The 69377-nt window shown below is 63.5% G+C and overlaps 1 protein-coding gene across 2 annotated transcripts; it reads right to left on the bottom strand.

The window, feature by feature from the left end:
- Positions 1-10653: 10653 nt before the first annotated feature.
- CHST15 (carbohydrate sulfotransferase 15) lies at positions 10654-63341 on the bottom strand. 2 transcript variants are annotated; one of them, XM_055119052.1, is made up of 8 exons: positions 63198-63341; positions 28719-29653; positions 27399-27738; positions 25989-26135; positions 21749-21905; positions 13539-13695; positions 12153-12300; positions 10654-11485 (listed from the first exon to the last, which is right to left on the bottom strand). In XM_055119052.1, the coding sequence occupies exons 2-8, from the start codon at positions 29235-29237 to the stop codon at positions 11295-11297; spliced, it is 1659 nt and encodes a 552-aa protein (XP_054975027.1). In that variant the 5' UTR covers positions 29238-29653; positions 63198-63341; the 3' UTR covers positions 10654-11294. The 2 variants fall into 2 exon arrangements, with proteins under 2 accessions (XP_054975027.1, XP_054975026.1); XM_055119051.1 differs by lacking the exon at positions 63198-63341 and adding an exon at positions 61972-62275.
- Between the last annotated feature and the right edge of the window lie 6036 nt (positions 63342-69377).

The raw sequence follows: 69377 nt of genomic DNA, 5'->3' as shown, positions 1-69377 counted from the left end.
TTCCCAGCATCCCATAGGGTCCCCCGAGCACCGCCAGGAGCAATTCCTGAGTGCAGAGCCAGGAGTAACCCCTGAGCATCGCTGGGTGTGACCCAAAAATCACTGTCACTGTCATCACTGTCATCCCATTGTTCACCGATTTGCTTGAGCGGGCACCAGTAACGTCTCCATCGTGAGACTTGTTGTTACTGTTTGTGGCATATTGAACACACCACGGGGAGCTTGCCAGGCTCTGCCGTGCAGGCGGGATACTCTCGGTAGCTTGCCGGGCTCTCCGAGAGGGACGGAGGAATCAAACCCAGGTCCGCCGCGTGCAAGACAAATGCCCTACCCGCTGTGCTATCGCTCCAGTCGACCCAAAAAGGGAAAGAAAAAGAATGGCAGGGAGTCCCCCGAGGGCGGGGTCCAGCCAGGGGAGACCCCCAAGGCGGCAATGCTCCACTCTCTCTGAGAGGCCCAGCAGAGAAGGCCACGCCCTGCCCGGAGCACAGCCTCGGCCCCACCCAGGAAGGCGCCAGGGACCCACCCTCCCAGCTCCCAGAGGCCTGAAGCTGGTGTCGGGTGCCTGCGTGTCCCTGTGGCCCAGCAGCGAGGCCGGGAGGCCTGAGGGAAGCAGAGCCGCCGGGGACCAGCCGTGGCACCCCCGACACACGGCCACGTGGGCGTGAGCAAAGGAACCAGAGAGCGGATCGACACAGCATCAGCGGGAGACGGAATCCGTCCATCCGGGCGTCGGTGCGAGGTGGGAGTGGGCTGGGTGCGGCAACGGGAGTTGAACCCAGAACCGAGGAATCCATGGATGGTCCTTGGCGGAGTCGGCGAGTGGCTGCATGACGGCTCGGGGTCCGAGTGCGTCTGTCTCTCCCTCCCTGTGTGTCCTTGCATGCGCTTTCTGCTCAAAGCCCAGCTCGACAGGACACGGGGGGCCTCCCCCGCTCCCGGACCCAAGAACAGAGGGGACTCCAAAGGCGGAGTCCCCAAAGGGAGCGGGAGGAAGAAGACCCCCAGGGACCACACTCGCAAAGGGCCGGGTCACCCCCAGGGGCACTGGGCATGTCCAGGAGCCCTTCGGCCCCTCTCAGCAGGAAGTGGGGGACCCCCACACCGCAGAGACGCCTTTAGGTGATTTTAGGTCACACCCTCGGGGCCTGCTCTTGGCTCTGTGCTCGGGATCACGCCTGGCAATCATGTGGGGAGCTGGGGATCGAACCTGGGTCACTTGTAGTGAGGCAAGCACTGTGCCCCCTGCACGCTCTTGCCAGCCCCTCTGCCGCCCTCTTCTACCCAGCTCTGCAGCCCGGCCCCTCCTCGGCTGGCATTCGTGAGTGGAGCCAGGAGCCCGCCCAAGTCTGCACACGTCTTTTTTTATTATTATTATTATTATTATTCCTGTTTTTCTTTTTTTTCAATGAAGCAAACCAGATGGGGAAGGAATGTCTTAAGAGCAGCTCTTAAGACTCTTTTGATTAAAAAAAAATCATATTCATTTAAAAAACATTCGAGCGATATAAAAAGGACTAAAAATTCCCCTGCAGAGGGAGGAAGGACAGAGCAGTAATAGGCAGTGAGGGACTGCAGGGGAGGGGGGGCAAGAGAGGAGGGGAGGGGTGGGGAGAGGAGGGGAGGGGAGGGGAGGGGAGGGGAGGGGAGGGGAGGGGAGGGGAGGGGAGGGGAGGGGAGGGGAGAGGAGAGGGAGGAGGGAGAGGAGAGGAGAGGAGGGATGGAACCCGGGTCAGCCTGTCCAAGGCAAACGGCCTCCCCGCTGTCCTGTCGCTCGGCCGGAGACCAGAGCCCTTGAGTGTTCCTCTCCGGGAGCCTTTCCCGGAACCCAGATGACAGTGGGCCCAGAGACGGAGAATCGGGCCGTGCCCGGTTCTGAATTAATTTCAGCGGCTCTTGCCGGACACTTTGGTGTTAGTCCGTGATCGGACCCCGGATGGTGACCCCAGAAGGAGCCGGGCGCTGAGGGACCCCCCGGAGCGGAGAGAAGCGACACTTCCCAGGGCCGGGCACGGACGAGGGGGTGCGGCAGTCAATCCCGGACCGCAGACAGCAAACCCGGGTCCCGGAGCCCAGAGCGACGCTCCTGGCAGCCCGGGGTCCAAGCTCGGGAGGTCCCCGCCACGCCACCCAGCCAGGACGCTGCCCGCAGCTGCCCACACCCTCCCAGCGGCCCCTCTGACAAGAAGCTCCGGGAGAAAGACTTCTGTGCTTGGTCTCCCCCCCGGCTCCCCATGGCCACCACCTCCTGGAAGCCTGCAGGGAAGTCACCCCTTGGTCTTTCTTGGGATTGCAGGGCGCCCATGGACTCCTCGGGACCCGGGTGGCATCCAATGTTGGCCTTTTCTCTTCCTAGCCGTGTCCACACCGAGGTTCCACTCTGGTTCTCTGACCCGGGCCCTGGCTGGCGTGTTCTGGTGCAGGCAAAGCGTCACGTGTCCCTGAGCTCTGGCGCGGCCACCTGCGCTGGGCAGACGGTCCGGGGGTCAGAACAGCTGGGCAGCGGTGGCCTGTCCTCCGGCCCCGCGTCTGGGGCCCGGAGCCCCCGTGGAGGAGCGGACCGAGTCCTTTCCCGGTTCCCCTCTCCCCTCCCCCAGCCTTCTCTTCCCGCCGCCTTCCGAAAACTGGGACTTCCTCGCCCCGGCCTCGTTTTCTTCTCGTTTCTCCTGCTTTTCCCCGATTCCTGCATCTTCTGTGGGATCCGTGTATCGACGTAGCTGTATTTTTTTTTAATTTATTTTTTTTGGTTTTTGGGTCACACCCGGCGTTGCACAGGGGTTACTCCTGGCTCTTCACTCAGGAATTACCCCTGGCGGTGCTCAGGGGACCATATGGGATGCTGGGATTAGAACCTGGGTCGGCCACGTGCAAGGCAAACGCCCTACCCGCTGTGCTGTCGCTCCAGCCCCCGTAGCTGTATTTTTAGCGCCGTGCTTTCCTGGGACGTGTGCATGGCCACAGCTGGCCTCAGACCCTCCCCCGTGTCACCGAGCGTTAAGTCCTTCCGTCCCCTCCTGCAAGTCGCCCTGTGGCCTGGAGCCACAGCAGGAACCACTGAGGGTGCCGGAGGCGGCAGCGGGTTAGCGCTGGCTCCCGGAGGGCCCTGGGACCCTCGGGGGGGAGAGGGCCCAAGGGTCCCGAAACTGGGGGTCCAGGACATGCTGACTCCCCCGTGTCCAGGACGGCGGGGCCAAGAGCGCAGGCCTGGCCCCAGGGGACGATGTCACGGGTTCTGTATGTCCCACCGCGAGCGTGCGTCCCGCCCGTGGGCCCCGTCTGTGCTGCAGGGACCAGACGGGTGCCCGCTGCAGCCGGCCCCGAGGCCACGGCCCCCGTCTGCCTGTGAAACCGGGGTTCCTCGAGCACTTTCTGACGTGGCACCTTCCAGCGTTGTTTCTGCTCTCGGGACCCGCTGGCCTCCCTGCCGGCCACCCCAGTCTCATACCGTCCACCGACACAGCAACCCCCCTCCCGGGCCCCAGGACCACACGCGCGTTGGGGAAACACTGTTCTAGACGCTGGTATGGACGGGGGTGGGGCTCTGGCCTGAGTGACTGACCCGGGTCAGCTGGAACAACTAACAGGACAAACCTGCCGCCCTCCAGCCCGGGCCCGGCCGGGTGCCCACGGCGGGCGGCTGCTCCAGAGGGCAGAGGGAGCATCTGACAGCGCCCCCATCCCGGAAGGGGTGAGTGGCCTCGCCCAGGGAACACTCGTGACTGTCCTTTCCACACCGACGCTGGGAAAGGCTCCTTTAAAGCTCGTACGGGGACACGGAGAAGCGTCACCCGCTGCAGCCCGGGCAGTGCCGTGCCCACCTGGCGGGTCCGGGTCCCAGTGCTGAGCCCCAGGGCTCGGCCCCTCTTTCCCAGGTAGCCCGCGCTGCTCCCTCTCCGTCTGCAGACGGGCATGAGCCAAGACGGGGGCTGGAGACCCCCAAAGCTGGGAGCTCCCTGGCACGGCCGGTTCCTGCCTCGTACCCGGACAGGAGGAAGCCCAGCTCTCCCCCATCCCCGAAGCCCCCCAGAGGGTCAGCCTCTCCCCTGTCCCTCCTGCCTGTGTCCCGCCACCCCAGTGACCCCCGAACTAGGCTAATGTCCCCGCCTTCCCCGGGCTGCGAGGCAGGAGGGACCCCAAGCCTGGGTCCACTCCCTCCCGAGGACTCGGCAGAGCTGGGCACGGTGGCCGGGGGTGCCAGGCCCAGCCTGGGTGGGAGGGAGGGTCCGCAGTACCCTCTGAGCCAATACCAATGGGCGGGCAGCAGCCGGATCGGAGGGGCCTTCAAGGCCTGACCTCCTGTGTCTGTCCCGGGCACCACAGGGCCCGTGTCCCTCCTGCTCCCAGCCGCACCTGGGCCAGCAGCCAGGACTGGCCGGGCCCCCGCAGGAGTCCTGGAGTGACCCCAGATCATTCCTGGGTTTCCCCATGTTCGCCCAACTGGGGCGAAACTGTCTCCCCTCAGTCCCTTTTCCCAGCATGTGGCTGACAGGATCCTTGCAGATACTCAGCAGCCTCTGCGTGTGTGTGCATGTGTGTGTGTGCGTGTGTGTGTGTGCACATGTGTATGTGTGTGTATGTGTGTGAGTGTGTGCATTTGTGCGTGTGTGCGCTTGTGTGCATGTGGGTGCAAGTGTGTGCGTGTGTGTGCGCATGTGTGAGTGTGTGCGTGTGCGTGTGTGCATGTGTGCATGCATGTGTGTGCATGTGTGTGCATGTGTGTGCACATGTGTGTGCACATGTGTGTGCATGCATGTGTGCACAAGTGCATGAGTGTGTGCTTGTGTGTGAGTGTGTGTGTGTTGGGGGCTGGGGGGACATGGGGGCACCTCACTCTGCCCCTGGGCTCTCCATGCTCAGGAATCGAGCAGGATTCTGGGGGCGAAGCTTGAGGTCCCAGGACGTCCCCGGAGCCCCGTGCTGAGCAGGCGCTGTCCTGTCCCTCCCGAGGGCTCAGGGCTCGGGAGACGAGTGGGCACATGACTCACACTAGTGCCCGCAGCTGAGAGAGCGCAGCGGGCAGGTCAGCTGGAGGCTAAGGGCAGGCCAGGGTCCAGCCCAGCCCACTGCCCTCTGCGCTGCTGCCCCCCGGCAGGCTCGGACCCGGAGCATAGCCCGGCTGGCTGCCCGCTGGCCCCTGAGCTGCAGAGCGCAGGGGGGATGGGGGGGGGCTGGCCCTGAAGGGAAGCAGGGGTGGGGGCGCCTCCCACGAGACCCCACAGGGCAGGCAGGGCAGGGACCCAGGAGAACTCCCGAGAAGGTGCTCTCTCCACGGGCCCTGCCTCCCTCTGCCAGGAGCCTGCTGGGACACAAGCCTTTCCAGAGCATTCTCAGGCCCAGCCTGCCCCCTGCTGGGCTGTGGGGGGCAGACCCCAGCTGGGATCTGGGGGCTCTCGGAGGTGGGACCCTCTGACCGGCCCTCCCTGAGTGCGTGTGAGGGTCATGGCGGGGCAGGGAGGGGTGTTGAAGGGCAGAGGACTGGGCACCCCCTGCCAGGCTGGGTGCCCCCCGCTTGCCTGGAACAAGGCCCGTTCCCTGCGTGATCACCCTTCCAGGGGCCAGCTGCGGCCTGGCCACAGAGGGGCTGGACCCCAGCTGCAGGGGCTGGAGGCCCGGCCCTTCCCAGGGCGCCCTCTGGTGGCTGGGATGGGTGGCGCCCGCGACGCTGCCCGCCTCATGCCCACGAGGCAGCTCCTACGCCCAGAGTTGGGGTCCCGCGCCGCCCGACCCCGACCCAACCACCAGTCACAGCGCTGCATCCCTGCTCGTGGTCTCCTCGAGACAGGACTGCCCTGGACACTGCCCTGGACGCTGCCCTGGACGCTGCCCACCTCTCCCCGCCCTGCCCCAGCCCATCTCCGGTTACAGTGTCGGGTTGACCCCCAGCCACACTCGGGGGATCCCTCACGGCCCCTCAAGAAGGGCACAGGGTCAGTGGCGGCCAGCAGGAACACGGACTGGGAGACCACAGGCCTGGGGCGCCCACGGGACCCCGGAGCCGCACCCCTGCAGCCCTGAGGTGGGGGTGCAGAGACAAGGGCTCCTGCTGGCCGCGGGGTCTCGGGCCTCTGGGTGACCCGCACCAAGGGGCCCTTCCCAAGAGGGGGCCCCTCCGCCCGCACCCCTGGGCCACACGCCGGGTGCCAGACTCACCTCTAGGCCGTAGTCTCGGGGGGATGCGGGGGGGATCCAGAGTCTCCTGAATGTCCTGAATGGCCAGTGGGCAGAAGAGGACGTGCTGTGGGGAGGAGGAGACTCCCCCAGGAGGCGAGGGGTCCTCCCGAGGGCAGCTCTGGGCACCTGGGGCTGGGGTGCCGCTGAGGCTGGAAGGGACCCGCCGGCCATGAGGGACCTCGGCAACAACCCCACACAGACACGCATGGCAGATGCACGCGTGCACACACGCACACACAGCAGGGGCCCACACACGTGCACATGCTCACACACACGTGCAGAGGCTCACACAGACACACAGCAGATGCATGCGTGCACCTGCGCACATGCACAGAGCAGGGGCTCACACACATGTGCACATGCTCACACACGTGTACATTCTCACACACAGCAGAGGCTCACACAGCAGATGCATGCGTGCACCTACGCACATGCACAGAGCAGGGGCTCACACACATATGCACATGCTCACACACGTGTACATTCTCACACACAGCAGATGCATGCGTGCACCTATGCACACGCACAGAGCAGGGGCTCACACACATGTGCACATGCTCACACACGTGCACATTCTCACACACAGCAGAGGCTCACACAGCAGATGCTAGATGCTCGCACACACGCACACGTACACACATGTACACACACACGACAGATGCACGCACGGCAGGTGCACACACAAGCACACACAAATAGCAGACTCACACACACCCACATACGGCAGGCGCACACAGGGCAGACACTGCGAGCAGCTGGGGGTCCCCAGGGGCAGAGACTAAGCTTTCCCTGGGGCGCGGGGGCCATGGTGGTCAGTATCTGGACCCCTTGAGGAGCCTCAGGTCAGCGGCTGGCCGGGGCCAGGAACTGGCCTCTGAGCGGCGTGCGTGTCCCAAGCCCCCGCCTGCCCACCCCCGGGGAGCGTCCCCCCCCGGACTGCAGTTTGCCTGGTCAGTGGCGGCTCTGAGCCCACAGTCTCAGCAAGACCCGCGGAGCCTGGACGTGCCCTGTGGGCACTGCAGGGTCCTGCCCGGGGACGGGCCGAGCGAGCCCGGAGTCCCCGGCTGAGCTGCGGCCTCTCGGCCGCGTCCACTCGGGTCAGCCACAACAGTCGCCCGCATGGTCGCCACGTGAGCTCCAGGAGCCGCCGGCGGGCCGGGAGGTGGCGTGGAGGAGACAGCAGCCCCGGGGGTCCCTGCAGGCGGCTCTCACCGTGGGTGGCGCCCCCGGACGGCCGGAGGGACACGCCCAGGCACTGCCCCAGCCAAGCGCGCGGCCTGGCCGGGGGTCCAGGCGGGTGAGGAGATTCCCAGCAGCTGCGGGTTTGAGCCGGAAGGGCCGGCCCCGTCCCGCCCCCCGGCCCACTCTGAGCATCCACACCCGGCCCTAGCTTCGCTCTGTCCCTCTACCCCACGCCTACGTCCGTGCCGTGGGCCCGTGGCGCGTCTCACTCAGCGGCGTCCGCCTGTGCCAAGCCCGAGCGTGGCCGGGACTCGCTGTGTGGGGCCTCATAGCGGCTTCCCCTCCCCCGTGCTCTGGACGGTCCTCTTCTCTCTTAAATAGGTTTCTAAGTAAACCTTCCTAAAGAGATTCATTTTAAGAGCGTCCTCTCCACCAGAGTCCAGCTCCTCCTCTGCCTTGATTTGGGCCCCCGAGTGACTCAGCATGACGTGGCCCTTCCTGCCCTCCATCGCGATGGGCCTTAACGGCTGGGAGCTAACCACTGTGCTTCCCTTCCTCCTAAAGCTGGAGAGTGGGAGGACGGAGAGCTGGGGCCCAGAGCGGCCCCGTCCAGAGCACGGGAAGAGGCGCTTTCCTGAGGCGCCACTAGCTGGGAGCTCTGGGGTGGGGCACCGGAGAGTGGGCGGGAGGCCCAGAGGCCAGTGGCCGGAGGCCGAGATTCTGGAAGGAAAAAGATGGGAAAAGGGAAAAACGGTTTGTCTGTGCCTGATCTCCCCGAGGCAAGGCCCTGTGAGCCGACCCCTGAAGCTGGTTTTGCTCAAGGCATTTGGGAATCCTGGACAGAGGAGGTGAGGCATAGGCAGGCGGCGGGGGCGGGGGGCGGGGGGCTGCAGACAGTGGGCAAGTGGACTGGGCCGGCGCCGGCAGCATCCTGGGTGCAGTGTCTTCTCTCACCGCACGGGGGCAGCACAGGGCTGCGTTTCGGAGCCTCTGCTGCGTGGTCCCGAGTGACCGCCTGCTGCCCTGCCGGACTGGCCACGCGGGGAGAGTGGCCGGTTCCCAAAGGCAGCCGGCCTGAGAGGGTCCCCCACCCCATCTGAACCCCAGACGCCACCTGGTCAGCAGCTGGGCACTGTGTCCAGGTGGAGCCCTGGGGCCCGGCCACCTCGCGCTCCCGGGGCCGGTCAGTCCGTTCTCCCCCCGCGCTCCCACAGCCCCTTCACTGCACTCTGGGTCCCTGCTGGGGTCGGGGGCTCCCAGGATGCCTGTCCGGCAGTCAGGGGCACTCGGACTGGGAGCAGGAAAAAGGGAGAAAACGGCGAGAGGTGGAAGGGTGGGATCCTGGAGGCCTCCGTGGAGGAGGTGGTACCCCTGACCGGGCCCAGGGCTCACCCAGAGCAAAGAGTGGGCACCGCGGGTTGGCACACGGGCCTGGGCAGGCCGGGGCGGGGGGACGGTCAGTCGGAGCCTCTGGGGCCCAGACCACATCCTGTGCGCGGAGCCAGCTGCCCCTCCCTGGGGCCGCTGGGCTGTGGAATTTTCCAGAATTCCATTGTACTGAACGTGCAAGAAAATGGCCGCACGCCCGCTGACCTCATGGCTGTGGATGTGGGAGGGATCGAATCATCTCCGCGGGGTGGCCGGCCAGCGGGCACCATGCCCACTCCTGCCCTCGGAGCCCGACTGACCCCGGGCCCGTCCTGGTAGCAGGTGGTCCCGGGCTCTGGGAACCCGCAGGGTGTGGGCGGGGAGTGAGGGGGCGCCGGCTCAGCCTTCACCCCAAGGCAGGGTCGCGGCTGGGGGGAGGGTCAGGGCGGAGAGTCTGCGGCCCTGGAGGGGGATGCAGGACCTGAAAGCCCCCCCACCCCGCCCAGTCCCTGCAGCCTTCCGGGCCCCCTGCCCTCTCTGGCCGCCCCATCCAGGGTCATTCCTGAGACCCTCGGACCCAGAGCCCCTCAGAGCTAGGCCCGACCAGCCTCTGCCCCGCCCGTGTTACAGCCGGGTCGACACACGCCACACGGGATGGGGCCGGGACCCGGGAGCGGCTGCCCCTCGGGGCTCTCGGTCCCTCCGTGACTCGAGTGCCCACAGCCCCGCCACGCTCGGCTGTCGTGCCAATGCCCACCTTCGCCCACACCAGGCCCGGCTGCGGGGCAGGACTGGGCAGTGCTCGGGGTCTGGTGGTGAGGGCGAGGCTCGAGCGGGCAGGCCCCACGCGGCCTGCGTCAGGGGGGTCACACACGGACAGACGACCGGACTGAAGCACAGACAGACGGACGGATGGACGGTCCAGCAGCCCCTGCAACAGCCCCCCAGCCCCCGGGTCAGGGCCTCCCCGCCTGCCCAGTGCACCCCCAGGCATCAGGCAGAGCGGCACTGGGGGCGGGGCGGGGGTCCGGTGGCCGCGCGGGGAGGGGGGGTGTCTCTGTCTGCCCCCCCCACCGCCCCCCCCCCCGGGGCTCACGGCTCCTGCCTCCAGCAGCCTCTACTCCGGCCACAGGAGACTCAAGACAGACTCGCGCCTTGAAATCGTCCAAGTGAAAAAGTGAGACGCTGAAGAAATGCTTGTGGGGTTGAGCTGGATTTTCCTCTCGGATTGTCCAACTGGCCATGGACCCCGACAGCTGTGGATGCTTCCAGAACATTCCGGAGCCCAGGTCGGGGTGAGAAAGAGCAGAGGCAGGGAGGGCTGAGGCCTGCGGGGAGCTGCCCACGCACCGGCTCTGCAGATGCCACGTCCCGGGAACTTGGAGCTGGGCCTGGGGGCGCCGCGGGGGGGGCAGGATAGGACAGACAGACAGACAGACAGACAGACTGCCACCCTACGGCCAGGAGGCAGCAGCCCAGGAGGGCTGGTGTCTAGTATCCTGGAAACCCAGAGAGAATGTTCCAGAAGAGGGGAGCAGGGACCCCGCTGGACCTAAGTCTTCCCAGATGGGCTTCTACAAGGAGCCTCACGGAGATACCCCCCTCCGAAGCCCCCGAGCCCCCGCACCCCGTCTTCCCAGGGGGCTGCTCCCAGGCCTCGCCCCGGGCTGTGTGGGAACCGGCTTTCTCTTCCCTGAGCAGACCCCGGCCAGCTCCGACTCTGGCCCCGGGGAGTCTCGCCCCAGTGGGGACCGAGCAGGGGCTGGAGATTCCCGGGAGGGGTGGGGGGGGGCTGGCGCAGGTCCAGGGGCCGCCACGCAGGCCCAGCTGCCCACGGCCCGCAGGTCCTGTGAGATGGAGACTGCAGGGACGCTCGCCCGAAGTCCCCGCCCGCCCCGGAGCCCACGGACGCAGGAAAGGCGGGGGCCACACTGGGGGCCACACTGGGGGCCACAGTTTCTCTCCGGGTGAGCGGCCGCGTTTATTTTCCAATTACAAACGGAGTAAACTCTGGAGGAACACGCGGGGCAGGCGTGGAGCGCGGGAGCAGCCGGTGTAAAACTGCGTCGTGTTCTCTTTAAACCCAGGCCGGTGGGGAGGAGCATGGCGAGGGGACAGATGAACGGACGGAGACAGGACGGACGGACGGGACGTGCCACCGCGGGCACACCCTGCTCCGAGGAGAGAGAGACGCGGAGGCACTGCCCGGGCGGGGAGGAGAGAGACGCGGCGCCCCCGAGCGCGCGGGCCAGTGAGAGCGCGGACACAGTGAGAAGTTCACGGTCGGGGGCTCGGGTCCTCGGCCCCTGGGCGGCGGATTCCTCCCAGGAAGCTCTGCAGACAGACCCCGGCACCTGCTCCCTGCCCCCACAGAGGGCAGGCGGGAGCAGACAGGAGCCAGCGGAAGGGCCCGGAGCCGCAGGCAGGAAGTTCAGAAGTGCCGGGCTGGGCCGGGCCCAGGAGGGCACTGAGGCGGGACTCGGCCCTCCTCGCCGCGACGGTCCCTCCATCCAGGGCCTCCCCCTCCTCTGCGGAAGTGACGTGGCGAGGGCTGGTGGGCTGCCGGCTCTGCCTCAGGTGCCCCTCCAGGCGAAGGCGTCGTCGGCCAGCACCTGCGCCAGGCGGGTGTTGAAGGGGCCGTAGAAGTCCCGCAGGATGCTCTGCGTGACGGGCCACATGGGGCCCAGGCTGCGGTCCTCCGGGCGCCGCACGTTGGACGCCGGGCTCTTGGTCATCAGGGCCTCCTGCTTCTCGCTCAGGGGCCCTGGAAGGAGAGGCCGGGGCGTGAGGCAGGTGCACCCAGCCCGCCGCGCCCGTACCCGGGGCCTTCCCGGAGGGGACGCGGCTTGGCTGCCCCCGCAGCAGAGCTGGGGAGGGCGGAGGCTCGGGGGGCCGCTGAGAAGCAGAGGGTCGGCGTCTCCCGGAGCTCGCGGGGGCACACGCGGGGGCACACGCCCCTCGGGGCTCCCTTCCTGCTGTCTGGGCCCCGAGACTGAGCCTCCTGCTCAGCAGAGGCGGGAGAAAGCCAGAGGCTGCCCCCCAAACTCTCACCCCGGCCCTCTCACGCACACAGGGCAGCGGGGGGGGGGGCCGCCTCGGGGGGCCCAGGAGGACTCAGGGCCCCGGGAGGAGGGACCAGCTGCCCGCCCAGGGGAACGTGGCTCCAGGCCTCCAGGGGGCAGCAGACACACACTCCAGCCGCGGGCACAGCAGGACGCCCTGGGGGCAGGGGACCCCTCCCCAGAGCCCCTGGAGCACAGTCCCCAGCCTGGCCACCCTCCCACACGGCCTTCCCTCTGGCAAGCCCTGCAGCCGACCAGGGTTCAAGAGCCGGCCCCGCATAGGGGTACTGCTGAGCCAGGGTGAGCACGGAGGCGCGTGGGCCCCCGAGAGAGCCCCTCCGAGCCCGCTCGCTCCCCGCCCCCGCCTACCGAGGCTGAGGAAGCGGAAGACCCTGTGCATGGTGTCCCTGACGTTGGTGGCGTGGTCCTCCAGCCGCAGCACCAGGAACTGCTCCTTCCGGAAGACCGTGAGCCAGTCGAGCAGGTACACGACGTACAGCCCCACCTGCAGCCTCACCTGCGCGGGAGCCCGTGTGAGCGGGACGGACCACCAGGCACACGCCAGCGCCCCCCGCAGCGGGCGGTGAGGTCACACCCAGGTCAGGGTCACAGGCACCTGCTGTGCTTGTGCCCATGTCTCGCCAAGGCCCGGGGGCAGGACGCGGGGGCTCACGGCAGGAAGTCCCGCCTCCCCACGAACGCCCTCAGGCCAGCGCAGGTCGGTGCCCACCTGGGTCTGGACACTGTCCCTGGCTGCTGGGGCGTGCCCTAGAGGCCCCTGGGGGCCCCTAAGGCAGGATCTTCCTCACAGGGGCCCGGGGAGGCTCCAGACCCCCCCATGACCCACCCACAGAGCACAGAGCCCGCACAATGCAGACCACCCCTCACCGAGAGGGGCTGGAGTCGCCATTAACTGCATGCACGGGGGCAGACTCTGGGGGCTCTGAGTTCGGGAGGACGAGGGGGGTCTGGGCCCCACGCCCCAAGGTGCTCAGAGGCTGTTCCTGGCTTCATACTCGAGTGAGCCCTAACGGGGCAGCTACCTGCCGGGTGAGCGCCGCCAGCCCCGCCCCTCTCCAGCCTCCAGCCCCGCCCCCTCCAGCCTCCAGCCCCGCCCCTCTCCAGCCTCCAGCCTCCAGCCCCGCCCCCTCCAGCCTCCAGCCCCGCCCCTCTCCAGCCTCCAGCCCTGCCCCTCTCCAGCCTCCAGCCCCGCCCCTCTCCAGCCTCCAGCCCCGCCCCTCTCCAGCCTCCAGCCCCGCCCCTCTACAGCCACCAGCCCCGCCCCTCTCCAGCCGCCAGCCCCGCCCCTCTCCAGCCTCCAGCCCCGCCCCTCTACAGCCTCCATCCCCGCCCCTCTCCAGCCGCCAGCCCCGCCCCTCTACAGCCTCCATCCCCGCCCCCCTACAGCCTCCAGCCCCACCCCTCTACAGCCTCCAGCCCCGCCCCTCTACAGCCTCCAGCTCTGTTCTTGAAAGGCAGGAACCAAGGCAAAGGGGGCCCCTCCCCCAGCCCTCCTGAGGGCGTCTCTGAGGACCCCAGTTTGCAACCAGCCCCCCTGGAGAAAGGGCACTCGGCCCTGTCGGAGCACTGGGCTTGCCCCGGCTGTGCACTCCGATTGGTGGGTGTATTTCGGGCTCTCCTCTGGGAGAGGAGCGGGAGCACTGTAACTGGGAGCAGTGATGGGCGGGGACGAGGGCCGGGAGCCTGCGGGAGGGGCCCCGGGGTCTCGGGCTCGCAGAGCCTCTGCGTGCTCACCGGCATGGCGTTGCTGAGGCAGTTGTTGTAGGCGCAGGCGCGCAGCGAGGAGTCGAGCACGCAGGTCTCGAACAGCTGCAGCGCCTCCGTCACCTTGTCGTGGAAGTCGTCCGCCGACTTGTTGGAGCTCGCGAAGTAGAGATAGTCCGAGTACAGCCTGGGGGGAGACACGCGAGACTCACACGGCCGCACGAGGGCTACATGGGGGGCAGTGACACACTAAGGCAGCACACACGCACACACACACGCACACACAGGCACGCACTCACACATACACACAGACACACATGCACACACACATACAAGCTCTCGGCACACACTCCACCCAACACACATGCACACGCACGCACACATGCATACACATATGCATGCACACGCACACACATATGCACACACATGCATACACATGCACACGCATACACACGCACACGTGCACACACACACGTGCACACACGCACATGCATCTTCAGCACACAGGCTCTCCACCCAGCACATACACACACACAAACACGCAATCTCAGCACATCCGCTCTCTGCCCAGCACACATGCACACACACATGCACCTGCTCTCAGCACATGCACTCTCTGCCTAGCACACACACACACATGCATACACTCTGCCCAGAGCACACGCATGCACTCTCGGCACACGTGCTCTCGGCCCCTGCAGATGAGCTGCCTCCCACCCCCTTGGCCTGCCCAGGACCACCAGGCTCTCCAGGGCGCTGGCAGGTCCACGCTGGCCCCCGACGCACCAGCAAACCCCGCTCTGCATTCCCGGGAGCGTGGAAGCCACGCAGGGGGCAGGGGCGACTGCGGGTGCGCGGGGACTGGCCCTCGCTGTGCGGCTGCGGCCCTCCCACCCGTCTGCTCGGGCTCGAGCCCTGACGCCCACCGCGCGTCTGTCCAGAGTGGCAGGAAGCGCCCTGCAGATGCTCCGGGTCCCTGGGCCCGTCCATGGCCGACAGGGGCCTCAGCACGCGGAGCCCCGGCCCGGAAATGCCGCGTCAGCTCGGCCGATCCTGCAGCCCGGCCCAGCCCGGCCCCTGCACCTGCAGCGTCCGCCGGGAACCCACCCGGCTCAGCCCCAACCCACCCCCCTCAATGGCGGGTGTGACCATGGTGTGACCCCTAGGGGGCTCTGCTGAGCTTTCGGCAGGAACGGCCCAGACCCCGAGCACTGCCAGAGGGGCCCTCAGGGAAGGAGGGATGGAGCTCCCCGTCGCCCCACCGGCCCTCCCCCCACAAGCCCCACCCAGTCCCCCCCCCAAGCTCTCCTCTGATGTCCCGCTTGTTTTCCACCTGCTGCCTCCCCACCCCCTCCCGTCACCCCATCCCAGGGCCTCTGCCCTGCCTCCAGCCCCCGCAGTCTCGCCCTGCGCCGGGAGCAGGCTGGGGTTTGGTGCCGCCTTAGCAACCGGCCTGGTAGCCGTGGTCGGGGTCCGGGCCCACCTCAAACGCTGTTTCCCCTCCAGCCCTGGCCCGGGGACAGGCCTTGTTGGGACACAGGGTCACTGAGGCGCAGGGAGAGCACCCTGGAGGCCAGAGCCCAATATCCAGCGTCCCCAGAAGACAGGCAGGGCTCAGGCACTGGGGAAGGCCACGGGACACCCCAAACGGGAAGACGGAGGGTCGCAGAGGCCACCAGGAGCCAGAAGAGACGCCCGCAGCAGCCTCCCCCCGCAGCCCCAGAGGAAGCCCCTCCCCGACCCTGACAGGGGAGAAACTGGCTTGTTCCCGCTACCAAGTTTGTGGCCATTTGCACAAGCGCCCAAGGAACCCAAAGCCCAGAAGACTGAGCCGGGCTCTGGCCGCTCCCACCCGAGGGCCCGGCGAGAGGCTGCGAACAGCAGGGCAGGTCGGGGAGGGGAGCCCGTCCACGGAGACCACGGAGACCACGGAGACCACGGGAAACACGGAGACTACGGAGACCACGGGAAACACAGAGACTATGGAGACCACGGGAAACACGGAGACCACAGGGACACAGAGACCACAGAGACCACGGAGACCACAGAGACCACAGGGACACAGAGACCACAGAGACCACAGAGACCACAGAGATCACAGAGAACACAGGGACACAGAGACCACAGGGACACAGAGACCATGGAGACCACAGAGACCACAGAGACCACGGAGACCACAGGGACACAGAGACCACAGGGACCACAGAGACCATGGAGACCACAGAGACCACAGGGACACAGAGACCACGGAGACCACAGACACCATGGAGACCACAGGGGCCACAGGGACCCTGGGGAAATATGGAGACCACAGAGACTATGGAGACACAGAGACCACAGAGACCACGGAGACCACAGGGACACAGAGACCACGGAGACCACAGAGACCACAGAGATCACGGAGACCACAGAGACACAGAGACCACAGAGACCCTGGGGAAATATAGAGACCACGGAGACACAGAGACCACAAGGAAATATGGAGACCACAGAGATCACAGAGACCACCAGGAATGTCCGTGGGGTCACCTGTGGGCTGGAGAAGGTGCCAATGTCTCGGGCACCCCGAGATCTCCCACTGTCTCGCAGTAACTCACGCTCCCCATGCACAGGGCCACGAGGCGGCAGCCAGACAGGGAGTAAAAGTCTAGGGGAGATGGCGCCACAGCGGGTGGAGTAAAAGTCTAGGGGAGATGGTGTCACAGCAGGTGGCACTGATGTCACAGCGGTGACACTGATGTTACAGCAAGTGGCGCTGATGTCACAGCGGTGACACTGATGATGTCACAGTGGGTGGCGCTGATGTCACAGCAGTGACACTGATGTCACAGCAGGTGGCACAGATGTCACAGTGGGTGGTGCTGATGTCACAGCAGTGACTGATGATGTCACAGCGGTGGTGCTGATGTCATAGTGGTGACACTGATGATGTCACAGTGGGTGGCGCTGATGTCACAGCAGTGACACTGATGTCACAGTGGGTGGCGCTGATGTCACAGCAGTGGCACTGACATCACAGCAGGTGGCACTGATGTCACAGTGGTGACACTGATGAAGTCACAGCAGGTGGCACTGATGTCACAGTGGTGACACTGATGAAGTCACAGCAGGTGGCACTGATGTCACAGGGGTGACACTGATGAAGTCACAGCAGGTGGCACTGATGTCACAGGGGTGACTGATGACATCACAGCGGATGATACCGATGACGTCACAGTGAGGCTGACAATGATGCCACACGGGGTGCTGCTGCGACCATCCGCACAACCCAAGTCTGGTTTCCGCTCCACACCGCCCCTGAGCCTCCACTCCCACTCCTGGGACAGGGGCGCCCCGGAGGCAACCCCAAACCTCCCTGACCTCCCGGCCAGCACAAGTGACTTTCCCACCAGCTGGGGCCAAGCTCGAGGCCGACGGGAGCTGGCCGGCAGCTTCCTCCGGGGAGAGGGCGGGCAGGGGCCGGGCCAGGCCCCAGGACGGGTGGACAGCAGGGCCTCTCCGGGACTCTCCGACTCCCGCGCCAGCCCCACACCCTCGCCAGGGTGTCCCTGGGCCCCCCGTGCCCACAGCAGGCACCTCTCTGTCCTCCCGGCCCCGCGGCTCACCCCATGCAGCCGGCTTCTCTCCCCGTCCCACAGAGCCGCCCTGGGCAAACAGTCCCGGTGGACACGGGCTGGCCAGCGTCCCTGCAGTGTCCACAGGACCCACAGTGTGAACTGGGGGTGTCTCCCGCCAACAGCTGGACAGTCCCATGGGTGGCGCCAGACGCCTCACAAAGGCCCGGGCTATCCTGTGGCCCTGTGAGGTCTGGGCCACGCCCACCCCTGGGAAAGGGACCTCAGGCCACCCTCAGGGTGCCGGGGCAGGGCAGGCCACACTCGGCCCCAGAGCCCACCCAGGATGTGGGACCAAACCCCCTCCCAGGGAAAGGCGGGGAGGGGCTGCCCACGCCGGGCCCACGTGGACCAAACCTGGAGCTCCACGGCGCCCTCCCCCCTCTGCACCAAGGGCCTCTCTGGCCTCACCTTGCGCTCAGCCACCCCCGTATGGGGACGGGGGGCTAAGCTCCCGAACCCTGCCCGGCCCTGGGGAAGGAAACAGCCCCCGTGAGGGCAGCGGTCCTGGGTGTCCGCTGGCCGAAGGCACTGAGTGGACAGAGCCTGGAGGAGGGCTGGGCAGGGCTGGGCAGGGGGGCTGGGCAGGGCCTGGCCAGAGGGTGGCCTGCGGGATCCTCACACGGGGCCACCAAGTCCCCATGCTTCAGCTGTGTACGTGAGGCAGCCAGCGCGTTCCAGGGATTTGCACGTGGCACAAAAACGACGTGGAATGAAACCCTGGGGACTGCAGGGACCCTGAGCGCCACTGGGGAGGTTGGGGCGGCAGAGGGCTGGGTGATCCCTAACGCCACTTCCTAGAACCCCTTTGGCCAAGAATCTCTGGGCGGGGGCCTTAGACCCCCTGAGCTCGATTTGGGAGAAGCCCCACCCCACCTGCCAAAGCATCAAATTAGGTAGAGAAAAATCCTGCCTCTCACGGCATTCTCTCTACTGACTGTCCTGCTTCAGCAGACACTTCCCCAGAGCTTCTGGCGGTCACAGTCACGAACCCAGAGAGGCGGGCAATGGGCGTGCTGGCGGCCACCCTGCATCTGAGGACAGCCCGGCCACTTCTCTCTGCTCTTCTGTCCCCACCCCACCCACACACACACACCCCTAAACAGAGTTGGATTCGGTGCTTACAGCATTCTCTGGAACCTTAAAAAAAAATTGATTAGGGCCAGAATGATAGTTTAGGGATCAAGGTTAAGGTGCTGGCTTTGCACACAGCCAACCACAGTTCTATCCCCAGCATCACACAGGTCCCCTGAGCCTGCCAGGAGCGAGCCCTGAGCACAGAGCAAGAGTCAGCCCCGAGCACAGCACATAGGGTCCTTCATCCAAACGAAGACATAAAGGCAACAGGAGAATCTAAAATCTACAAACCAAACTGTAAAGGACCTGGTCTGGCCAATTTGCAGGAGAAAACGGTCAGGCCCAAGGGGCTGGGGCATGTCCCCTGCGGAGCCCAGCTCAGAGGGCCAGGCCCAGGAAGGGACTCTCAGGGTGAGTGCCCTGGACGCTGTCAGATGAGTGGGAACATGAACTCCAGCGTCTCCAGAGTGACCAACACCCACATTATCACACTCGCGGGCTGGGACGAAGGCCAAGAGGGCCGCTCCAGAAAGGCCACAGGTCATGGGGTTACAGAAGGAAGGAAGCCGGATGGTTACATATTTGTGAAAGTGTCTCCTAGTGACAGGACAGCTGCTGCTGTCAGTCACCCCCAAAGCACGCATGCCAACACTTCCGGGAGTAAGGGAAGGGCGTGAGGGAAGGGTCTCACACAGGGAGTCACTCTCCTGGGGCCCGGCTCTCCTCAGAGAGGGGAAGGGAGATGAACTAGAAAACATCTGCTGGAATGCTGTGTGCACCTCAATTACTGCAATCTGACTAGAGATGCTATGTGTACCCCCTTACCACAGCCTTGAAAGGCCATGCTGTGTGCACCCCACTTACCTCAGCCCGACTGGGCATGCTGTGTGTAACGTGCTTACCTCAGCCTGACTGGGCATGCTGTCTGTGTGTAACCTGCTTACCTCAGCCTGACTGGACACGCTGTCTGTGTATACCCTACTTACCTCAGCCTGACTGGACATGTCTGTGTGAACCCCACTTACCTCAGCCTGACTGGATATGCTGTCTGTGTGAACCCCTTACCTCAGCCTGACTGGGCATGCTGTCTGTGTATAACCTGCTTACCTCAGCCTGACTGGACACGCTGTCTGTATATACCCTACTTACCTCAGCCTGACTGGACATGTCTGTGTGAACCCCACTTACCTCAGCCTGACTGGGCATGCTGTCTGTGTATACCCTGCTTACCTCAGCCTGACTGGGCATGCTGTCTGTGTGAACCCCACTTACCTCAGCCTGACTGGACATGCTGTCTGTGTGAACCCCACTTACCTCAGCCTGGTTGGTTACGCTATCTGTGTGAACCCCACTTACCTCAGCCTGACTGAACACGCTGTGTATACCCTGCTTACCTCAGCCTGACTGGGCATGCTGTCTGTGTGAACCCCGCTTACCTCAGCCTGACTGGACATGCTGTCTGTGTGTACCCTGCTTATCTCAGACTGACTGGACATGCTCTCTGTGTGAACCCCACTTACCTCAGCCTAACTAGGCATGCTGTCTATGTGTACCCCACTTACCTCAGTCTGACTGGACATGCTGTCTGTGTGAACCCCACTTACCTCAGCCTGACTGAACATGTTGTCTGTGTACCCCGCTTGCCTCAGCCTGACTGGGCATGCTGTCTGTGTGAACCCTGCTTACCTCAACCTGACAAGACATGATGTTTGTGAGTAACCCGCTTACCACAGCCTGATGCAAGCCAGGCAGTGATCCCCAGGGCCACAGATGAGCAGAAAAATACAGCATGCCCTCACCTACTCCACAGCTGCCCACAGAGGAATGGGGACTCCTGGCAGGGAACTCCAGGGGCTCCTCAGAGCCAAGTGGTGAGAGGGAAGAACCAATCATGCCTGGAGGCTCCCAACTGCACAATACCCAGAGTGAGAGACTGGCAGGCAGGCAGGCAGTGGCCGGCCTGCAGGGGCAGGGGACAGGGGGTCCCCAAACCGACGCAACAGAAGTGAGAGGGGAGGGAGGAGGCAAGCAGGGTTCGAGGAGATGGTTCCCACAGTTCCCTTGAGTCCCCACTGTCAGTGCTCCTGGAGGTGGGTGGGGTCACATGACTGATACTGGCTTTGGTGACACACAAGCCTCCCTACGACAGTTCCCTCTGACCCCCCAGCCCCACACTCACAGGGCCCTTGTCTACCCCACACCTGGGCTTCCCACAGTGCCAGTGCACCCCCTTCTCAGACACGGGGCCAGCATGGTGGACGGCATGGCCACCCAGAGCCCAGCATGGAGTGAGCCCAGCCAGAAGCCTGCCGCCCTCCTGTGCACAGACAGCATTTGCTCTCTCCAACAAAGAGGACAGCTGGCGGCTAGCCACGGCCCCGGCCCTCTGGAGGAGTGGACTTCACTGGGGACAGCTGGGGGTGCCACCTCCAGCACCAGGACCCGGCCTGCACTGCCTTCCCTCTGGGCAAAGCACTGTGGAGTGTCCCCAGTCCTGAGGAGAGGCAGGAGGCAAGGGACTTGCACGGGGGAGCTGGTTCCTCTCTCAAGGAAACATCTGGGGCCTGGAGCCATAGTCCAGGGGGTAGGACGTTTGCCGTATGGCCAACCTGGGTTCAATCCCCGCATCCCATAAAGTCCCGGAGTGATCCCCGCGTGCCGTGCCAGGCGCAAGCCCTGAGCATCACTGAGTGTGGCCCAAGCTCCCCGCGCCCCCAGAGGAAAACACCTGGTCTACATTCCGATGGTCTCTGCTCAGGCGCACCTTCCCCGGGCACCTTCCATCTTCTCCTTGGCAAACTCCTATACAGCCTTCAAAACCCTGCCTGACCATGACTCTTGCACAAAAGTGCATGGCCTTATCTGTGCAACATCTCCGCCTCCCTCTGTGCTCCCCGTGGGACACGCAGCCCAAGCCACCAAGTGGCCGTGAGCCTCCTCCATCCAGGCCCAGTGCTGGCTGTGACCCAGCCCAGCCCAGACCCCCACAGGGCAGAGTGAGGCGGGGTGTGGATGTGGGGGACGGGGAGGGCCCAAGGGGAAAAGCACATTCCTGAAGGCCTCCAGCGGGGGCAGCTGTGCAAATACCCCGGTGGGTGGTGATGGGTCAGCGCGCGTCAGGCCCTTCCTGCCGAGGCGGAGGGTTACATAACCACATCCACGGGCCAGCGCTGCTCCGCCAACCATCTGGGCTCTCGGGACAGCCCGGTGCCCGAGGAGAAGGGCCACGGCCTGCGTGGGGAGCGAGGGTAGGTCCCGAGGATGGGGTGGGGGCTGCGGGCTCCCGCACCCCTCAACAGACCACAGAGCAGCCGGGCGGCTAGATCCCTAGAACAGGCAGAGCCGCGCTTGTTTGGACAGCCTGAAGATCACCCCAAGAATAACATTTACACAAGAAACAGCACTAACTAACCCGGCAAGAGAAACTCGCTTCTTCTCAGGAGAAAAAATGTTGAAGTGGCAAAATCAGTCGGCGAGCAGCAGGCCTCCAGTGAAAGCTCTCAGCAAACCCCCCTCTGCAAACCCCCCTCTCCGCACCCCCGCGCCCACCTCTCCACGGGGTCCCTCAGCATGACGATGAGCTTGGCGTCGGGCTGGAAGGCGTGGATGAAGTCCTGCGTGAGGAACGGGGGCTCGCCGGCCGTGCTGTTGTCGTAGAAGAAGGTCCACGCGTTGTTATCCCACATGGTGGAGGCGCTGGCCTCGCCTGGGCAGAACACGGCACAGTGTGAGGGGTGCGAGGGGCAGCGGGCAGGCAGGGGACCCGGGGAGGACGACGCCCTCCGACCCCGCCACTTCCTGCCCTGAAGGGAATGTGGTCTGAAACTCAAGGGAGCCCTGTGACCCCGGGTACTGCCTCTCCCGGATGCTCAGTCAACGTTGTCGGGCACCTAATTCCACCAGCGTCAAGCGTGGCTCAGGACACACCAACTCAGGAGCCACAGAGCGCACAGGAGAGCAGAGAGCCCACGAGAGACCTCAAGACGTTTCCCCAAAAGAGTGTCGAGGATGCCAGAGCTCTCTGTGGATGGACGCTGTCATTTTGGGGGTTTCCTTGACATGGTACCGGTGGGTCCCCAACACGCAGGGTGAAAGGCCCGCAGGACCCGTCCCAGCCTGCAACCTGCATGCCCCCAACCCGGGCAGCATGCGGCCAGTGTCCAGCCAGCTGTGGCCAGGGGCGAGAGATACAAGGAGGTGCCAGCCTGTTGGCTCACGGACCGCGGGAAAGATGAAAATTCAGCCTCTTGAGGCTGGAGCGATAGCACAGCGGGTAGGGCGTCTGCCTTGCACACGGCCAACCCAGGTTCAATTCCCAGCATCTCATATCCCCCGAGCACCGCTAGGAGTAATTCCTGAGTGCAGAGCCAGGAGGGACCCCTGAGCATCGCCGGGTGTGATGCAAAAAAGAAAGGAAGGAAGGAAGGAAGGAAGGAAGGAAGGAAGGAAGGAAGGAAGGAAGGAAGGAAGGAAGGAAGGAAGGGTGAGAGAGAAAGAAAGAAAGAAAGAAAGAAAGAAAGAAAGAAAGAAAGAAAGAAAGAAAGAGAGAGAGAGAGAGAAAGAAAGAAAGAAAGAAAGAAAGAAAGAAAGAAAGAAAGAAAGAAAGAAAGAAAGAAAGAAAGAAAGAAAGAAAGAAAGAAAATTCAGCCTCTTCTTGGAGCTGAGGCCCAGACTGAAATTCCAACACATCTCAGATAACCGAGCCACTTCTCCCTTTTTAAAAAGGACAATCCAGAGACTGACAAAGGCCAATCAGCCCGGCCCACACTTCACTTCCTGACATTTCCCAGGAGCGACGGGAGCCTCTCAGCCGCCTCGTCGGGAGAGCCGAGCCTGAAAGCCGCGTCTCGGGCGGGAGCAGTGCGGGAGGAGCCCGCGGGAGCAATCACGGCGCGGGGAGCACCGCTCGCTGGCCCTTCCTCCCCTCTCACTCTCTGAAAGACTCTGCCATGGAACTCAGGAAAGGCAAGTCAACCAGAAAATCCCTCTCACAGGGAATAAAGAGACACTAGCGTCCACGGCGGGTCCAAGCAGAACCACAACCTGTCAAATCTCAAAGGCGAGTGACTGCTCTCACCACAGACAGACGTCCGTCTACCTGGCTGTCCAGCCATCCTTCCTCCCTCCCCGCCTTCCTTCCCGCCTGCCTTCCTTCCTCCTCTTGTCCATCCATCCACTATCCTTCCTTCTTCCCTTCCATCCATTTTTCCACTCATCCATCCACCCATCAGTTCTCCTTCCTTCCTTCCTTCCTTCCTTCCTTCCTTCCTTCCTTCCTTCCTTCCTTCCTTCCTTCCTTCCTCCCTTCCTCCCTCCCTCCCTTCCTTCCTCCCTCCCTCCCTTCCTCCCTCCCTTCCTTCCTTCCCTCCTTCCTTCCTTCCTTCCTTCCTTCCTTCCTTCCTTCCTTCCTTCCTTCCCTCCTTCCTGTCTTCCTTCCTTCCTTCCTTCCTTCCTTCCTTCCTTCCTTCCTTCCTTCCTTCCTTCCTCCCTCCCTCCCTCCCTCCCTTCCTTCCCTCCGCCCAGTTCATCCAGAAAGCATTCATTTAATGCCCAGATTTCAAAACAACAACAAAAAGAAAAACCCAGGGTTGACAATCCCCCAATCGTAGAACCTTCAGGAAGACTTAGAATTCACTCAGCTAGCAGTGCCCTCCAGGTAGAGGGTGCCTTGGAGGCTGCGAGAAGCAGCAGGAGCCCTTTGATGTGTCCAGAGGCCCCTGGCCCGTCCAGCCCCTGGTGACCCAAGCCATTACCTAGACCACTGCCCTGGCCCACTGGACACAGAGCCGCCTGCCTCGCCCAGGACACGCAGAAGCAGAGCAGAACTCACGGCCTCTCGGGGCCAGGGGAGCTGCAAGAGATCCGTGCCCAGCTGCCACCGTGCGGACGTGGAGACAGAGCGTGGGGACAGGAAGCCCCGTGTGTCCCCGGCACTGTTGGTGGGGGACAGGACAGAACTGCCCCCCCGCCACTCCCCGCCTGCATCTCCCAACACCACCCGCTCAGCAGGCTGCCGCCTCGGGAGGAGAACGACGTCCTCGCTTCATTTTTGCTGGGAGACCCGGGGCAGGATTCCCGGGCGGCACTCACTGCCGCCGGCTCCGGCTCCTGGCCCTGGCAAGCGTATTTTTAGCTCTTTCACAAGCACACGAGACTTCCCAGAGGCACTCGACTGAACCCGCACAAACAGGTGTTTGTGTAAAACACTGGTGTGAATGTTTAACGCTTATTCGCACCCTCATTCCTTATTCTCACCCTCATTCCTCGGGGTGTGGGGAAGGGCTGGGCTGCACCCAGCAGTGCTCAGGGCTTATTCTCGCCTCTGTGCTCAGGACTGGGCCCAGGTAGACCCCCAGGGCACTCTCTGCAGTGGAATGCAAGGGGTCAGTGGGAGGCAAGGAAAGGTCTTAGGCAATGCACTCTCTCCAGCCCCTATCAGCCTCATTTTGAAATTATTTTGTTCTGTTTGTTTGGGGGTTGGAGCGATAGCATAGCAGGGAGGGCATTTCCCTTGCACGCAGCCAACCCAGGTTCGATTCCTCCGCCCCTCTCAGAGTTCCTGGCAAGCTACCCATGGCATATTCGATATGCCAAAAACAGTAACAAGTCTCACAATGGAGATGTTACTGGTGCTCACTTGAGCAAATCGATGAACAGGACAACAGTGACAGTGACAGTGACAGTTTGTTTGGAAGTCACACCAGATGGTGCTCAGGGGATCTTATGGGATGCCGGGGATTGAACCCGGGTCGGATGCCTGCAGGGCAAGCACCCTACCCGCTGTACTACTTCTTTGGCCCTCATTTTGAAACTTTAAATGCATCAGGCTGACAAGGGGTGCTCTGACCCACAGCAGTCCCTGTCACGGGGCACTTGAGGGTGGGGTCATCTTCAGGAGCAGAACCTCTGCCCGGACAGGGATCTCTAAGCAGCAGGCACGCACCCTTCCTCAGGCGCGTATTGCTGAGAAGAGGCCGGTGCTCAGTTTAACAAAGACAAGACAACGTTCAAACAAAGCCACTTGGCCCTGGTCGATTCCCAAGAAAGGGAAAGTGTCCAATCATTTCTGCTCCATAGAAACTGCACACACCGTTTAAAGGTTTGACCTGCAGGCCCCCCGCGAATTCCCAGGAACTGGGCAGGGCCTGGAGGGTGGGGGCGAGGTGGGCTCCGTAAGGCAGGGTCAGATCAGAGGCGGGGCCAGGAATGGGGCATGGCCTATCCAAGGGGCGGGGCCCAGAGCAGGGCGGGGCCTGCAGCAAGGGTGGGGCCAGCGCAAGGGTGGAGCCTTGGGTGGGGCAGGGCCTGCATCAGGGGTGGGGCCTTGGATGGGGCGAGGCCTGCAGTAGGGGCGGGGCCTTGGGTGGGCATGGCCTGGATCAGGGGCGGGGCCCAAAGCAGGGGCGGGGCATTGGATGGGGCGGGTCCTGCAGCAGAGGCGGGGCCTACAGCAGGGGCTGGGTCCAGGATGGAGGGCTAGACCAGAGCAGGGGCGAGGCCTTGTATGGAGTGGGGCCTGGAGCAGGGGTGGAACCAGAGCAGGGTGGGGCCTGCAGCCAGGGCGGAGTCCAGGATGGGGCGGGGCCTGGGATGGGGCGGGGCCTGCAGTAGGGGCAGGGCATTGGGTGTAACGGGGTCTGGATCAGGGGCGGGGCCCAAAGCAGGGGCGGGGCATTGGACGGGGCGGGGCCCGGAGCAGGGCGGGGCCTGCAGCAGGGGCGGGGCCCGGGTGGGGCAGGCCCGGAGCGGAGGCGGGGCGTGGGGCGGGGCTGGACGGGTGATAACTCACCGATAATCAGCCTGTTCATCTTGCTCTGCTCCTTTTCCGAGCTGGCCTGCAGGCCTTGGTGAATCTGGTGAGCCGCCAGGTCGAACAGGTCCAGGTAGTCTTCCACAGGGTAGCGGTCCCGCAGCCCGTCCCTCAGGCGCACGATCCCTGCGGGGGCGAGGAGGGGGCCCATCAGGGGCTGCAGGCACTGCCGGGTGGGGCGGGGAGGGAGGGAAGGCCAAGGGCGCGAGGTGCAGGGGCGGCCCCGGGGCGGGCATCGCTTCCTCTTAAGCCTCAGCAGCTCAGAACTTCAAGGCGTGTACTGTGAGGGCCCAAGGGTGGCCTCAGGTGAGACCCCGGGAGCAGGGGTCCCACAGAGAGGGAAAAGGCGGCTTCAGGGGTGCGGCGACGTCTGAGCCCAGCCAGCACCCACTGGGCCGTCTCTGGCCTGGCTGACCCACTGGGCAGCTGGCTCCTTGGCCCACCAACCAGGGACAGTTGCTGGTCCCCGCTGACAGGTGGCACTGGCACGGGCAGTCTCGGTTTCTCCTGATGGGGTCCGTGTCACTTGCAAACCCAGCAGCAACACCCCTCCCCCAGCGGGTGCTCAGGGCGATTCGGGGGGAGAGAATGTGGCCCAGAGGGAAGGGGAGGCTGGGCACCAGACTGGAGGCTCCCGCCCTCCCCAGGGAATCTGCCCCCACGAGGGAAAGTTGGCAGGGAGGGGCCATAGATGGGGACGAGGCTGGGCCTCGCCCCGCAGCTGCCAAGCCCAGAAGACACACGCGTTTGCTCCAGGACAGCCCTGGAGAGAGCCCGTCCAGCACGGCGGGGTGGCCCATGGGGCCGCTAAGGAGCCTCTTCTGATCCCTCCCAGCAGCCGAGTTCCTCTACCCAGAAAGCACCCCAGAGGCCTGGCCGACTGGGCATCGGGCATCCCTGAGCACAGTGGCCGCACGTCCAACAGCAGGGACAAGGTCACAGAGCAGGAACAGTGACCCACGGCCCTGGGGAGGCTGGACCAGGAGACCCAGGGAGCGAGAAGGCCGGGCGGTGTCCACGGTCAGCCCAGGGGAAGCAGGGGTGCAGGCAGGGTCCCCCCAGTCTACGTCAACCCAACGGAAGGCAGATGGGCAAGACCTGATCGCTCGGGGCTAGAGCAGGGGGGCCCAGACCCACGTCCCCCAGGCCGCTGGTCCTCCCCCTGCACAGGTGAGCTGCCCCTTGAGCACCTGGCCCTGCCCGGTAGCCTGTTTCCTGCACGGGGCTTCCTCGAAGGGGCCATCCCATCCCTCTGCCGCCCAGCTGCTTGTCTCGCCCCTGCAATGCCCCCCTCCGCCCACCCCACGTCTGAGTGAGGAGAGAGTAAGCGGAGGGTGGGAGGCTGGGGGGCCGCCTGGCCAGTGGGAGCCCAGATCCAGCCCTGCTCACCAAACCTCTTCCGCGTCCACCAGTGCGGCTCTTTGATGGCCGAGAACTTGACCTCGGGGTGCAGGCGGAGGCGGTCGTAGAGGTCGGTGGTGCCGCACTTGGGCTGCCCGATGATGTAGAAGTGGGGCAGGCAGCGCAGGCGGAAGTGGCGCCCGTGGGCGTGGGCCAGGTGCCCCCAGAAGGCCTTGCGCAGGCTGTCGAAGGTGGAGCGGAAGCGCTTGGAGTACAGCGCGTAGGAGTTGGTCAGGTAGGGGTCGGTGGCGTTCCTGCCCGTGAACTCCTCGTACCAGCAGGGGCTCTTGCTGTTTGGGAGAAATTTACTGGGGATCACGGAAAACATCTGCCACGAGAAGGAGGGAGAAGCGCCGTGAGGGAGGCGGGGACGGCAGACGCCCCCTCTGGCGCGGCACGTCCTGTCCTGCCTGGGGCTGACCCCTGGGGCTGACCCAGGCAGCACCGGCCACTCGGGAACCGTTCCCCGCGGGCTGAGACCAATGGGGAGCGAGAGCGGCTCCCAAATAAAAATAAAACTGGGGGCGAACAAAGATAAATGTCTCCGCTGAGACCATGACCCCAGGATGGATAACGCGGTGGGTAAGGTTCGGGCCTTGCACACGGTCAGCCCAGGTTCTATTCCTGGAACCGCATGTGCCCCCGCCCCCCGCCCAGCCCTGTCAGGGGTGATCCCTGAGCACACAGCCAGGAGGAACCCCTGAACATGGCCAGGTGGGACCTAAAAATACAGTCATAATGATGATGGTATGGAAAGAGTTGGGACCTTTTTACTGGCAGGCCGGCTAAAGGGCCGTCAGGGAAACAGTCACTGGGAGCTGGGGAGAGGCGGGTGGTTCTCTCTGTCCAAAGGCGATGGCCGAGGGCCACCTTCCAAGCAGGCAGCCTGGACAAGCAGGGGCAGGGCGCCCTGGCCATGTGCTCACGGCACGTCCAGCCCAGCACGCTGGCTGTGCCTTGGCGCCCCTGGGTGCCCACCCTCTGCTCCGACGAGGCGTCTGCTTCCTGAGCTTCCTGCTAACACTTGAGAACAATTTCCTCCACTTCCTTCCTGTGTTCCCAAAGACGGCGCTAAGTCAGGAAGCCGCCAATGTGTTTCCCTCCTGTTTATGCTTTTATTGGGCCATATCCGGAGGTGCTCAGGGCTTACTCCTGGCTCTGTGCTCAGGGACCGTTCCAGGTGGGCCTCGGGGTCCCTCTGGGATGCTGGGGGTGGGGGTGGGGGGTCAAACCGGCAAAGCAAGGGCCTACCCACTTTGCCTACGACTCTGCCCCGCACAGCAACCTTAAATCCTGAAAAAGCCTCACGTGCAACTCCTGCTTCCGGAGATCCTCGGGGTCCGGGAGCTGCCGGGGGGTGAACGAGATGCGGGCGGTGATGCTGTCGATGGTGGCTTTGATGCTGGGATAGTCCTTCACATAGGAGACGTTACTGACCTTTGGGTCGCCGGGGCTGTCCCCGTCCAGCATCCCGGGGTTGCCGGGGAAGCCCCCGGCGTGGAAGGGGGGCGCCATGAGCAGCTCCTGGTGGGCCCCCGAGAGGACGTAGGACGCCGTCACCAGGGTCGCGATGAGGAGCCCGCAGCCCAGGCTCCATCGCGTGCCCTTCCGGAAGCGCGGGAAGCCGGCCCAGCCCTCGCCCCCTTCCGCCTGCACCTGGAGCACCGCCAGCAAGTTCATCTGCCTCGCGTCCACGTGGAACACGAGCGGGTCCTCTCCGCGGCACTCGGGGCAGCCTCGGGGCCCGCGCCGGGCGCCCCCGGGGCAGCAGAGCCTCTCCCTGGGTGCGGGCGGCCACTGGCTGCAGCTGTCCGGGCAGTGCCTCATGCTCACGGCCTCGGCCCGCGGGCCTGCCCAGCCATGGGCGACGCCGGGCAGTGGGGGGCCGGGGACCGCGAGCAGCCCTGCCGGGATGGGGGACCAGCGGGTGGCGGGGGGGCTAGAAACCGGCCCCCTGGTTTCGCCTGCACGGCGAGCAGACGACGGGGGCGCTCGGGGTCATGCTGGAGGGTCCCTAAAGGTCACGGGGAGAGGACACGGGCTCCACAGCGGCTGGTCTGCACCTCAGGTGGTCCCCAGGCTCGACGGGGCTGGGAGGACGGGGTCATTCCGCAGGCCGGCGGCAACCATGTCTCAGCGAGGACCGGGGGGGCGAGCCATCCCTTGGGACCCCGCGCGTGCGCCCCGACGCCCTCGGGGATGTGTCCTCTGCAGGAAGCCAAGTCCGTCCACCGTCAGGTTACCTAGGAAGCAGAGGACAGACGTGGTGGGACAGTGTGGGACAGCAGCTGGGGGCCGCCACCTTGCTTGCCAGGACCCCTGCAAGACGAGAGGGTAAGAGAGGGTCCAGGCCCTGGGGGTGCTGGGTGTCGTCTCTCTGCCACCCAGCCCAGCCCCAATGCCAAGAGTCACATCCAACTCCTGTCACTGGTTTATCAGTCATTGTTTTTATTTCCCCTGAGGGTCTGCCCTGGCTTCTCTGCCTTCCTGGGTCCCCCGAGGCCCAGCCTTGCCCCCACCCCGACGCTCGGGCTCAGGCAGGGCCAGTGACGCTGAGTCCGAGGAGGAGGTGGGGGGGGGGGCGTGTCAGCACCTTTAGTTGAGGGCAAACAAGACAGAACAGATGGGGCAGGGCCCGGGGGTGCTCCTGCAGCCTCGTACCCCAGGCCAAGTTCTGGGCTGGGCTCAGGCGCCAGAGAAGAGGCCAGCAGAGAGTCTCCGACCAAGTCCCAGCGGACTCCGCGTCAGCCGCCGGGAAATGCACAGTGCAGCACGGCCGGGCACCTCGAGCTGCATGGCCGGCTCCCGCCCCACCGGACAGCCCAGGGCTGCTGCTCAGGCCACAGATGTGCCTTAGCACATGCCGGCAAAAAGCAAAGAAGGGGGCCGGGAAGAGGGCTGGGAGGGCACGAGCAGCACTGCACGGGGCCCCCAAACACCAGGGCTGACCCTTGAGCTCAGCGCTGGGAACAGCCAGCCCCCAAGCACTGCAGGGCGGGCCCAAAAACAAAACAAAAAGGAGCAGAGAGAAGCGAGCACACACGCGTGTGCACACACACGCATACAAACACACTCATACAAACGCACACATGTACGTGCACGCACATGCACACACAAATGCATGCCCTCACATCATGTACACATACATGCACACACATGCACACAAATGCACACATGCACATGCATGCACACACTCACACAAATATATGCGCACATATGCCCACACATGCAACCAAATGTACACACAAATGCACATGCATGAACACACACACACACACACACACACACACACACACAAGTGCACTTGTTTTTGGTAGTAGCAAGCTTCCTGCTCCCAGGCTGTGTGACCTTGGCAAGCCACTTCACCTCTCTGAGCTTCAGTTCCCTCCCCTGCGTTTGTGACAAGGACTAAGTTAGCTAGTGTGGGGGGAGGTTTGCATGATGCCCCCCAGACCCTAACAGGGAACTCAGGCCTGCACTGGCCACGCTCACTCTCGTGAGCTCTAGCGTCCCGAGTCCCACGCACGTGGGACGTGGAACCAAAGATGGAAGCTCCCACGACCGTCTCAGTCCTTGGCACGTGCGCATTCCCCGGGGCCAGGGCCCACCTCCAACTCCGCACAGGCCCCTCACTCCCGGGCCCAGAGAAGGGGTCACTCGCCACCTCCGCCCCGTGTCAGCCGAGCAATCGGGCCTGGCAGAAATGGCCCTCCTCGGGGAGGGGCTTGCAGGGAGCGGGGGATGAAGACGGGCCCAGATTTCACCACACATGTGTCCCTGGGCCCGAGACGCCCGCTGGGCCTCCCACACGCTGCCCGGGGCGTCCTGCCCAGTGACCCCGAGTAGAGGGGAGACGCCCTGGACTGTGGACACATCCTGACCACAGGGATCTACGGGGGGCGGGCGGGGGGCTTGGGGGCATCAGGCCCAGGAGGACCGTGAGAAGCAGCTGGGCTCTGCTGGCCTGCCCGGGTCAGGCCGGACCAAGGGGGCGGGGCTGGTGCAGATCCAGCTCTGGCCCCTGAGACCAGCTGTGGGGGCGCCTCGGGGCCCTCGCTTGAACTCGTTCCACCACCCCTGACCCATTGCTTGCTACAGAAAAAATTCCCCCAAAGCAAAGAGACAAAAGGCCACGCTCCCCTCCTTGGAAAGCCCGGGGCTGTGGGCCAAGAGAACATGCGCCTGACCTCTCTGGGAGGAGCCGGCTGGGTAAAAATGAGGCGCCAAGCAGGGGCTCCGCGGGGATCCGGGTCACAGCAGCAGGCTCAAGCCGCCCAAGGTCTGATTCCATTTAAAAACACACACACACACAAAACACCTTGTCTTTGAAGCTCTGAGACAAACCCTGAGCCCCACGGCACGGGCAAACCTTCCTACACCAGGCTCCGGCGTCACCAACCCCAGGGCACGAAGCCGGGGGGAAGCGGGCGGCCGAGTGAGGCAGGGAGGGCTGGGCAGACGGACAGCCGGGGAGAGGACAGAGAGCAGGAGAGACAGCCAAGGCTCCTGGTCCGTGTCTCTATTTGGAAACTTAACGTGGGAAGCGCAGAACAGGGGGGACAATTCCAGTTGCCTCAAAACAAACAAACAAAAAACAAAACCCCACTGGAGGCCGGAGAGGTTCTACAGCGAGGCAGGCACTTGCCTTGCAAGCAGCTGGCCCAGGCCCGACTCTGGGCCCCCATTTCTGGGGACATGAGGATTAAGAAAAAAGACAAATATAAGAGAAAAGGGGGGATGGGGGAATGTCACCCGCCTGAGGGCTGAGTCCCCTCTCCCTTCCAAAGTTTCGCTTTAACCCAGCAATCATTAGCAGAACCAGGGGGCATTCGGGCAATTGCTTATCTATGCTAATCTAAGGCTAAGCTTGTACTTATCAAAGGGTCCCCTCGCAGGGGACTTAGGGACGTGGTAAAGGTCTCTAAGCCGCTTATCTGGACAGATGCTTGCGCCAGGAGGAAGAGTGGAGATAAAGCAGTCACCACTTTCCACACGGGCCCACTGGACTTGAGGATCTTGCGCCTGCGTTGCTCCTCAGCCTGAATGCCTTATCCCTTTGTTCCCAACACCCCACAAGGTCACCCGGGCCCCACCAGGAGTGATCCCGACCCCAAAATCAAAACCCACTGCGCTGGGGGTGACGTCACCCGCAAGGATCCCTCCCAGGGCCAGGGAAGCTCCGAGCTCCAGGCCAGGTTTGGGGAAGCCGGACCCTGAGCGTAAACCCCGGCTCTGCCCAGCCCCACCCCTGCGAAGCTCCTGGGATGCCCCAGGCACAGGTGACTCCTCTGCCCTTCCTGGGGAGGGCTGCGCCGACGAGGGTCTCTAAGGCCCAGGGCTGGCACAGGTGGTGAGCTGCACTCAGACCGAGACTCAGAGACGAGCCCCCCCCCCCCGTCTCCCCCAGGTGACGATGTCTGAGTCCAGCCCCCCGAGACGAGCTGTCACCAACGGCGCCTGTGACCGGAACGCCAGGCACCCTCAACCGGAGGTTTTGCAACTGGGGTACCCGGAGGGAAGTGGGGGGGGCAGGTCCCGGGGCCCCTCAGCCTTGTTTGGTTTCCAGTAACCCGGTCACTCTCGAAATCAGGAAGCAGCCCAAGGGGATGCAGAGCCCCGGGTCAGGGCTGAGTCAGGCGGGAACACAGAGGGCCATCACACTGCCTGGGGCCACTGGCCCACCACATCTGGACGGTGCTGACACACCCGAGTCGGGTGAGCTGGGGCGGGGACCCCCCCCCCCCCGCAGTGCTGAGCTGTGGTTTCAGGGATCTGGGGCACCTCCCCACACACACACACACACACGCCTGGAACTATGTCCCCCGCAGAGGGGGGACAAAGCCCTTGAGTGAACAGTACTGATAGAGTCAGAAGAACCTAGAGAGAGAGGGTGCAGCCAGGAGAACCGGTATGAAAACCGGCCCGAGAGCCAGCATGGAATTGGACAGAACCAGCAAGGAACCGGCCCGAGAACCACGATGGATCTGGTCCAAGAACCACCATGGAACTGGTCCAAGAACCGGCCTAAGAACCAGCATGGAACCAGACCGAGAACCAGCATGGAAACAGCCTGAGAATTAGCATGGAACCGGTCTGAGAACCAGCATGGATCTGGTCTGAGAACCAGCCTGAGAACCAGCATGGAACCAGACCAAGAACCAGCATGGAGCCGGCCTGAGAACCAGCATGGATCTGGTCCGAGAACCAGCGTGAATCTGGTCTGAGAACCGGCCCGAGAACCAGCATGGATCTGGTCCGAGAACCAGCGTGGATCTGGTCTGAGAACCGGCCCGAGAACCAGCATGGAACCAGACCGGGAACCAGCATGGAACTGGCAGAAGAACTGGCTTGTGACCAGACCGAGAGCCCTGTGCGAGAACCACGCTCACGCAGGGTCTTCTGGGCCCTGCAGCTGGGCCGCGATCCTGGCCAGCACCCAGCCCTGTGACTGCCCCTGGGGGCAGGGGAGGGGGCACAAGCAGCGAGGCCAGAGACAGCCTAGGGCACAGTGAATGACAAGAGGGGCTGGAGCAATAGCACAGCGGGTAGGGTGTTTGCCTTGCACACGGCCCACCCGGGTTCGAATCCCAGCATCCCATATGGTCCCCTGAGCACCGCCAGGAGTAATTCCTGAGTGCAGAGCCAGGAGTAACCCCTGTGCATCGCCGGGTGTGACCCAAAAAGCAAGAAAATAAAAGAATGACAAGAAGCTGGCTATGGGGGTACCGAGGAGCCAGGACCTGGGGAAGGAGGGAAGTTGGGAGACCTGAGCCCCTGTGACCCCAGAAGGGAGACCCCAGGCCCCGGGGCCACGAGCGCAGGGAGCAGGCCCAGAGCAGAGCCAAGGGGCCACATGCTGTGCGTCCTCCAGAGAGCCTCGCCCACTCTGTTTTCTCGGGGAGGGGAGGGCTGGGCCACCCCTGGCCGTGCTCAGGGCTGCATCCTGGTTCCGCACTCATGGGTCGCTCCTGGTGGGGCGCTGGGGATCAGAGCCAGGTCAGTCGCACGCACGCAAGGCCGGCGTCGCCCAGCTGTACAGAGTCCAGCTCAAAGGCCCAAGTCTTGACCAACGTTAGTTAAGGAGACAAGGGCAAGCGCCAGGAGGGCGAGCCTTGGGAGGCAGACGCCCCCCTCCCTGCCGTCTATGCTCCCCAATTAATCCGTTTTATTTCCCACAAATAATCCCAGGCACGGTCATTCCGAAACCCGACCCCCAAGGGTCCTCCTGTGAGCCATCAGCAGAGATCCAGCCTGCACGGGTGTGAGAGTGCCCAGGAGCCCGGGGGAGGGGCACGGGAGCCGCCACACAGGTGAGTCTTTCAGGGCATTCTCTTCCCAGGCCCCGGCTGCCCGCCTGGGACGGGGCACCGCCAGAGGGATCAGATAACGGGCCCCAAAATAGAAGCGTTCAATTACGCGGCCTGGCCGGGACGCCCCTATTAACCTCTGCACCCCAAGAATCATTAGCGAGCCATTTGTACCAAAATGGTAATCGAGAGACCCAGAAATCCCACTTTAGATAATGTAATTGAATGCCCCTCGCCGGGAGATCGATAAAGGGCATCCAATTTCACCCGAGGAAAAACTTATTAAATTATCGTGGCTATAAGCTGATAGCGCTGGAGAAAGATGTATGCAACTTTGAAAGGAATCTGGGCCGGTTAAAATAAATAGCTTCATTTAGGCAGAGCATTTTACATCTGCCCTCTGGGAGGAGAAAGGGGAAAACAGCTAATTACATGGGTTGGCTTCAATATTTTAGAGAAAAAGTTTCAATGGGTCTTAATTAACCTTTGCTGAAGCACAAAGCCTTCCTCTGACGAGGGTGTCTAACAGCGACACTTCTCTCTGGGCTATGTCAACGGAAATACATTTTGGTTCGGAGAACATCCATCAGCCGGGGAGAAGGAAGCGAGGCCGCCTTGAGCGTGGAGGGACCATGAGATGGAGAACACGGAGCGGCTCTGGGCGGGCGGGCCAGGGTGCAGCTGCCCTTCCCGTCCTCCCTGAGCCTGAGGCTTTTGCTCACACTGGGCTCAGTGGACAGTCAGGAGCTGCCCCCGGGGCCAGTGTCAGGGACCAGCACCAGCCCCGAGACCACCCGGGCTGCCAGTCAGCCTGGCATCCACGAGGAACTTCAGACGTGCCACCAACGCGGGCCGGACCTCAGTGGTCCCAAAACAAGTCCTGCAGGGCTGGAGAGGACCCTGCATGCTGCAGTGGACCTCGGCTGGGACCCAGTGGCCGGATATTTGTCCTCCCAGAGTTTCCTGAGTGACCGACCCCACATCACAAGACTGTCACAGGCCCGCAGGGGCCCCTTAGGGCGTGTGCGGAAAAGAACGTCTGACTGGCTAAGTGCTGAAATATCTCAGGTGTGGTGACATCTCCAGCGTCCTGGGGCCCCTTGGAAGTACGCGGTGAGCTGCATCTTATCACTAGGCTGGGGACTGCACGGCGCCCCGACTGGTCATTCCTCCCGTGTCCACGCCCTGTCCCCCACGAATGGCCCACAGCATCCCCCCCACGGGAGAAGGAGGCACGTCTGCACCGTCGACTTGAGCGGGTGCTCGCTCAGCCTGGGGCAGAGGGACAGCTGAGCGTCCTGCCTCCAGCCCAGCAGTGGGCCTGCCCCACACCCGGGGTAGGGGGTGCGGCGTGGGTGGGAGGAGGCTGGGTGCCCGAGGGGTAGGCGGGGCCCACCCCCTCCCTGACCACCAGGGACCAGAGACAGCTGCAGCCTGTCACCCCCGGGTATGGCGGGGGGGGGGGGGGGGTTCGTCATGCTCAAAGCTGGACTCACTCTCGTGAGCAAGTTCACAGCCAACAGGCCTCGACTCTTGCCGCTGCCGGTTCAGCCGGGGTAACTGCACGTTCCTAAGCTCCAAATTGCGGGTTTGAGAATCCACAGCAAATCAACGCAAGCTGGCCACAGACCCCACTGGTTTGCCTTCTCGAGGCCGCTGGCGAGCTCCAGAGGCAGACGGCGCCCCCCCGCCCCCCACCGCCCGCCACCTGCAGATGCCCAGAGCCAGGCGGCAGCCCACCCACAGCCAGACACCGCCCAGACGCCACCCGGCAGCTCCTTCCTGGTGAAACGCGTGTCTCTGGCAGTCACAGCTGCCCCCTTCTAACCCGGGGGCGCCGACCCTCCTTCCCCACACACGGGCGGGCAGGAAAGATCCGGGGGCCGCGGCAGCATCTGTCAGCCCCTGCCCCCCTCTCTCTCTCTCCCCGCCGAGAGCCCGCCGCTCCGTGAGCTCCGCCCCTCCGCCACGAGACGATACTGTTTCCCTCTACGTCTTCTCCAGAGATTGGAAATCCTTTTGCTTCATCTTGTTTGGGGGGCCATACTCACAGTGCTCACGGTGCTGACTCCTGGCTCTGTGCTCAGTGCTCACTCCGGGCAGGGCTCGGGGGACCCCGGGCGGTGCGCCTGGGCAGGGGAGCGCAGAGAACCCCGTCCACTCGCCCCAGCCCGCCCCAGGAACGCTCTCTGCGCTGGCCGCGGTGCAGGAGAGTCTGGCCTCTCGCTCCGCAGCTGAGAGCCAGGAGCCGCGGCTGCCTTCACGCCGGCTCAGCCCCGCTGTGGCCCTGTGACCCGCAGGCCGGGGCGACTCCTCGGGGCCACGCCTGCTGGTGCTCAGGGGCTGCTCCGGCCGTGCCGGGGATGGAACCGGGCCTCCTCTCTCGGGCCAGTGCTCACTCTCCGGCCCGTCCAGGCAGACTGGACCAGCCCTGACCCCCTGCCTCAGCAGCAGGTGCCGAGCTCGGGAGGGGGGCTTAGCCCTCCCTGGCCCCGCGGGGGGCTTCCTCTCGCCCTGGGGCTCCCCCGGCACACGCCCCACCACGACGGCACACCGGAGCCTTCCTTCCCGCTGGGTATCTGGTTATACCTTCCCCCCGTGCGCCCTCCCTGGACAAGCCCTTCCTGTGGCCCCATCCTGCGCTTCCTTTACCAGATTTAATCTTCCCCTGAGACGCCTCCCCTGGGCTTTGGCTGAAACGGGCGTCTCAGAGACCAGCAGGACCCTCCCGACACCCCAAAAGTGGGCGTAGCACGGGACACAGGACACCTGCCCAGATAGTTTGAAGTCTAATCCATCGCCTGCCTTAAGGGCCTGGGGTTCCTCAGACATACTGAATCTGTCAGTGACAACCACTGCGGGGACTTTGTAGCATTCCAGGGGACAGAGAGAGGGACCACTTGCCTTGCACGTGGCCACCTGGGTTTGGTCTCCGGCACCTTACACTGTCCCCTGGGTCCCGCCAGGAGTGACCCCTGAGTGCAGAGCCAGGAGGAAGCCCTGAGCACTGTGGGTATGGCCCAAACCACAGTATCACGCCCATAAAACATGTACTCGGCACTAGGACTTCATGCCATTAACTATGTCCACGATGACACGGCTGGGGTGGGCGTGACTTGGAACAGCTTCAGCAGGGCAGCCTGGGAAGGAAGGCTCTGGGGGCAGCCCCTGGGCGGCGTTCCCGTCCCAACGCCCCGGGCCCCACCAAGGGCAGTGAGCCCATCAACAACTTTGCAATTAATTTTATTTTTAAAAAATTAGACTTGGGGCCAGAGCGATAGCACAGCGGGTAGGGCGTTTGCCTTGCACGCGGCCGACCCGGGTTCGATCCCCAGCATCCCATATGGTCCCCCAAGCACCGCCAGGAGTAATTCCTGAGTGCAGAGCCAGGAGTAACCCCTGAGCATCGCTGGGTGTGACCCAAAAAGCAAAAAAAAAAAAAATTAAAAAAAATAAAAAATAAAAAATTAGACTTTTTCAAACTTTGTATGGGGGAAACATGAGCACAAAAATGTATAAATCTGTAACTGTACCCTCACGTTGACTCTCTAATTAAAAATAAACTAATAAAATAAATAAATAAAAAAAAAAGAAATCCCCCAGTAATTTGTGAAAAGCTTCTGGCTCTTAAAAAAAAGTGGTTTCTATGATGCTGTGATAGTTGATTTGTAAACCACAATAAAAACCACTACATAAAAAAATAAATAAAATAAAAAATTAGACTTTTTTTTTTTAACCATTATTGTTAAAAGTGTTCCTGGAGCGAGCAGACGCCATCGGGCTACACTAGCACGCGGCAGGGACAGATGAAGATGTTACTGGCGCCCACTCGAGCAAATCGATGAGCAGCGGGATGACGGCGATACAGTGATACGGACAGTTTTTGCCGAGATCGAGTCCCCGCACGAATCGCCAGCCAGCACCTGCCTTGCTCCTGGTCCCCTGGAACCCAAGATTCTAAGTTTGGTTCAAAGTTGGAAAGGAACAGAAACGTCTCCTGTGCCATCAAGCTTAAGCCACGGGGTTTAGGGGCAGGAGCAGCGGCACAGCGGGGAGGGCGTCTGTCACCTGCACTGCATACTGGGCCCTGCCAGGAGTGATCCCTGAGCACAGAGGCAGGAGTCAGCCCTGGGCACTGCTGGGGGTGGCCCCCCCCAAAAGAACAGCAATAAAGTCGCACAGAGAGTCCGGGAAAACTCTAGTTCTACTCAGCCCCGCACCAGCTACCAAACCCACTGGGCTCCACTTCCCCATCTGTGAAAGGGGAACAGAGCGACCCAACTCGGGGAGGCGACGAGGAAATGAGACGACGCGAAGATGCTTCCAGGGCCGAGCAAGGCTTGGCAGAGCCGGTGCCGGCTTTACCGAGAAGCCCAGGGCCCGCCCTCCCGGCCCACCTGCTTTCTAGGCCCACCTGGCTAGGCACTGCCAGCGAGTTTGGCCCGCCTCTGAGGAACAGGAAGAGGCGGCTGCTGGGGCGGGCACGGGTGCGAGTGAGCAGGGGGGATGATAACTCAACTGCAGAGCCGTCGGGGGTCCGTGGGAGACCCCAAGAGCCCAGACATGGGAGCACAGCTGAGCGCTCAGGAGCTCCGAGTCTCTGGGGCGCGTCCCTGGGAGCAGCAGACACGGGCCGGACCCCGGGGCTGAGGTCAGGGAGGTGAGAGCAGGAGGGAGACGCCTGGAGACCCCTGGAGCTGGGCCTTCACGCCGGGACCAAGCCGGGACGCCCCGGAAAGGCCGAGGCCAGCCGGGCCAGTCCCCACAGGACAGGAGCTCGGGTGAGCTGCCTGCTCGAGACAGACGAGGGTCCCCTCCCACAGCTTGGCCACCACCGACCTGACCCCCTACCTGGACAGCAGCCGTGCGGGTCCCAGGGAGCCCGGGGCGGCCGGGAGGGAGGTCACGGCACTTTGGCTGGGGGTGAGCAGCCACACAGTGCTCCTCTCCTTGTTGTTTGCGGGACACACCCAGGGGTGCTCGGGGCTGAGTCCTGGCCCTGGCTCAGGGATCACTCCTGGGGGACTCCAGGGACCTGCACTTGGGTCACCCAGTGTGAAGCCACCAGGTCACTCCTCCGGCCCCAAGCACTCTCCCCTTGAGCCCTCCGGCCACGAGGGACAGATCACAGGGGTGTGGGGGGAGTGGGGGCGCGGGTTGGCAGCCAGTGTGGGAGGAAGCAGCGGGGAGGGAGGGAGAGGAGAGGGGTCCCGGGCAGCGAGGAGGGATCTGTCAGGGGCCTCACAGAGGGACAAGCCCGGACTTGGTGGCCCAGAGTGGCCACCTCTGGAATCCTCGGCGCTTTAGAGCTGCAAATGTGGCCCCTGCCCGGGGCTGGGGGTGACCGTGGCTGCGCCCCGCCCGCCCCTGCCTCCCGGTCACGCAGGGCGAGTCGCTGCCTGCCTGGACACGTTTTCTTGCTCACCAGGTATGCGGCGGGCGGGCGTCCCTGAGCCTGGCCCGGCCAGGAGTCGGAGGGGAGGGCACAGGCAGAAGTTCCCGGGGCCAGTGGGTTCTGCTGGGGGCCGGAACGATCGCACAGCGGGTAGGGCCCTTGCCTTGCACACAGCCGAACCCGGGTTCAATTCCCAGCATCCCATATGGTGCCCTGAGCACTGCCAGGAGTAATTCCTGAGTGCATGACCCAGGAGGAACCCCTGTGCATCGCCAGGTGTGACCCCAAAAGCAAAAATAAGTAAATTGATTAAAATAAATATTTACTGAGAGAAAAAAACAACTCACTCTGCTGGACCCAGACGCCGGACACACACAGATTTCCCTGATGAAGGCCCCCGAGCACACGTGAAGCACATGTGAAGCACACGCTGTGTTCAGGAGAGCCGCGTTGGCGAGCCCCAGACAGGGAGGACGCAGTGGCCAGGGGCTTCGGCCATCGTCCCCGACGCAGAGCAAAGCCCCCCTGGGCCTGGAGGACATCCACGCACCCCACGAGAGACCCCCCCCTCAGAGCAGAGCCAGAGGGCCTGCAGACCCCAGGGGCAACTGTGACTGAGACAGCCAGGAGACCCCCCGCCAGAGACCACCCGGGTACGCGGGACTCTGGACATGGCCGGCGACGCCCAGAAGCCTGTCACGGAAGGGAGGCTCCTGAGCACTGCGCTCCTTCCAGCCCCACCACCCAGCACGGGGTTGGAGCGTCATTTCCTGTTGGAGCCAGTTTCCCGTGCAGGGCGAGCCCCGAGAGGCGGCTAACGGGGTCCCCGTGACTCCCCCCCACCCCGCCCCGCCCTGCCCCGCCCTGCCCCTGGTTTCTGTGATCTCGGGAAGGAAGCAGCATGACTGACACATGGAGTGTTCCGGGGAAGATAAACGTCCAAGAAGATAACTCGGATAACGCCCAGGAAGATACTGGAAGACTTAGACCGTTCAAAAGAGGATCAGAGAAACGGCTCCGGGCGGCAGGGCTGGGGCTCAGTCCCAGCACACGGTCCCCGAGGACGGCAGGCCCGAGGCCCTACACCCTCACGAGCACCAGGCGTGGCCCTGGACACCGAGAGCGTCCCCGGGGAGTTTCTGGTACCACGGGCCTGAGCGGCACCTCAGGCCCGGACAAGCTCTTCTCAAGGCCGACAGGGTCCCCTGCGCCCCCGGGGGCTTCCGCCGGAGAGGCTCCAGGACTGGTGTCTGCACCTTCGGGGTGACACCACAACCACAGCCTTCGCCTCCCGGGAGACACGTCTGAGGTGAGGCTCGGAGCAGAGGGCAGAGGCCGGAGCCCAGGCTGCCCGCGACGTCCCCTTCTGCCCGCCGGAACTCTCCAGAAGGGCCTGGGCACAGTGCACAGAGCTGAGCGGCCCCCTGTCCTCCGGCCTGCACGCACCATTGGGAAGGCTGGAAAGGCTGGCGGGCAGTGGAGGGCCCAGCCCGGACGTCCCCGCCTCACGGGAACAATGGCCCGCAGATGCACCAGCCCCGCAGCGAATAAATCAGCCCCGGGGAGCAGCTGCGAGCTCCCCAGCGGACGGCCCTGCAGGTCAGAACCACTCTAAGCACTCTCGTTTCTGAAGATGAGCGAGATACGAATCCGGTTAACCCTTGCATGTAGGGGCCCCGCCAAGCTGCTCTGACTCTCCCTCTTCCGGCGTCAGCCGGGGACCGACCCAGGTTCTCCCGCGGCTAAGACTGTTCCTCTTCAGTCTGGAGGGTGTTCGGGGGCCGGATGTGTTCTGGGACCCCGTGTGGTTCCAGGGGTCAGACTGGGGCCGGCCCCGGGGGACTCCACCTGCAAGCCCCAGCTCTGGGGAGCAGCCCCCGACCCCCAGGCGAGGAAACCGTCAACTCGGCTTCCTCGGTTCAAGTCCGCACACGAGAACGCACGGCGCTGAGGGTACATGCAGACGCGTGGCCCAGCGACAGACGTCAGCCGGGAGCCCCCGTTTGCCTTGCGGTGGGTGGGGGGGTCTTCCCCCAGCCCAGGGAAGCCTGAGACCCCCGCTGAGATCTTCCCTCCAGCCGCAGGGGTCGCTGGAGATTCGGGGGAGCCGTGATGCGGGTGAAGGAGGAACCTGCCAGGAGGAGGCGCCCGCCTCGCCACCCCGACTTTGAGGCCACGCTAAGGCGGGCAGAGCAGCCCCATTTTGCAGCTCCAGCTGCGAGGGGGCGGGCGCTGAGTGACCAGCAAGGGCCCCGTGGTGGGAGGTGCTGGGCTGAAGCCCAGGGCAGCAGGCCTTGGGGCTAATGGGTGGCCACGGCCAGAAGGGGCTTCGCTCTACACTGTCCCTCTGTTTCCCCTCTCGGCCCCGAGCAAGTGAGACAGGTGTGGCCGCAGCCAGAGACACGGGGGTCACCCTGAAAACAAGGGCAGCCAGGAAAATGCCCGAGCCTCAGTTTCCCCGTCTGATGGCCTCTCGCACCCACCCCTCGTCTGCAGGCACAGAGGATGGTGATACGGTGGGCAGCTCTAAGCCTGGCTGGGGTCCCTGGTCCTGTTGTCTTAGGGGGCCTGGGGCCACCCCCAGAGGTACTTAGTCAATAAGGGCAGAGGGCACAGAGCTGCTCCAGCAGGGTCACACCCACGGGGCTCAGGGGTGCCAGGTTATGCTCGGTGGCACCCGGGGCCACCTGGTGCCACGGCACCCTGACCACTGAGCCATCTCCTGGGCCCTCCTCAAAGGATGTCTGAGTGAAGCACATCTCAGGGCAGATGCTCAAACATTTCAAACGAACGGGCCGAAAAGTCGATACAGTAGGAAGGGCATTTGCCTCGCGTGTTGCCGAACCCAGGTTTGACCCCCAGGTTTGAGACCACACGGTCTCCGAGCTCACCAGGAGTGACTCCCGAGCACAGAGCCAGGAGGAGGCCCTGAGCACCGCCAGTCATGGCTCCAAGCCAAACAGCAGCAACAAAACTATCCAAACCGGGGCTGGAGCGATAGCACAGCGGGTAGGGCGTTTGCCTTGCACGCGGCCGACCTGGGTTCGATTCCCAGCATCCCATAGGGTCCCCTGAGCACCGCCAGGAGTGATTCCTGAGTGCAGAGCCAGGAGTAACCCCTGTGCATCGCTGGGTGTGACCCAAAAAGCAACATATATATATATATATATATATATATATATATATATATATCTCCAAACTGACTGAAATCCAGAGAGCTGTGAACGCCGGGCCCCAGAGGGGCTGCTTCAGGGCCACGTGGCCGGGGGTGGGGACATCGGCCCCCGGAGAGAGAAACAGGGGAGCCAGGAAGAAAGGGGGACCCAAGCCCAGTGGGGAGTCAAGAGACACACCCCTCCACTTCGGGGCCTGAGTCTGCCCATCCCGGCTCCCAGAGGGCGGGGCAGAGGGTCTGTACAGGGGGCGGAGCTGCCCGTGGGACTCTCTGCCCAGGGGGGAGGTAAGACCGGGCAAGTCCGGGTGCCAGGCGGGGACAGGCGCATGGCGAAGGCAGGCGAGGGCCCCCGCAGACCCCGGTCCCCTGGCCAGGACACGCCGGCCCTGAGCGGCTTGTGGGATGGAGCACCCCCAAACCCAATCCTGGGCGTCCGCCATCGCAGGTCCGACACCCCCTCCCCCGTCCACTCCCTTCGGCGGTCAGCAGCCAGACCCAGCTCAGCGCCCTCTCCACGCCCGGCCCCTCTCAGCACCTCTGAGCACAAACAGGTCAGACCCGCGGTTATTTATAGGCCCCGAGACGCTGAGGGCAGAGCGGCCGGGCCTGGGGAAGGAATTCTCCCCCCCCACCCCCCCGCCGTGGAGCCAGCGAGGCTTCCCCAAACTCTGCAGGCGCCAACACTTGCAGCTGGAGACGCTATAAATACCCGCATGGGTGTGGTCCCAGGAGGAGCCTCGGAGAGGCGGTGAGAGCGAGCCCCAGGCCGCAGTGCCCGCATCTGCCACCGGCCGGCCTGCGGCAGAAGCCGCCATAAGTGCAGGGGTCCCGAGGGGGCACCCAGGAGAGAGGAGACTTCTACAAGGAGTCAGAGTCCTCCCGGGGCCTGGCCTGGCCGCCGGGCTCCCCACAGCGCACAGACGCCCCCCACCCCGGGGAAAGGCTCGGAGCAGAGAACGCAAAGGTTGGGAAGAACTTTCTCCCCCGGCCTGCTCCCACCTGCCCCCCCACCCCGGGCCACACAGACCCCGTCAGCTCAGCGGAGCCAGGGCCATGACACTGGGCCCCAGAGGTTACCCCAACCCTCCAGCAGCCCTGCTGAGGTTGCAGGGCCACGAGGAGCACTGTGATGGGAGTCCATGGGGAGGCCTGCACCACGCTGGACAACAGCACTGACCAGCCAGGGGCCGTGACCGTGTGTGCTGTGGTGAGGATGCTCGGAGCTCCCTGTAATACCCCAGGAGGGGGCACAAGGAAAGTGCAGTCCCCCCTCTGCCCACTAACCCCCTGCTGTGTCCCCTCCGCCTCTCCCACCCCTGCAGTCAGCCTGGCACAAGAGCCCTGTCGCCCTGCAGAAGTCAGACTCGGGACCCCACATTCCACCCGGCTTGTCCATCCACTTCTTTCCTTTCTTCCTGGGCCAGAAGGGACCCCCTCCACACACACACACACACACACACACACACACACACATACACACATACACACACATATACACACATACACATATATACACACATACACACATACATACACATACACATGAACACATACACATACACACATATGCACACATACACACACATACACACACATACACACATACATACACATACACACATGCACACATACACACACATACATACACATACACATATGCACACATACACATACATATATACTCATACACACATACACCTATACACATACACATACACACACACACACACACACACACACACACGCATGTAGTATCAGCTCCAGAAACGGCCCCGAGAAGGGAGGCAGAGCAGGGGGGCTGGAGAGCCAGGGACACGGCCCCAGTGCAGCGTCCCTAGTGGGACCCGGGTGTGGGTGCTCATCCCTAGTGGGACCCGGGCGTGGGTGCTCGTCCTTACTGGGACCCACGTGCACCTCAAGGCACTGGGAAGGCGGCAGCCCCGCCCAGCTCTGCCTGGCCTCTCCAGGGCGGGCGCAGGGTCCTGGCAAACCCACACGGGGGTGCGGCCCGCGCTGCCCCTGGCTCTGGAGCCCCCCCCCCCGCCGTTTGCTGCAGCAGGAGCGAGGGTGCGCGGGGCCGTCTGGTCTCCGGGGGTGCGTCTGCTCCTCCCACCACCGTCTGTGGCTGCGTCCACCTCCCCCCCCCCCCCGCTTTGCCGGTTCTCCCCTCCTGGGCCCTGAGAGCTCCCGAGGCACAGCAGGGACGCCCCCCGCCCCCGGGCTCCCTCCCTCGCCGGGAAGGAAATCTGGAAACCGTTCAGAAGCGTCCCAAGCCCCGAGTCGCCTTCTCCTCCTCGCTCTCCTTCCCATGTCTTCCTTTTCCTGCTCTACCTGAAGCCACTAACGCCACTGACCCACTGACATCTGGACGCCCGACGGGCTGCCCCTCACCAACTGCCGTGGAGGGCAGGGGGCTGGATCAGCAGAGAGACAGCGCGGAGGCAGGGCGTGCACCTCACATGTCCGCCAGAGGAAATCCCCGAGCACCGAGCCAGGAGTAAGCCGTGAGCACTGTCGGGTTCGCCCCCCTCCCCCCTAAAAAACAAAAAACACCGGGGCTGGAGTGATAGCACAGCGGGTAGGGCGTTTGCCTTGCACACAGCCGACCCGGGTTCGATCCCAGCATCCCATATGGTCCCCTGAGCACGGCCAGGAGTAATTCCTGAGTGCAGAGCCAGGAGTAACCCCTGTGCCTCACTGGGTGTGACCCAAAAAGCAAAAAACAAAAACAAAACAAAACAAAACAAAAAAAACACCTAAAAACAAAAAGTGCTTCTGGGGCTGGGTTTAGGGGCAGAGACTCTGCATCAGCCAAGTTGGAATCCTGGTACCCCCTGGTCCCCAAGACCACTGAGGGTGGCCCTGGCGGGTCCCCACGTCCCACCTGCATGGACACAGAGCACCCCAGTCCCCAGGCCGAGCCTGAGCCCTCGGCCCCACGACAGGGGACGGCCTGGGGTGGCTCAGGAGCCCGTCACCCCCGAGGGGAGAGCTGGGCTGGGCGAGTGCTGAGTGTCCGCCGGGAGTGAGGCACAGGGGTGAGGAGGGCCGTGGGCCCGGGACTCCCCTGCCCCGCTGTGTCCAGCCGACCTTCCGCCCCTTCTGAACCTTGCCGGGGGAAGCAGGCCACGCCGAGTCCAGTGTCCACACACCAGGTTTTCAGGTTTTTCCAAGGTTCTGCAGTTGCAACAGCTTGAGGAAAGCCCCGAGATGCCTTTATGGGGGAGGGCCGGGAGGCAGGAGGGCGGGGGGCGGGCGTGAGGGCAAGGGCCATCGGGACCCGAAGCGTGTCCCCAAGCAGGGACAGGGACATCCCGGTTTCAGGAACCCCTACCAACCCCTACACTTGCTGTCTCTCATTCAGAGGGGCTGGTCTGCTCCTCTGGGCCCCCCGCCTCCCCAGGCCGCCTTTCCTGCTCCCCACAACTTTCTGAGACCCCCCGCGTCCCCCCCCCAGGAGTCTGGGGACAGAGGGCAGAGCCGGCAGGAGCAGACACCGGGCAGTGACTGTTCTCCCAAGCCCTGCTCAGGTCCTACCCCAGAGGCCATCAGCAGGGGGAGCACAGGGGCTGCCCCCCCACTCAGAGCAGGAGACCCCCCCCAAACTCCCCGACACGGGGGCCCACATCCTACAAGCACCTGCTTTACGGCCCCTCCAGTCCTCACAGAATCAGGGTGCAGCATTTTTTATTTATTTATTTTTGCTTTTTGAGTCACACCCAGCAATGCTCAGGGGTTACTCCTGGCTCTGCACTCAGGAATTACTCCTGGCAGTGCTTGGGAGTCCCTATGGGATGCCGAGGATCAAACCCGGGTCGGCCGCATGCCAGGCAAACGCCCTCCCCGCTGTGCTATCGCTCTAGCCCCATCAGCTACAGATATTTTCCTGCTGAGATTTACCTTCGCGTCCTCCGGGAAAGACCGCTGGCATTCCCCAAACGCTTCAGACGCAGGAAGCCAGGGACAAACACCACAGCCAACTTCTGCCTGACTTGCCAGGCAGGTGGGCCCCAAAGCCCCCAGAACGGAGCCCCAGCCTGGCACCCGAAGGCCACCCTGATCAGTGCCCCTTTCCCCAGGCCCGGCCTGCAAGCCGAGTCTCGGGGCAGCCTCTTGCCAATGAAGTCGAACCATCGAGAACTTTGGGCAAACCAAGTTAGAAACCGAAGTGAACGCCTTCCCCGAGGAGCTGGGCTTTCAAACTTCATTAACGGTGGTGTCTGGACACGTAGGACAAAGATGACGAACAGAACCAATAATCCCGATCCTTCGTGTCAGAACTCCCAGAACCTTTGCTTCAATTAGCGAATCTGCTGAAGTGAGACCAGAGCAGATGGCTGGCTCGGGGCTGGCGGCTCCGTCCACCCCTTCTCTGGTGAGACCACCCAGCTTCTGGGCTGGGAGAGCCCAGAGGTGACCCGGGCTAGCTGAGCCCCAGCCACAGTCCTGCCCGGGCTGTGGTGCCCAGGGCACTGCCCTTGCAGCCCCTGCTCTCTCTCTCGTGGCCCTTCCTGGCACACCTGCTCTGACTGAGCAAAGGCACCAGCGCTGTACCCACCATCGCACCCCCCGTGAGCCTCCTTGAAGGGCATCGGGAACGGACTCCTTCCCTGCCACCGTCAGACCCGATGCGCCACACCCTCGCCAGGAGAGGCAGCTCCGAGCACACGCGGCGTGTGTGATTCACCTCCCCGGTCAGCTGTGCGGAGACTCCACCTCGCTCTGCTCCGGCGAAACATCCCGCTTGCCCCTCACGGCCTCGCCAGCCCAGCGGGCAAGCCCTGCTCGGCACGGACGGAAACGCGAAGCTCCGAGAGACGGCGGAAGTCCCGTCTGGGTGGAAAGAAGAGGTCTGGCCGGGGGGGAGGAAGAGCTTGCCCTCTGGGGGACTCCCCGGAGGGGACAGCTCGGGGCGGGTTGCTTTGGCTGCATTGTTCTTGTCAGTGCTCAGGGATCACGCCTGGTGGGGCGCGGGGGACCCCGTGGGGTGCAAACCCGGCTTGGTGCGTGCAAGGCCACGGTCTTCCCTGCTCGTCCTGCGGCTGTGGCCCCGCGGGTGGATCTGCTCCAGACCAGAGAAGGGGCCTCCAGGGGGCAGGCAGTCAGGAGAGACCCATGATGGGGAGCTGCCCAGCCGGGGGGGAGGGGGGAGGTCACGGACGTGAGAGCAGGGTGGGGACCCCTGTCAGAGCAGGGGTGCTTCAGGCGCCACTGGGACAGGGGCTCAAATTCTCCCCACCAACATCCCACCCGGGTCTCACACGAGGGAGGACGGGGCCCCACTGCTTCCTGCTTTCTCTGCCCAATGACAAATCAATGCCCTCTCCCCTCCCCCCCTGCACCCCACGCCTGCCCAGTTCTCTAGGCACCCAGGAAACGTGACGCTCAGGACGGGCAGACGGCACCTCCCTTTCAGACCCCGAGATACACGGCCTCGATGGAAACAGGCCGAGGGGTGAAGAGGGTAGTGCCCCCAGGGATCGCAGGGGTGCTGGGGGTCTGGGGGTGCCCTACCCCACGCTGTGACGGCACCATCCAGAGGGCAGTGTGGAGGGAAACAGGATGAGAGGGACTATGCTGATGGCTACGGGGGAGGGTTGTTTGGTTTGAGGGTGCCACTCCCAGCAGCTTCCTTCCGGGGGGCTGGGGGGACCCTAAGCGGAGCTGGGGATTCGAACCACCGTGGGCTGCATGCTGGGCCAAGCGTCCGAACCCCGTCCTATCTCTCCGGCGCTGGGCGCGTGGCTCTCTGCCTGTGGAAACTCTGAGTAAGTCTGGGGGAGGGGCGTGACTGTCGGGTCCCACGTGGCCGTGTAAACTGCCCCGTTACCCGAACTCGGAGATGACAGAGTTTCCCGATCGGGATTAGAGGGGAGAGAACACACAAAGCTTCTCCTCTTCCCGAGACAGGGAACAGGGCGGAGGCTGGAGGACAGAGCCGGGAGCGGGCAAGGGTGTGAGAGCAGGCGGCCTGCCCACGACTGCCGCCCTGGGCAGCGCGGCTCGACACACTCACCCCGGACAGGAGGTTTAAAACCCACCGCCCGGCCTCCGGGGAGCCCCACCTGCGGTGTGGCAGGGGGACTTGGCACCTTTCGGGGATCAGGTTACGCTAAAAGGCACCTGGTCCCACCCCAGGGGATGGAGGCGCCCATCCGACAAGGAGCAGAAACGCCTCCCGCCCGGGAAGGGAATCTCGGCCCCGACTCTGAGTGTTTCTCCTCTCGCAGTGCAACGGTTTGGACCAGCTGGACCCACTGCATCAGAGCTCGCAGGCCCCTGCCAAGCCTGGCGTGTGGCTGTGGAGGAAGGGGGCTCGCAGAAGCCCCCAAAACTTGGAGCAGAAGGGTGCAAGCGTGGTCGCCGCCCACGAACGACTCCTCCGGCTCCTGAACGGCCATGATCCCGGAGGCACACAAGCCGATCCCGGAACCCAGCGGCTTTGGGCAGAAACGCATCTGGACTGTGTGTTAAACTATGGCGCCATGCCGCCCCGGGTGGGGAAAGGTGTCTGTCCCTCTGCCTTTCCTCCCCCTGCCCCCGCGGTGTGGTGGCTGCCATCTTTCAGAGCCTGTTGGACAGCCAGGTATGAGACTGCGGTGAGGAGTCAGGCGGGGCCTCACGGGATGGGGGGTGGAACCGGCCCTTCTCCCCGCCCCGACGAGGCCCCAAGTTGCCACCCACGAACGGCTCCAGCCTTATTACTAGAATATCAGAAATCCACAATCGCTCATCTGCTCTTCATGATCAGCAAGAGAAAAATTACCTAATGACGCCTTTTCAGCAGGTCTGATTGTTGGGGGAAATTCCAAATAATAACGATGGGTCTCTTGTCAAAATATTGAATGTGACCAAGTAGAGAGTCAAGTGGAAATCATCTGCCACACAGGCAGGGGGAGGGGTGGGATGGGGGGGTACACTGGGGTTCTTGGTGGTGGAACATGTGCACCGGTGAGGGGACGGGTGTTTGATCATTGTATGTCCGAGACTTCAACTGGAAAGCTCTGTAACTGTTCTTACGGTGATCCAATAAATAAAAAAAATTAAATAAAAAAAGAAGGGTGCAAGTGTGAGTGCAGGGACGAGAGAGTGCCCAGGCCACCACTCACCAGTCACCGGAACTCAGCAAGACACAGCCCCCTGACCTTGACTTCCCCATCTGTAAAATGGGTGAGCGGTTCATGCTGCCCTCCAGGACAGCTGAGGAGTGAATGAAACAATGTCCAGAGCATCTGGCAGAGGCAGAGACTCAAACACCCCGGCGCTGGCAGCCCGGCCCCCCGCACCAAGCCTTCCTCCACTCTTCTTCCTCTCTGAGCTGCTGGGGCTGGAGGAGAAGGTGACCTCGATCGCTCCCCCCTCCCCCGGAGGAGGCGCCCCCAGAGCGCGTGCACCGGGAAACACGTGTCACAGCTCCTCCGGGATTGGCTGGCCCCCCGGAAACTAATTCTAATTGATGACCCGCGGAAGGGTCCCAGCTGCCGGCGGGGAGATGGAAGGCTGCGCCGGAGTGATGAAATTCCGAACCGGCTCCTGCGTGCGGCGGGGGCTGGACTAATCAGATGAGCCGTGGCGGCAGCGGGTCTGGAGGGGGCTTGGGGGGGGGTCCCGTGAGATGCTCTCCTGGTGGGGGGCTGTGGGGGAGGGCACAGGGGCTCTGCACTGTGTTGCCACCTTGGGTAAGTCTGAGAATATTTCTGAATAAAAAACAGCTCAGATAAAAATCTCCAGCGAGGAGCGCCCGGAGACGCAGGGGACCTGGGGCCCAGGGCCAGCCTGGGCTCTGCCACCGTCCCAGGCAGCCGGGCACCACACGGGCTGGGGACGAGCCGCTGAACGAGCGTCTGGCGTGGTTCTAAATCAGGCTGGAAGGGGGGCGAGTTTCCCTTCCATTTCTGCATCCATGGAAATGGATCGGGCGCACGGCTGGAAAATCAATCCCGAGCCACAGGAAACGGCGATTCTGCTGCGGCTGCTGATACAGGGTGGGCAGCCTGGCCCGGGTGGCCCCTCGGCCCTGGGGCTGGACTCCGGAGCAGGGGAGGCGGCGAGAGGGGATCAGGCCAGGGGGGCACTGGGCGGGGTGCCAACAAGGTGCCCGGGGGGTGCAGGCCCGGGGCGTGTGGCAGTGTGGGGCCCAGAGCAAGCTCCCGGTCACTGAGGGCCACTCTGCAGGGGACACACAGGGCCAGAGCCGGAAGAGCTGGACGTGCCCAAGGGCCAGCCCAGAACCCTGTTTGCTAATGAAGCAGAAGCGGCATGTCCTTCACCCCTGCCTGTATCAGCACGTCCACTGGGACAAAGGGTGACAGTCGGGAAAGCAAACAGGAAGAGCACTGTGGCCTGAGGTTTTCGGCTTCCCGGTGGAATCTTGTCCGTTCTTCCCCTCCTCCTCCCGTCCATTTGTCTGTCCACCCATCCATCTTCCCACCCACCCACCCGTTCATCAGCTGCCCACTTTACCCAGCCTTCTTCCTCCTCCCAGGCCGCCAACCCTTCCCTCCTTCCATCTATCCAACCCCCCTTCTTCCCTCCTCATCCGCCGTTACTTGCACCCTTCAATCCTCTGCCCGTCCTTTCTTCCTCCCATCCTTCCTTCCTTCCACCCACCATCCTTCACGCATCCCTGCAAGCATCCGTCCCCGGGGGCCGCACCTGCACATGCCCCCTGCAGTAAGACACACGGCCACGCAGGAGCAGAGGCAGGCCCTGGGGGGACCTCAGTGAGAAGGGGGGGCACGCACAGAGAGAGGGAAACTCTCTGGGGTTCCACACAGGCCACAGCACATTGGAAAGCCCACCAAGAAACCCACCACGGCATCGAGGGAGTCATGGCCCCGAGGGTCCGTGAGGCTCACTGCCACATCCATGTTTGGTGAAAGCACCAGAAACCGGGGCCAGAGCCTTAATACAGCAAAGGTGGCATTTGCCTTGCGTGCAGCCAGGCTGGGTTCGATTCCCGGCACCCTGTATGGTCTCTGGGGCACCACCAGCACTAATTCCTGAGTACAGAGCCAGGAGTAGCCCCTGAGCATCGTTGGGTGGCACCCAAACACCAAAACAAAAAACAAAACAAACAAAATTAACAAACAAACAAACAAACAAAAATGGAAACCCAGAAACTCAGAACTATGCTGATCATGGTGAAGCTCAAAGGATTCCTCAGCTTAAAGCTCGATCCTGGGCCTGGAGCAGCAGCATAGCAAGGAGGGCGTTTGCCTTGCACACGGCTGACCCAGGTTCGAGCCCTGGCATCCCACAGGGTCCCCTGAGCACCACCACAAGTGACTCCTGAGTGCGGAGCCAGGAGTCACCCCTGCGTATTGCTGGGTGTGGCCGCCAAAAGATAGAAACAAAGAAAAAAAAGCTTAATTCCAGCATGCCCTTGTGTGCAGGCACTCGTATGTACATGTATGCACACGCATGGCACATGCGTGTGCAGCCTGCAGCCCGGAGCAGCACTGGGTACAGACTTCCCGAAGCCCGGTGAGTCCCCGAGCCTGGCTGGCTGTCACAGCATCACCAGCAGAGTCCGTCTCCCAGCCCTTGCGGAGGGCCTCGGGGACATCTCAGAAGGTCTCAGAAGCCTGGAGAACATTCCAGCCTCACGCTCCTTCTGCCGACCACTTCGGAATTCAGATGGCACCTGGGGAGAAAGCACTGCAAGACGCAGGCTGGGGACAGAGCCAGGGTGCCGGGACGCCCCAGCCTGCACACAGCTGCCCGCTCCTGCTCTCCCCGCAGGATTCTCCCAGCACAGCCTCGGCGAGGGACCCGGAGTCAGAGTCCGGCCCCTTGTTCGCGGGCTCAGCCAGATCAGATAAAGTTTCTTCTCTGAATTGGTTCCTAATTGAATTACTCCCCGGATGAATGTGGGCCGAGAGCTGCAGGGAAAGATCCTGCAACGCTGGGCCCCGTGAGAGGCGCTTCCTGCTGGGCCGGGTCGAGTTCTGTTGGGGGGGATGGGCTCTGGGTAGGTGCCCCCACGCAGCCTCACCCCCAGCCCCGAAGGAGGGCCCCGGGGTTCTGCTGAGACTCAGGAGCAGACTGGGGAGGTGGCACGCACCTAAGGTACGTGCCCTGCAGCTGCGTCCTGAGTGCCATTCCTCTGAGCACTGTGTCCTAAGTGCCAGTCCCCTGAGCACTGCGTCCTGAGTGCCAGTCCCCTGAGCACTGCATCCTGAGTGCTAGTCCCCTGAGCACTGTGTCCTGAGTGCCAGTCCCCTGAGCACTGTGTCCTGAGTGCCAGTCCCCTGAGCACGGCCCGACGATCCCCAGAACCCCAGGAACTGGGCAGAAACTCCCTCGAGCCCTCAGGTTGAACCACGGGCCGGCTTAGCTGAGAATCACTGGGAGACGCCCCCACTCCACTCCACGTGTGAGCCTCCCCACGCCCCATAAATTAGGGAATTTCTGGAGAACACTGTGAGTCCGCAACCCCAGTTCAATTCTGACCCCGTGGGGCCTCTCTAGACCTCTGTTCCCCATCTGCAAAATGGAGGTTCTCTGTTTTCCCCAACGCCTGGCCGAGTTCCAAGCCATCAGACCCTGCCCCCAGCCCCCGGGGTCCAGCCTTCCCCGGCCACGGAGAGAGCAGGTGAAGAGCCAGTAAGCCCTGCTGTCACGAGGACTAAGGGGGTCGTAACACCGCCGGGGCCACAGCCACACGGGCACACGGAACCTGGGCCCTGAAGGTCGTCACTCCTGACATGTATACTGCCAACGGGCGAATAGCATGGCAGTGAATACACGGGCACATAGCGTGGCAGTGAATAAACGGGCGCAGAGCGTGGCATGAATAAACGGGCGCAGAGCGTGGCAGTGAATAAACGGGCGCAGAGCGTGGTCGGTGAATAAACAGGTGAATGGTGAAATGAACATGGTAGGTGGATGGCATCCCAATTTAAAGGGGAAAAAAAAGATGACTTGAATAGACAGTATAATAAAGCCTATTGCCTGATTTTTAAAAATATAACAAAAATTTCTTTTTCTCTCTTTCCCACTCGCCCTCTGGCCCTCCCCTGACCCGTCTGCAGACCCTCCTGGCCAAAGGCGTGAGGGGTTTTCATGGAGGAATCTACTTCCCTCCCAGCCCTGGAAACCTGCTGAATCAGAGGTGGGCGGGCTCACCCCTCCTATTGATTGGTCTCCAGCCTGAGCAGCCGAGAGCAAATACATTTTCCGCCGCCCAAACAGCAGCCCTTGGCGATCCCCCCGCGCAGCCCCTGGGCACCGGGCACAGGATTCGTGACTCTCCGGCGGCCACCCCGGCAGCCGCGTCCTGACGAGGAGATGACATTTGCCGAGCTCCCACTCGCCCGCTCAGAACATCTCTGTCTAATTTCTTGGAGAAACGGCTTCGCTCGGGTATAAATAGCTCCTCAGACTCGGGACGACACAAATGTCAGGCGGATCCCGGTCTCAGGAATCCGGGCGGCCTGCATCCTCCCCTCTACTCCCGCCGAGAACTTTCTCAGTCGAGTTCAGCACGTCCTAAAAGAAGCTATTTCCTCTGGCTCTCAAAATAGTTCCCCTCGGGCCTCTGGCCTGCAGTGGGCTTGGCGGGGTCTCTCTGGAACAGCGCGTGTTTATTCCAAACTGTGGCAGGGAGGGAGGGAGGGTGGGTGCGGCTAACATCAGGCTGGAGAGACCCCCAGGAGGGGCTGGCTGGGAGAGCCTCCGAGATAGGAACGCTAGGGCTGGACCACTGAGAACCACAACAGGATCTTCCAGCCCCGCTGGATGGGGTCAGGGGGGACAGTGAGGCAGCGAGTGCCGGGCACTGAGTCTCTCACCCCTCGGATCTCCTTCCCCTTCCGGGACTTCTCCTGTGCGGGGTCCCTGAGAAGGCGAGACCCCTCCCCAAGAGGAAGGATGGATGGCAGTCCTGAGACGGGGTGAGAGGGTGGGGGGAGGGGATCCCCCCCCCCCCCCCGTCCTCTCTACTGAGTCTGAGTCTCAGGCTGCAGGGCCCAGGGCCTGCCAGTACCCTGCCTGGTCCCTCTCATCCGCCCTGGTTTTGTGGTGACAGAGGAGCGGGCAGGGCCCCTCGGTTGGAACTGTGCCAGTGGCAAGTGGGGCTTCTCCAGGCCGCGGGCCTGCACATGCTACTGGTTGGGACTCCCAGAAGGAGGGTTTGCATAGAGAATCTTAGGAACAGCTGTCCTACACACACACACACACACACACACACACACACACACACACACACACACCATACAACCCCACACAAACATAGCTCCACACATACAACCATACACAAAACTGCACCACACAACCAAACACAGGTACACACCATACCATACCCACAACCACACACATATACACACCATACCATACCCACAACCATACCCACCACTCTTATCAACAACCATACCACACCGCCACACACACAATCTGATACAGCCACGCCATACCCCACCCCCCCACCAAAACTATGCCACGCAACCTAACACATGTACGAAACAGCCGTCACCCACGCACGCCAGGGTCAGAGGCCATGGTGGGGCCTCCCCGCAGCCCCCGAACTCGTCTAGAGAAGAGAGCGGGGGGGCCGGGTGCGGGTGAAGACATCCTGCTCCGGACAGTCTGAACCGTTCTTCACGGGGCCCCAGAGAGCCCAGACTGCCCCCAGGGAGCCCCAGGAAGGGAGCTGTCACACACGGGCCCCTGGTTCCTCCTCGGGCCGGAAACCAGCACTTCCTGCTGCCTCCCCAGCTCAGACTGCGCAGGGCCCCGGAGCTGTCCCCGCAGCCCCGAAATCAATGCTGCTGCCCGGCCCGGACACCAGGGGCCAGGAACTCCGGCAGCCCGGCCCGGCAGATGCCACACACATACACACACACACACACACACACACACACACACACACACACACAGGCCCTCGGACGGCTCTCAGGACAGCCGCGTCCCACATCCCGGAAGGCCCGGGGCACCCAGCCACCGTGCGTGAGCACAGGAAGACGCTAAGTAAACAAATTCACAAATCAGAGGGGAGAAACCTCTACAGGCCAAGAGTCTGACCTGGGGTTGGAAATTACGGCTCCTACAAATGTAAGCTTTAGATTTTTAATGCAAATATTTACATTCCATACAGAGGAGCAAGAGACTGGGAGAGAAGCTATTTGCAGGGCGCTGGGCCACGCCAACAGCCCCACACCTCCCCAGGGACCACACGCCCCCGCCCGAACCTCCCTGCATTCCAATGCCCGACTCCTGTGAGAACACAGCGGCCACGGCCACGGCCGCCCTGCCACCAAACTGGGATTTCTTTTCTTTTTCTTTTTTAATTGAATCACCATGAGATACAGTTACACAGTTTTCATGATTGGGTTTGTCATAAAACGATCGAAGACCCACCCCGCCACCAGTGCACATTTCCCACCACCACCGTCCCCAGTACCCACCCCCGCCCCACCCCTCCGACCCCACTGGGACTTCTTTTCTGACCCGAGGGTGCACACCCAGAGGCCCACCCGGCGCAGGAGCCAGGACAGACGGGCCTGCAAGGAACCATCGCCAATGATGCAACAAGGGGCGGCGACCTTTGGAGACCCTACGTGGGTCCTGCTCCGCCGGGGACCCCAGACGCGCCCCCCCCCTCCCTGAGAGGTGTCCCCCGGAACACCCAAACACAAGAGGGATGGGTCAGGGTCGAGACGCACAGCAGAGCGGGATGTAGCAGCCCGGGGAGGCGGTGGAGATTCGGGCGAGGGTCCGAGTCACTTCATAGCCCTCCTGCGGGCCAGGAGGGGCAGGCCCCGTGCAGAGGGAGGAGCCAAGAAACACTCAGCACCCAGCTCCTCGCCTCGCCAACAGCCCCAGGAACGGCCACCGGCCTCTCCACCTGCTAATCACTTGCGCTGCAGATAACAGCGGTTGGCGGGCCCGGGCCTGACCCCTGCACCCGCGGTCCTTATCAGGACGGGCCCTAATGGGACCATCTGTCACCCCACCGGCCGCCAGGCCACTGGCTCGGCACTCCACTCCACGGTCCTGTGTCACTTGGCTGGTGGCTCCACCGGGTGGTCCCTGGGGAGACTCCTGTGACTCGGGTGGGCTCAGGGCAGCCCCTCCACTCCCATCTCCCCAGCCTCCCCCCTTCCTGTCCTGCCAAAGATTCCGAACTTGGCCAGGAAAGAGGGGACCTGGGAAGGGACAGTCTTGAACCCCAACCTGCATGTTCTCTGATGCAACAATGAAGAGGTGTTTGGGTTTGGGAGCCAGACCCAGCAGGGCTCAGGGCTTACTCCTCGCTCTGTGCTCACAGATCACTCAGGAGGGGGGAGGCGGGCGGGGGGAGAGCTTGGAAGCCCTACGTAGTTCTGGGGGGGGTTAAACCCGGATCGGTCACATATAAGCCAAACCCTCATACTATTTTTCCAGCCCTAATAAATAGATTTCTAACCCTGGTTTTCTTTTCTTTCTTTTTTATTATTATTATTATTTTTTTGCTTTTTGGGTCACACCCGGAGATGCTCTGGGGTTCCTCCTGGCTCTGCACTCAGGAATTACTCCTGGCGGGTGCTCGGGGGACCATATGGGATGCTGGGAATTGAACCCGGGTTGGCCAAGTGCAAGGCAAATGCCCTACCCACTGTGCTATCGCTCCAGCCTCTAACCCTAGTTTTCAAGTGAGGAAACTGAGGCACGGGAGCTGCTACCTCTGGCCCAGGGACCTGGAGATGGAGCAGAGTAGGCCAGGAGGGACCGGACGGCAGGCCACAGGGTGTCCAGGCTCATCCACAAACTCTCAGCCCGCGGGTTCAACACCCAAGACCACTGCCCAGTGGGTACCCCACAGTTGGCTCTGGGGACCCTCAAGGACACTGGCTGAACTTACTTCCGAGGGGCTAACGTGTAGTCAAACGGCAGATAGAGACATCCAGAAGCTTCCTACAAGGAGAACTGGGTGCTGAAAGGACGTGAACCTCTCAGTACCTGTATTGCAAACCATAATGTGGGGGGGAGGGGAGAGAACAGAGGCAGGCTGGGGGCCCTGGCAGGAGGGAAACTAGGGATGTGGGACGTAGTGGTGGGAAATGTACATTGTATCACCAGAACCCAAGCATGAGTAACTTTGTAATTGTGTGTTTCACCTTGAGCCAATAAAACAAAAAGAGAAACTTCCAAGAAGGGGCAATCCTTTGAGTTAGGCCTCTTGGGGGTGGCGGGGCATTTCCTACACACACACACACACATACACACACACACACACACACACACACGCAGAGGCACCCACATGCACCCAGTCCTCTCAGAGGAAGGCCCCGCAGCCTGGGGCACCTCCCGGGGCGGGCCTCTCCCTGCCGCCCACTCAGGGCTGCCCCGGAGGGTGGGCCCTGCACCCCTGGGGGCCACGGGGAGCTAAAGGCAGCACAGCCGCCCTGGTGAGGTGCTTTCAGGTACCTGGACAGCTCGGCTGCCTGTCTCAGTGTTTTCACACAAGCGCAGCTAGGGAGGGGGCCACGTCTCCATGATCAAGGCACCCTCTGCCCTGGGGCGCCTGCCAGCCACGCTCTTCCCGAAGGCCAGGCCGCGGCGTTCTGGAATCGAGATGGAAGAGGTGTGGGCAGCGCCGGGTCACCAGTGGGCGCGGCCGGCCGGGCACCAGGGAGGCTCCCAGAGACGCCCAGCCAAGGCGCAGGAAGGCAGCCGCCCCCCTGCCTGCTGTGCCTCCGGGCCCAGGAAGGCGCCGCCAGCAGCCAAGTTATGTAACTGACTGGTGCAAAAGCTGCTCCCCCAAGCCCAGTGCCCAGACCCTGCCCCTCGCCCCCCGCCCGCCCGCCACACCTGGCGGGGCTGCCCCTGGGAGGCGCGTGTGTCCTTCCCGCACTGGTGCAGGCCGCCCGGGACACGGCTGCTGCTGTTCCCACACCCGCAGAAACGGAAAACTGGTTTCCACGCGCACCTCCCTCCCCACCCCACTTGCTGATTCATGCCCGCCTCCCCCTCCCGAAGTCACACTTGCTACTTCCCGCCCCCCGCACCGCCGCCCCCGGGATTTCCAGCCTCCCCCTGCACTTGCTCCCTCACCCTTCCTCCTGTGCGTCCCCACGGGAGCCCTGGGTCTGTCTGGTCCCAGCAGGCCTCTCTGGGGAACCCAGTGGACACCGGCCAGCCCAGGGCGGCCGGGAAGCAGCGGGGACGCGCACGGCACAGCAACTGTGGGGACCAAATATATCCCTCCCCGAGCTCCACACCAAAATCCCACATCACACGAGTTGCTGTGAAGCCCTCCCTCCGCTGCCCGGGCCTCTCGCCCGCCTCTGCCAAGGGGGCGGGCCGCTGCCTCGCGGGGTCAGGTCAAACTGCGTGAAAACCATCGGGCTGGCGCAGGTGCCGGAGAGGGGCGGAGGGGCGCGCACCCCGACTGCCATGGGACAGTAAAGGAGGGAGTGTGCAGGGGTGGGGGCACACGGGGCTCCGGGACACCCGAGTGAGGACAGCGCGCGCTGCAGGGGCCACGTTCCCGCCTGAGGCCACAGACGGGAGCCCGCTGGCCCCTGGGGAAAGCCCTTCCCTGCTCGGGGCCGCAGTGACAAACCCTTTCTGCTTCCTGGACTCAAGGCCGCTCCGCGGGTTCCAAGTGGCACTCGGCGACCCGGGGCCCTGAGTCTGGGGCTCAAGGAGCTGCTCCCTTCAGACAGAGTCTGGCCCGGGGACGGGCACGAAGGCGCACGGGGGCCCAGCCCAGTTCCACGGACGGGGACGAAGGCGCACAGGGATGGGGACGAAGGCACACAGGGACAGGGACACGGTGCACAGTCGCAAGCCGGATCTGAGACCCGTGTCAACGCTGCGCTGAGCAGCCTTGATGTCGGGCGAGTCACCAGCTTGGAGCTCGGTTCCACCCTGGCTACCAGACTCCTGCTCCCGGCCCAGAAGGCCCTTCACGGACGCCCTTGGCCTGTGGGCAGGCGCAGCCCGAGCCCGGCCCAGCTGTGGCTCAGCTGTCCTTCTGTCCCTCACCTCCGGGACGACCCGGGCTCCCTCGCACCTCTGCCCTGCACCCCCAGGCACACACACCGGCAGCTGCCTCTTCCCAGCAGCCACGTAGAGCAAGGGACGCGAGCACGGCCCGTCAGGCACTGCGTCCCTCCAGCAGCTACCACCTGTCTCCACACACACACACACACACACACACACACACACACACACACACACACAACACGTCAGATGTCAGCCTGATGGTGGCGGCTCTCCCCACAGCCCTCCTCTGCTCCAGGAAGCCAGTCCATCTTCTAGAACTATCCACGCTGGACAGTGGATAGTTAACCAGACCACACAAAGTTGGTCTGCTCCCAGCTGTTCCCCGAGGAGTGGAAGCTGCCCCCTCGAGGAGCCTGGAGTGCTCCCCCATCCCTGCCCCAGCCTCCCCCCACTCTCCCCACCCCTACTCTAGCCTGGGAAACTTCCAGCTCAGCTGAGAGCCTGGAGCAGCCAGCCTCCTCTCAAGCTGCAAACCCTGCCTGTTCAAAGGGCCTGGGGCTCCTGCAGGGAACCCCCGGACCAACCTTGGGGCAACACTGCCTCCTCCGGGAGCAGAGTTAACCTGGTCTCTCTGGAGCAGGTAGGACTCCAAAGGCTGCCCTCGATGCGTCACATCTACTGGCCAGCAGAGGTGGGAAGAACGGCCACGTCCACAAAGGTGCATTCACACACCAGAGCAGGAATCCACAAAGATAAGCAAGACCTGACCGAGAGCCACGGACGGTGGCTTTGCTGGGTGCCCACACTCGTCCGGAGGGAGCCCCGCTGCAGCCCGCCCGCTGCCCCCCTGCATCCCGAGACACGGGCAAACGGGAGCACTCTCCTGCAGGGGGCCCTAGAGCCGGTGAGAGCCAGACCCTGGACACAAGGTCAGGCCCGCAGCCCCCTTGGGCACACCCAGGCAGTGACAGGCCAAGCCCCTCTCCGACTCAGTTTCCCCTCCAGGATGTGGTCAGACAAACACTTTCCTGCCAATCTTTACAGTTCACTAGAGAGAAAACTTCCTGGGTAAACAGCAACCACCAAAAAACACCTGATTAAAAGCCGTTTTTACTTCTAGGGCGCTTTGAACAGAAGCCTTTGTTTGGTCTGGGGAAGGGTCACACCTGGGGGTACTCGGGGGTCACTAGTGCCCAGTTCTGTGCTGGGGGTGGAGCGGGGGTTAAAGCCGGGCCTGGACGAGCTCAGCCCGGGTCACGCTCCCGCAGCTGAACGCCACCAGCTTCACTGACTGGATGCCTCTGGGCTTCTCACGGCATCCTGACTCCAGACTGAAAATGGGATCCGTGCCCCTGATTTGGAAAGTTGGGGGTCCTGATTCTGTATCCCTGGGGATGGGGGAGGAAAGCTGGGGCCCTCTGGAAGGGTCCTAGAGAAACTTGTAGCAAAGCTCCCCCCTCCCTTCAAATTTTAGTCCCCTCCAGGTAGGGAGGGGGCACTGTGCAGGGGGGGAGGCATAGGGGAGGTGCAGGGGACTCCACAGGCTTCCTGCTGACCCTGGGGGCTTGCCTCCTCCCAGACGGAACTCCACAGGCCCGTGGGGTCCCCTCTTTAGCAAAGAGCACTGGGGACCCTGAACGGGAATCCCACGCCAGAGAGCGCCCAGCGGCTCGGTCGCATTGATGGGCAGTCACGTCCCTTCACCGGGCATCCTGGCTTCTGGGAGATTCCACTCCGCTCCCTGAAACTCACCCAACGTGAAGACAGCGAAGGACCCCGGGGGTCTCGGAAAGCAGCGGGGCGCGGGGCGCTGGCCTCGGGCCCCCCGCGTCGCCTCCTCTAGCTCCAAACCATCCTGCGCAGGGCGCGTCCCTCCCGCCGCCGGCAGCCTGCGGTGTTGCCCCGGGTCTACACCGTCGGCTCCGGCTCCGCGGCGCAGGGCAGGAGGGGGGGCGACACGCGCGCGCCCCGGCCGCGACGGGACCCCGGCGCCTCCCCGACACTCACGCACACGCGCGCGCGCCGGCCAATCCGTGCGCCCCGGCGGCCGGGAGGCGCCGCCGCGGCTCTCCATTCATTCGGCCCCGGGAGGCGCCCCGCGCCCGGCCGCCCGCACCCCGAGAGCCCCCGGGGGTGCTCCCCGGGGCCCCCCGCGCCTGCCGCCCGCCATCCCGCGTCCTCCCCGCCCGCGCCCCCGCGCTCCCCGCCGCTCAGACCCGCCGATCGCCGCGCCCAGGCCGCCGCCACCGGGAAGCGCCGGCCACCCCGCGGGCCGGGCCGGGCGCCGCCGCCGCGGGCACCGGGGCCGGCTGGGGGCGCAAAAGTTCGGGCTGCGGGGCCCCGCGGCGCCCCGACCTCCCCCCATCCTGCGCTCGGCCCCGCGCTCGCCCTCCCGGAGCCGGTGCCGAGGCCGGGGCACCCGGGACTCCCCTCCCACGGCCGCCCGGCCCACCGCGGTCCCGGGGACCCGAACCGGCGGCCCGGACGGGAGTGTGGCCGGCGGGGACCCCCTCCCGCCCCGGGCGGCGCCGGGAAACTTCCCCGAAGTGCGCAGGGGAGCGGGGCGGGGGCGGGGGTCCCCGGCCCCGGGCTCACGTGGCGAGAGCCCTTGTCCGGCGCCCGTCCCCGGGTCCCCGGCGCGGCCGCCCCTCGCCACCGCCGGCCTGTCCGCCGCGCCCCCTCCCCGCGCCACGGCCGCGTCCCCGGGAGCCCGGGGGGCGCGTGCGTCGGGCCCCGCGGGGAGCCGGGGCCGGGGGGCGCCGGGCCCAAACCTGCCTGGGCTCGGCGCGCTCGCAAGTTCATTGTCTGCCGGGGCCGCCGCCGCCGCCGCCGCCGCCGCCGCCGCCGCGCGCCGCCTCCGCCCGCCCGCCCGCCCGGATCAGCCGCGGCCGCCGCCGCCGCCGCCGAGGGGCGCCGGAGCCCCGCGCCCCGCGCCCGCCCCGCGCCCGCCCCGCGCCCCCGCGCCCGCTCGCGCCTACCTGGGCGCCCCGGCGCGGCTCCGTCCCGGCGCGAGCGCGCGCAGCCCCGCGCCCCGCGTCCAGGGCGCGTCGACCTGACTCGCGGAGCGCGGGGAGGAAAAGTTTGGGAGGGACGTGCCGAGGGCGAATGAGACACCCCGAGCGGCGTCCCCTCCCCCCGCCCCGTGTCGCACTGACACCCAGCGGCTCGGGGCTGGAATGCCAGGGGCCGGCGTGTGCGCGCCGCGCGCTGGGTGGGGTCGCCGCCCCCTCCCCGGCCGGGTAAACACCGTTCGGGGGCTGCGGGGGGGCCTCCCGGCGCGGGCGCGAGCCGAAAGCCCCGGAGCGACACGCGGCCCGGGACGGGTCTGGCCAATCTGGCGGTCTGGGCTCGGCCCCTGCGTGGACATTCCAGGCCGTGGCCGCGGGCCCGGCGCGTGGCGGGGGGGGGGGGCGCTCTGCGCCCCCCTGCTGTCCTAGTGCACCCCGCAAGGCTCTGGGCTCCTGGGCCCAGCCTGTTGGCTTCCAGGGGGGAGCTGAGGCTCAGCCGGCCCAAGAGACTCATCAGGGGACCCCCTTGATGCCCCCCAGCCCCCCACCCCAGGCCGGCGTACCGGGGGTCTGGGCTGAAGATGGCATCAGGGCGCGGGGAAAAGACACTTTGAATTATGGAAGCTTCGACTCCAGCACCAGCCTCGCTGGAAACGGGTCCCAGGGACAGAAAAGAATCATTGTCTTGGGGTTCGCTGCCTTTTGCCTGCCCATGTCCCCATGGCGACAGTCCAGCCCCTGCGCCCTCAAAGCCACCAGGAGTGGAGCCGAGAGCGACAGGCTGGCTCTGCCCCAGGTCTGGCTCTGTCGGGGCTTTCCTGCTCCTTTTTCTGAAGAAATCTGAACTGATGGAGGCTTCCTCCCAGTGACCCCCTCCCCCAACACATACAGCAGAACCCCTTGGGAGGTGTGAACTGATGAAGGAGCACCCCGGCCCCCCCAGAGACCACCATGGGGGGGAGGGCTAAGATGGAGACCTTGGAAGACCCTCAAGTCCTCTCTACCCATCTTGTTCTCCTGCAAATAATGTCTGCACGGAAATAGGAACGCAGGAGGGGCCGCCGGGCCCGCTGGGCCCCGGGGGAGCGTCGCGTCTGCCCTGCCCCGGCGACTCTGCACAGTGACTTGGGCTCACCGTGCCTGGCTTGTTCACCCCTCCAAACAAAAACCTTTTTTTCCCCCCTGAAAATACAATGAGCCGCTTTTTTCCGGGTTCACAATTCCCCGTAGATGGCGGTGCCATTTCTCAAGGTCTTGCACTGTGTGGCTCTGGGGCTTATTTATTAGCTCCCGAGGAAAGGCAACCTTTCAGGGCCGTTTATATACTCAAGTAATTGCACCGGGAGGACAGAGCAGGGCGCTGTTCGGGAGGGCGGGCTGCAGGGAGGCCCTCTCCAGGCCGCTGTCAGCCCCTGGGTGGACCGGCATTAAACAAACACAGGGGAACGTGCTATGGAAACGCCGAGAAGGAAATCCCCTGGTCTCGGGGCGTGGAGCCCGAGTCCCCGGCCAGACAGCCCTGCCTCTTTCCTCTCCTCCTTCCAAGTCCACACACGACTCCCTTCTGGGGGTGGCACGGCGCCCACCCGGCGCGCTTTCAAGCTCAGGTGTCAGAAATCGCCGCTGACACAGAGCAAATTGTTTTTAAGTAAAAATCCCGACGCCGCTTTGATACTGGTTCCAGCGGGGACTTTCCCCGGGCCTCCAGACACGCGTTGGAAATTAACTGCAGGGTGCTCCCCCTCTCTGCCCCCGTGGGCCCCTGGGAAAAAAAAAAAAACGACCCCAGTGAGATGCTTGAGCCTGTCATCTGGAGAGCCGGAAGTGGGAAGGGATGCGGACAGACAGATGCCTCACGGAGTGAAGTGAACGCCTGAGTGCTGTTGGCACCGCCCTGTCGGCTCTGGTTTCCTTGCTCTGGTTGAGCTGGCCAAGTTCTGATGAGATTCCGGGACTGCCGAGTGACCTTACACCAGTCCTTTCCCTGTTTGCAAAACAGCACCAGACCCTGCATGCAGGTTGGATCATGGGTCTCCACTGCCTGGTGCCAGCCTCATGGGGCACGTGGTAGAGCGCCCCTCCCTGGTGCCCGCCACGCAGGGCCTGCCACATGGCACCCCTTTCCTTGACTTGGCACCACCATAGCACTTGCTTTAGACGAAGGGGCTTCAGGAAGTGAGGCCAGACATCTGCGGTGGGGCTGTGCTTGCTCCCTGTCTCTCTCAAGGTGCCGTAGCCCCGGGACCAGGCGCACCACCCCGCTGCTTCCTGCAGCTAAGTTTCCTCTAGCCTCCTCTCCCGCCGCGGGACTCATGCGTCTCTCCACACCCGCCGCCACGCGAGCAGGAGGCGGGCAGTGCTTGGGAAGCCACCGCATGCTGGGGTATTTGTTCCGCGGCGGGATTCGGGTCGCTGACAGAGACATCCCTTGGTGGGTTGTCATGAAGAAGGCCAGGGAGTTGGAACTCGGAGCACGATCTGGGGACACTGCCTATGGGTGGCTCTACGTAGGAACCAGCATTATCGAAGTGTGTGTCCCTCTTGACAATCACACAAGAACCGTGAACGTCACGGGAGGGGGCGGCAGGGACCAAGCAGGGCTGGAATCGAGGTTCTGTGAGAGACAGCGTGAGCACATCAGGAAGCTGGAGATGAGGCGCCAGCCACGAGCCCTCCCATTCGTTCATTCGTTCCGCAACATTTCCCAGCACCTTTGCGGCACCTACGTCAGTGTTGGAGCCGCCAAGATGACCAAGTCCCCATGCCATGGTGGCACACACGCTGCTAAGGGTGTCCCCAACACAGCAGCCTCAGGGTCTGAGACCACCCACGCCTGCTTTTCAGCTGAGAAGGCTGAGGCTCAGATCCGCTGGGTACATGGGTGCCCCAGGGAGGCACAGCGCCCCCCGCTGGGGTTCATGCCATGAGGACAGAGCCAAGGGGTGGCTGTGCCACGGTCCCCTGCCGTCTGGACTTGGAACTAGAAACAGCTGAGGTCCTGAAGACCCAGACTGGACCTCTGCCTGCCGAGCTGGGCCAACCCTCCAGCTCTCCTGGCCTCACTCCCCACACCTGGAGGGGAAATGTCTCCCTTCCCCCCTTCTAAAGCTACAGCTGTGGTTTCTGCTAGTGTTTGTGACCTCGGGCGGGCTTGCCAAGGGAAGTCCACACCGAGGGGTGAGGAGGGAAGCAAGCCAGGAACTAGGAAGTGGGGTCCCCCAGTCCACTCGGGAGGAAAGGGGAGAGGGCCAGCCTCGACCACCGCACACGATAACCCCAGGTCCACGAGGCAACTCTGCCCTTCACAGTCCGTGCAGACCAAAGCGTGTGGGGTCTTCCAGGGGGGCTCCTACCGGGGTCAGTCAAACCATGTGGGGTGCAAGATGGGGGACCAGCCGAGCCTTCCTTTCCACTCAGCCCTGGCAGAGGCTGGGGTGAGCTGGCTCCCTTCCTCCTGTCGCAGGGCGAGGGCGTTTTTCCGAGAGGACGGGAGGAGGCTGGCGAGGCAGCGGCAGAGCCCGCGAGGGGGTCTGGTGCGCGGCACTCGGCTCTCAGATTCGTTTCGGGGGACCCGGCTTCAGATCCCCGCCACCCGCGACCCGTCGCCTCCAGCCCTGTGACTCTGACAAATTTAGACTGCTAATAACCTGAAGTGCATTTCAATTTCATAAAATTAGAAAGACTCTGGTTCGACAGTTCTGCTCTGCAGTAATGCATCCATTAAGAGCACTTTAAGCCAATTTTGGTATGCTAATCCATCACAAATCGACGTGAAATTTAGGGTCTCGTGAAAATTTCCTACACCCGATCCAAAACCTTCCACCGGATTCAGGAGAATAGCGAATACCAGTTGCTTAAAGCGGCAGGCTTCTTCCGCCCTGCAGGGAAACCGGCCAGAGAGGAAGGAGGTGGGATCTGACCGTCGTGTGGCCTGGGACGCTCCCGGGAGAGACCCTGCCCCTCCCTGCCCGGCCCGGCCATTTGCTTAGTGCCGGAGCTTGAAGCTTCCAGAACCAGGGCTGTGGACAGGGGGTCTCTGCCTTCAGGGCCCCGGCTCCATGCCCCCTCCTGTGGTCACTCTCTGTCAAAGACGTGGGGGCGACCTCGTCGGAATCACCCGGCTTCTTAGCTTCAACTGATTGCCCCTGTTTCCTAAAATCAAACGTCTCCCGACCAGTGAAGACGGGGAACCCGGAAAAGGACTCAGAGAAGGAAAAGTCCTTGGAGAACCCGGAAGCTGTTTAGCAACACCATCACCCACCGGACGACTGGTATCTGCCGTCCAGTGTGACAGTGAGTGAACGAGTAGCCCGCCCCAAGACCCGTGGACTCCACAGGAGATTAAAAGGATGAAAGAGCGACGCCATCAGCCTGACACCCCCCCCCTTGGACTGGACGCGCCCAGCTGGGCCATCAAGGCCCCGTGCGTGTGCCTCTATGAAGAAGCCCCCCAAACCCAGCCCTGAAATTCCAGAGTCTCTCCACTCCCCGAGTCATCCCCCTGGAGGGTCCCTCCCTCCAGTCACTGCCTTCATGAGCTTATTACGCTTATTAGGAAACTTCGTGAGTTTATTAAGTTTCCAAACAGCTTCTAAGAGTTATGAAGTGTGTTTTCACTTCCCGGATTCATTGATTGACTCACGTGCAGGGCCTCACTGTGTCACCGCCCCAGACCCCACATGTCCTGTCTGTCAGTCCCGGCCACACTGCAGCCAGCCCGGGACAGCCAGGGGCTGCCCCAGGCAGTGGTCAGGTCACCCCCACTGGGGAGAGAAGCGCGGGAGGGCCGAGGGAGTCAGAGGTGGGACAATGAGGAACTGGGCAGAGACGTTCCGCTGTGTCCACAGAATGGGAGACCCCCACCCCCGCCCCGCGACCCCAGGCCTGCCTCCTCCACCTGAAGGCGTTCAGATTGCGTGATGTGGCTAAATGCCCATCTCCTGTTTGTGTGTCTGTTGGGGGCCACGCCGGGGCTCGGGCACTGTTTCCTTGAAGTCACCGGTGGTCTCGCAGTGCTGGGCGGGGGGGGGGGCACCCCCAGAGCTCCCTTGGACGGCACAGGAGCCTTTTGAGCCATCTCCCGGGTCCGGGAGATTTATGTCCATCCTAAGTGGGAAAGCGCTAACATTTGCCATTTAAAAATGAGCCCAAAGTAAATATAATTTCAAGGAAACCAAGGATTCAAGTCCAGGTAGGTCCCTTCTCCGTGGGAAGAGGAAGATGAGTGAGTGTTGAGTAAGCGCTGGGCCCGGGGTTCCTCAGGGGCCTTCACCAAAACCTACAGCTCTTGCACACCCCTCCTGGCACCCCACTGCTCCGAGCACCCACAGGCCTCCTGCCCTGGACACCAGGAGCCCATCTGGCTCGGGAGCCTTTGACCCTGCAGACCTGGACGCCCCAGGCATGCGTCTGTGCAGAAATGGGGTGTGGGGGGTGGGGCTGGAGAGGGAGGGGACACCGGGGGCTGGCCAGAGAGACCCCAGCTTGGAGGGGAGTCACCAGCCTCCTCTCCCGGGGCGCCCCCGTGTGCCAGCAGCCCAGACTCCCCGGACCCAGTTCAGATGACAGCCCCCACCCCCCAGCGTGGTTTCTGGGTGACGCCTTTGGTCTGTTCTGTTGGGTCTCAGGACTTGGTGTGTCCAGCCCCCAGTGGCCCCCGAGAGGGCTCCGGTGGGCTGGGAGCCTGGGGGTCCCACGCAGGGAGAAGGGCATGTCCTGGAGCCGGAGGCCACTGGGCCAGCCGCCACCTGCTGAGCTTCCTGTCATGAGCTGAGCCTGGTAACCGAGATTGGGGGGCCGGGGGTGGGGGTGCAGCAGTTATCCTGAACCGCATCATCTACCTCCCCCGGAGGGCTGGGGGGAGACTGAGTTGCCCCCCTCCCTCGCTTTTCCCATCCAAGGCTCGGCCTCGGGGGATGAAACCAGGCCGCCTGGGGGCAGCTCCCGAAGCCAGCGATTGGGGGACCCCAGAGGCAGCTTCTCGGTACTCGCTGCAGAAGTGGCCCCTCCACACACACACACACACACACACACACACACACACACACACACATACACACACACGGGCCTGAGGGGTGCCGCCTGGCCGGGGCAAGGGGTCTCCGGTGGGGTCATTGTCCAAACAATTATTTCTTCTCGCCGTTCAACCGG

The sequence above is a fragment of the Sorex araneus genome, chromosome 11 (assembly GCF_027595985.1).
Source record: "Sorex araneus isolate mSorAra2 chromosome 11, mSorAra2.pri, whole genome shotgun sequence".
Classification (NCBI taxonomy): domain Eukaryota; kingdom Metazoa; phylum Chordata; class Mammalia; order Eulipotyphla; family Soricidae; genus Sorex; species Sorex araneus.
Note: the sequence above shows the minus strand (reverse complement) of the source record. Positions and strands in the feature narration are given on the sequence as shown.

Bases quoted from the DNA above. Each gene is read 5' to 3' on its own strand.
- CHST15 (XM_055119052.1), bottom strand. From the start codon at position 29,237: ATGAGGCACTGCCCGGACAGCTGCAGCCAGTGGCCGCCCGCACCCAGG. The intron at 26,136-27,398 runs GTGAGCAGGGCT...TCGCCCCCGCAG, and splicing joins GTGGACGCGGAAGAGGTTTG to GGATCGTGCGCCTGAGGGAC. The intron at 11,486-12,152 runs GTAGGCGGGGGC...CTCTCCTTCCAG, and splicing joins CTTCCGCTTCCTCAGCCTCG to GGCCCCTGAGCGAGAAGCAG.